Source organism: Mercurialis annua, linkage group LG5 (genome assembly GCF_937616625.2).
Source record: "Mercurialis annua linkage group LG5, ddMerAnnu1.2, whole genome shotgun sequence".
Taxonomy (NCBI): Eukaryota; Viridiplantae; Streptophyta; class Magnoliopsida; order Malpighiales; family Euphorbiaceae; genus Mercurialis; species Mercurialis annua.
In genome coordinates this window covers 12,283,577-12,344,524 of record NC_065574.1, presented here as the reverse complement: position 1 = coordinate 12,344,524, position 60,948 = coordinate 12,283,577, and the positions used below count along the sequence as shown (strand labels likewise).

The 60,948-nt window shown below is 33.4% G+C and overlaps 7 protein-coding genes across 7 annotated transcripts; 4 read left to right on the top strand and 3 right to left on the bottom strand.

The window, feature by feature from the left end:
* The first annotated feature begins 796 nt into the window (after window positions 1–796).
* Window positions 797–5,601, top strand: LOC126680550 (probable hexosyltransferase MUCI70). The gene is made up of 7 exons (XM_050375687.2): window positions 797–930; window positions 1,041–1,196; window positions 2,174–2,242; window positions 2,329–2,522; window positions 2,790–3,205; window positions 4,070–4,254; window positions 4,644–5,601. The coding sequence occupies exons 1-7, from the start codon at window positions 840–842 to the stop codon at window positions 5,015–5,017; spliced, it is 1,485 nt and encodes a 494-aa protein (XP_050231644.1). The 5' UTR covers window positions 797–839; the 3' UTR covers window positions 5,018–5,601.
* Window positions 5,602–5,724: 123 nt separating this feature from the next.
* LOC126680552 (V-type proton ATPase subunit B 2) lies at window positions 5,725–14,019 on the bottom strand. The gene is made up of 15 exons (XM_050375688.2): window positions 13,844–14,019; window positions 13,530–13,594; window positions 13,356–13,411; window positions 13,131–13,229; window positions 12,929–12,988; window positions 9,970–10,081; window positions 9,671–9,879; window positions 9,154–9,282; window positions 8,898–9,035; window positions 8,419–8,569; window positions 8,246–8,328; window positions 6,683–6,730; window positions 6,516–6,569; window positions 6,355–6,438; window positions 5,725–6,254 (listed from the first exon to the last, which is right to left on the bottom strand). Exons 2-15 carry the CDS (start codon window positions 13,585–13,587, stop codon window positions 6,069–6,071), a joined length of 1,467 nt encoding a protein of 488 aa, XP_050231645.1. The 5' UTR covers window positions 13,588–13,594; window positions 13,844–14,019; the 3' UTR covers window positions 5,725–6,068.
* Window positions 14,020–17,125: 3,106 nt separating this feature from the next.
* Window positions 17,126–20,481, top strand: LOC130015532 (zinc finger BED domain-containing protein RICESLEEPER 1-like). The gene is made up of 4 exons (XM_056105858.1): window positions 17,126–17,143; window positions 17,253–19,576; window positions 19,693–19,728; window positions 20,400–20,481. The coding sequence occupies exons 1-4, from the start codon at window positions 17,126–17,128 to the stop codon at window positions 20,479–20,481; spliced, it is 2,460 nt and encodes an 819-aa protein (XP_055961833.1).
* Window positions 20,482–27,023: 6,542 nt separating this feature from the next.
* On the bottom strand, window positions 27,024–30,983 carry LOC126680549 (uncharacterized). Its single transcript, XM_050375686.1, has 13 exons — window positions 30,675–30,983; window positions 30,525–30,591; window positions 30,270–30,376; window positions 30,034–30,102; window positions 29,890–29,944; window positions 29,675–29,722; window positions 29,425–29,582; window positions 28,685–28,923; window positions 28,469–28,559; window positions 28,078–28,206; window positions 27,818–27,971; window positions 27,599–27,693; window positions 27,024–27,371 (listed from the first exon to the last, which is right to left on the bottom strand). Exons 1-13 carry the CDS (start codon window positions 30,870–30,872, stop codon window positions 27,186–27,188), a joined length of 1,596 nt encoding a protein of 531 aa, XP_050231643.1. The 5' UTR covers window positions 30,873–30,983; the 3' UTR covers window positions 27,024–27,185.
* A 4,605-nt stretch (window positions 30,984–35,588) lies between these two features.
* LOC126681484 (uncharacterized) lies at window positions 35,589–41,679 on the top strand. The gene is made up of 3 exons (XM_056105857.1): window positions 35,589–36,363; window positions 36,441–36,732; window positions 41,516–41,679. The coding sequence occupies exons 1-3, from the start codon at window positions 35,776–35,778 to the stop codon at window positions 41,677–41,679; spliced, it is 1,044 nt and encodes a 347-aa protein (XP_055961832.1). The 5' UTR covers window positions 35,589–35,775.
* Window positions 41,680–42,333: 654 nt separating this feature from the next.
* Window positions 42,334–46,721, top strand: LOC126680555 (protein CHAPERONE-LIKE PROTEIN OF POR1, chloroplastic). Its single transcript, XM_050375692.2, has 3 exons — window positions 42,334–42,787; window positions 44,146–44,506; window positions 46,354–46,721. Exons 1-3 carry the CDS (start codon window positions 42,443–42,445, stop codon window positions 46,527–46,529), a joined length of 882 nt encoding a protein of 293 aa, XP_050231649.1. The 5' UTR covers window positions 42,334–42,442; the 3' UTR covers window positions 46,530–46,721.
* Window positions 46,722–47,541: 820 nt separating this feature from the next.
* Window positions 47,542–51,259, bottom strand: LOC126680548 (protein ALTERED PHOSPHATE STARVATION RESPONSE 1-like). Its single transcript, XM_050375685.2, has 4 exons — window positions 49,887–51,259; window positions 49,130–49,359; window positions 48,741–48,961; window positions 47,542–48,655 (listed from the first exon to the last, which is right to left on the bottom strand). Exons 1-4 carry the CDS (start codon window positions 50,830–50,832, stop codon window positions 47,815–47,817), a joined length of 2,238 nt encoding a protein of 745 aa, XP_050231642.1. The 5' UTR covers window positions 50,833–51,259; the 3' UTR covers window positions 47,542–47,814.
* Between the last annotated feature and the right edge of the window lie 9,689 nt (window positions 51,260–60,948).

Sequence of the window (60,948 nt, the reverse complement as noted above, 5' to 3'; positions counted from 1 at the left end):
TATGTAGCACAACTTGTTGATATCTTGTTGATGGTAGTTGGATTTTAAATATTTGTAATTTTATAGTGTTGTATTTATATTAATTTTGTGTTAATCTCAGTCCACATTTGATTGATCTTGTTATCTTATACTGAGATTATAATACTCATATATTAACTATACATGAAGTGAAATAAAAAAAAATTAAAGTTGTATTGAGATGGAATACTAATACAATCATTTTTCGTTGATTTTTGGTTAATTTCTAAATGGCAAAAGATTCAGATTGGCTTTTGTGGTTGGAGCAAAAAAATATTTAAACCTCTGAAGTAGACAACGACTCACTCACTGATGGAATTAGAGGAAGCTTGAGAAGGTCTTAACGCCTCCTAACTTTTAAAAAATGACCCTAACGTTAGTAAAAGGAAATAAATATACCCTCTGTCTAACGGTAGTGTGTTTGAATGTTAATTCGGCTGATGTGGCATACAATTAGCCGTTGCGCTAATGTTTTCGAGTCTCAAAAATGACTCTAATGTTACCAAAGTGGAACAAATATATTCTCCGTCTAATATCGAATGGTAAATTTGTTCTACTTAGGTAATGTTAGAGTCATTTTTGAGACTTGAAAAATATTAGGGGGCAGTTGAGGCACAGAGTAAACATTAAGGTCATTTTTATACCTATTATCTTATCCTTCTTTTTTTATGTAAAAAGTTCAGATAAACCCCCTTAATCAAAAATTAGAACATTTAAGCTTTTATAATCTAAAATTAGATCATTTAAACCCTTATAGTATAAAACTAGAACATTTTATTTTTTTTCTTAATCAGCATTGAGCAATAACAATTTAAGAAAGTATGGAGAGAGAGATCCAAAATTCAGTATCAATGCGGTTAAACAGGAGAGCAGACAGAACCCACAATCAAACTTCTCCTTCACATTCCAAAGGTAAAGAATTGATCTTTGCTTCTGAATTTGTTGTATTTCTTTGTAGTTATGCATTTTTTGGGTGTTCTTGGCGATTTACGTTGATGGGTTATTGTTGTTTGGTTGTTCAGGGAAGTTGGGAAGTGAAATATATCCAATGAAAATTCTGTGGAAGAGAGGGTTTATTAGGTTGGTGTTTGTTGGTGGCATTTTGTGGATGTTTCTCATTCTTCTTGTTCTTCTTTTCCATGTTTGGTCTTGCCAGTCATCCTCTCCTTTCTTTTCAGGTAATTTATGACTACAACTATTTGAGTTTTATGTACAGTGTTGAAGCTTAAGTGTGGTGTTTTGTTTTGCATTATGTGTATTTGATGTGAAAGGCTTTGTCTTGATTGTTCATGCTGTTTTTTTTATTATATTTTCGCGTTAATTGGTCATGTGATTAGGTAATTACGGTTGTTGTTAGTGCGATTTGGGAAATATAAACTTGAATGTAGGATCGGCAACGGTTGTGCCACGTTAATTTTACAATAACTCAACGAATGTTTGCGATATTGGAGTATTTAGTTATTGGTTTTTTTTATCTTTAAATATTCTGACATTGCAAACGTCTCATTGATTTGTTGTATGAATGACGTGATATAACCGTTGCGTTGTGTAATTATTGGTAGGATCGTATAATTGCTAATGAAGCATTAAGACTCGAATTTCTTATTAATTTAAGGCCAATTTACATTTGGATTGATAATGCCGCTATCAGAATGAACATGTTCTTCTTGCTAGATATGTTTAAATCAGTGTTGAATTGCATCAACTAATTTAAATGGTAGCTGATTTGTGATTAGAATGACATTTTTTAAATGTGTCAGCCTCATATAGCTCTTAGTTCTTATTTTCCTTCAGAGTTTCTAAGCATTGGATCTGTATTAGATGAAATTATTTGGATTTTTGTGGACAACTTAGAGACGTAAAATTATCTAGAAATCTACGATAATTTGAAAACATAGTAAATGTGTTCGATTATGTAAAATGTTCCAATCTTTTGCTAATGGGAGCGAAATTATCCAAAGAGGTTGCTATTTTAGCAGGCAGCTTGCAAGAAGTTCGAAAATTGCAAGCAGTGTTTTTATTCTTCTTGAAACAGTTTCTATCAGTAGGATGCTATTTATGCTTCTGTGAAATGTCCTGTAAAATTCAGATCTTCTTTATGAAAGGTAAACTTTCACTTTTATCAATAACATTATGGTGTCTATTTGACATGCAGCTATTTGTAACAAAGAAAGCACGGTGTATAAAGTTTTAAATGTTTGGGGGATTGTTTCACAACAACACCGTAAGACAATGGCAACACCTCTTCTTTCAAGTGTTCATCTCTCTTTAGCTTTAGTAAGTGATGCTATTTATTTTGCTATCTGTTAGGTTGTGCAATCCCTGTTGCCAATAATCCTGACAAAATAGTTATTCCAGAAGGAAGAACCGTCGACACAATTGTTAAGAATCTCTCATATATTTTGGAGGATGAGCCTTTAGAGAATGGGTCTCAGCCATTATTTGGAGGACATCAAAACTGGTTGCAAAGAGAGGAGAGCTATAAATTAAATTCTTCAATGAAGGTAACCCCAAATACCCAAGAATTTCAGTCTTATACTGTCTCAAGTCTTAGGTTTTTTTTTCTTAGCTTGAGATTAGAAAAACTAGTCATAATCCTCATTTCATGGCATGTATACTAGTTAGTATACTATTATGAAGTGAATGCTAAAGGAGAAAGATATGCTTTTTATGATTCCCAAACTTAGTGGAAGTATAAATTTTATGTCTTTTGATTACATCATTAATTTAACTTGAATTTCTTATTGTCCATTGCACATTCTTCTTTTCAGGTTCATTGTGGATTTATACGTAATGGTGGTTCTGAAATGGATCCCATGGACATTAAATATGTTAAGAAGTGTAGGTTTGTGGTTGCATCGGGAATATTTGATGGATATGACATCCCTCATCAACCTTCAAATATAAGTGATCGTTCTAAGGAAATATTTTGCTTTCTTATGGTGGTCGACGAGGTATCGCTTGATTTTATAAAGGAAAATACCACCGTTAGCAAAGACGGTAATGGAGGACAATGGGTGGGTATATGGCGTCTTATTCTGCTAAAGCATCCACCATATGATGAGCCTAGAAGGAATGGTAAAGTTCCGAAGATTTTAACCCACAGATTATTTCCTCAAGCACAATATAGCATATGGATCGATGGTAAAATGGAGCTGATAGTTGATCCATTGTTAATTCTTGAAAGGTACTACTGCATATTTTTTCTAAATATTTATATAATTATTATTTTAGATGCCAAATACTTAGATGAATTTCACTTTTAGCCTAATAGCAATGATATATGATACGTGCGTTAAATGTAATCAAAGTTCATGTCTCTTTTTAACTAACAAACTGTTACTAATAATTAACTCATGTCCATGCAATAATGTCTATTAGCTATTGCTATTGCAACAAAATGTTTGAACTGTTCCTAGTGGTCCAGGTTATCTATTAAAAACCCACACTTCTGTACATTATTGAGGGTGAAAAAGACAGTCTATTAAATTTAAAGTAGAAACAGAGGTTCACTTTCTGTAAGTTGTAGGTATTGCACTTACCTAGGTTACTTTGGTCATGATAATCATACATTGAAGTTTGTCGCTTGGTCTGCAGTAATGCAAAGTCTGACTAAAAGATAAAATTTGTTAGAAATGAAGTGAGATTGCTGGAACAAAGTGAAAATTTAAAAACAATAGCGTATCATTTTTTCTGCTTGAATGAGAATCTTGTAGAGCTTGGTCTTTTCAGATGTCTTTCTTAATTTCGTAAATATGAAAAATGGCATTCGTGTTTCTTTTATGTGTCGAAGCTTTATACTGCTATATTGTCTTCATTCTCTGTTCTCTGCATTTCAATTATTATTTTGGTTCATTACTTAATTTGTACTGCCACCAAATGACTGTCAGGACAATCTGCGACACTTGTATGCTATAAATAGTATTTCCCTGAGTAGGTTGTACCTATTGAAGTTATGTTTTTGATCTATAGTCATGCAACACGAGCCCTAATTGTTCATGATATTGAAGTGAAATTAGCTAAGATTATATGAACTTATTATCACCTGCAGATATTTATGGCGAGGGAAGAATACATTTTCCATAGCTCAACACAAACACCATCGCAGTATATACGAGGAAGCTGATTCAAACAAGCGGAGAAAAAGATATGCCCGACCTCTCATTGATCTCCAAATGAAGATTTATTTTTATGAGGGAATGGAGCCTTGGAGTTCAAAGAAAAGCACCATTAGTGGTAAGAATTTCTCTTTGAGACGTTTAAGCATGGGTGCAACTTAAGGGCTTGTTGGCTTTTTCCTCTTATTTCTTATAAAAAAAAATTCTTGTATCCTAGCATTTAAGGTGTCGATGTCCCCTATAAAATTTGATCTCCTAGTACATTTGTCACTTAACTTCTTCATGGGATGGGATGATGAATTCATGCCATATGAGGAAGACCACTGAATATACCATGTGAACAATTAAAAGTTATAACACTGGGTGCTTTAGATATAGCTAGCCATATAGAATTAATTCTTATGGAATAATCTACTATAATGCTGCTCATGAAAGCTGCATACATGAACATTCTAGCGAAAATTTGTTGTTTTTCATATCCGTTGACTAGAATTCATCAAAATGCAGATGTGCCTGAGGGGGCTATTATCGTAAGGGAGCATACACCGCTGACAAACTTGTTTAGTTGCTTGTGGTTCAATGAGGTCCACCTCTTCACTCCACGCGACCAGTTGAGTTTCGGCTATGTTGTGTTCAGATTAGGTGACGCATTCAAATTTTTTATGTTTCCGAATTGCGAGTACAACTCTTTGTTTGTATTGCATCCACACACTAGAGAGCATTCTTCGAAGGTAGAATGGGTAAAAAATTTAAAGGAGTTTACGGGTAGTGGAAGCAGCATGAAGGAGAGCAGAGGTGGGTTAGGATTGTGGACTCCTTATCCTGGAAACGTAGATTCAGTTGTCCTGCCACAAATTCCACGAAAATCAAAAGCAGGCTAAGAACATGTTTTCATTTTTCAGTGACCTTGTAAACTACGATATGATTTTTATTCTAAAAGATATTATGGAAAGGAAGCATTTGAGAAAAGGATAGGGAAACGTCGGTTATGTGAAGTCATGGGATGATAAAAATTTCAGCACTAAGATTATATTTGGGTGAATCAGAGTCAGGAGATCAAATAGCCAAATCTTTTGATTTTTGAAGAACAAGAGCTCGGGTATCGTTAGAAGCTTGCTCGGTATAAAGGAGAGACCTAATTATGTCTGCGAACTCTGCTTTTGCTGTTAACGGCCTTGAAAATTTTATTCTGCTGCAAGAAGGTTTAAAGGGTTTATCGCTTTGGTACAGCTACTGTATAGTTCTGCTTTTGTTTTTCCTTTTGCAATGTTTAACATTTTCCACTTCAGAGCAGGATATATGACTGGTATTATCGATTTGTTGTCAGAAAAGGACGAGTTGAACAGGATTGCCTTGGTTACGGATCTCAGACAAGACCTGTGCTTAAATTTCATTTTTTGTTGTATTGCATTTTGGTGATGAAGAGAGATTAAGTTAATCAAATTCACCATTATGCGTTCTCTAATTAAGGCTTTACTCAAATCCACATTACAATAATTCAAAAACAGAAGAGTTCATTCTGATGAAAATCTTCTAAGAATTCAAAATCCTGTTTTATGGGTCAAATAATGCGTAAATATACTATGAATGAGTGAATAAATATGTGTATAAATTTAAATAGAATTCAATTCCCTCAAAAATATAAGAATCCTTGGTCTCATTACAAGAAGGTAAGAGGAATCACAAATAAAACAAGAATGACAAGAATACCTTCAAATGTAAAGCAGCCTCCATTTGAATATCACCAACTAATAAATAGATTACAAGATGAAAGAAATCACTCCTCACTGGAAAGAATATAAAGGAACATCTGACGATGAACCCAAATGGAAAACCGCCTTTATTCTTCTGCATAATTTAGGAGAGTTGCGGCAAAATCAACAAATCACAGCTCATCCAAATAATTTAAGCAATCCTTCATAAACTCATTTCTCAATTAGCTGAATCGCGGCTGTAGTACTGGTCCAGAGTCTTTGCTGGGATACGGTGGAGTAACTCTCGAGGAAAGATACGGAGCAAGGTCCAGGCTAAATCAAGCGACTGAAAGATGTTGCGAGTGTCATAAGCTCCTTGAGCAACAAACTTCCTCTCGAATTTGTCCAGGAACTCTAAATATAGCTGTTATTTCAGAATGAACGGCGTCAGTTTTTTTTAATTCAACCACATGTCAGTTAATCAAATGAACTGTTCAAAAGTGCAACAACAATTCTACACTGACCAAGTCTTCAGAAGAAAGAGCTTCTTCTCCAACAACAGCTTTCATTGCCTGAACATCCTTCCCAATTGCATAATTTGCATATAGCTGATATATTTAACAGTTAGACAACCAAAAACAAGACAATAAACTGAATGCAAGAGGACATATATATCCAATCAAACCTGGTTCGACACATCAGCATGGTCCCTGCGAGTCATCCCCTCACCAATGGCACTCTGCCATAAAACCAATAAAGATTATTTAGCTTACATTCCATGACTTTTGTTGCTTCAGTGATACCATCATTGTTTTATTGTTTTTAGAATCCAAATGGGAGATTAATCCTTACCTTCATCAGACGAGACAGAGATGGAAGGACATTGATTGGAGGATATATCTGACCATTTAAAAAAAAAATCAGCTTTCTATTAGATATCAATCCCAAAGTCTATACTTGAATGAAACAGCAAGCCATCAAGAGTCCAATTTTTGTTGTGTAGCATTAAAATTATTGATTGACTATTAATAAGAGGGAAATATTAAATATAGCTCCATGCCCGCGGAGCGGCATACTGAAAGAAAGAAATGATTTACTCTAACAAATAAAACCTTACCGAAATAACATAAGAGCACCTCAAGGTAGTTGTCACACCGGTGAAGGATGATAAAAGAAAAAAGACCACTAAAAAAACTTAAGATTGGCTTAGAGTGTTAAGTCCACATAAAATAGATTTGTTAAAACCATAGTTATTAAATGCGAAAGGCGACCCGAGGCGACAAGGGTCAAAAAGCCTGAGGCGCAAGGCGTGGGGCGAGGCGAAAGCCTTTTGGAGAAAAGGCGATATATATATATATATATATATTAATTATATATATGTAAACCCTATGCATTTTAAAAAAAATCAAATATAATTCAAAAGTTCAAAAGTACTAATCAAATTATTAAAGTCTAAGTTAAAAGATAACTAATTATCAATGCAATAATGGCTTTGAAAAAGAAAGGACCCGTTGAAGAAGAAAAGAGAGTCTTTGCGTGAAGAAGAAGAATTGGAATATGTATGGTTGTGTTTCTAATTTTGTTAATCTAGTATTATACTTATACTAGGTTAAAATATTAGAAAAATAGGTTAAAAAGGTGGCCCAGCAGCTTTTTTAAATGTGTTTAGGGCTTAATTACACTTAAAAAGCCCATAAAAACAGATTAGCATTTAATTTTTTTTAAAAAAAAACACTAAACAGCCCTGAAATCACAGAGGCGAGCGCCTCTGGCCTCTCGCCTCCCAACTGAGGCGGCAAAGGCGGTCGCCTTTGCGACATCGCCCGCCTTTGGCCATGTGAGGCGACTCAGCCCTCGCCTGAGTCGCCTCTCGCCTGAGGCGCGCCTTTAATAACTATGGTTAAAACTAGTCATTTGGGTGGTTGGCCCCCAACTTTAGCAATGTTGGACATTCTTCACACCCCCCCTCATGGGACTTCACATCATGTTGTCACTTGAAAGCAAAACTCCCCTGAAACTGAATTGTGATTAACGCGCAGTGGCAACACCAGACCAGGCCGTTGGGACTGTACATCCAGATGGATTTGGGGCAACCATATGCAAAATAACTACAACTAGTTATTTGGGTGGTTGGCCTCTCACCACTATAAAAATTCATTATATTTTATTTACTTTCGCAATGTGGAACATTATTAACATGCACGCTCTAGTATGATTGTTTCAGAAGGGGAAATTCATTACAGAATTTAACAGAGGCTTGTAACACAATCACAAGAGCTACAATTCCAAATCACAGGTCAACTAACATAATAACGTCTGCAGCATGACAAAGGATCAACTTGATATTCAGGTTCATTTCCAAGTAGTATTTATCATTATCGAACAAAAATGCTAACATTTCTAACTTAACCTTACCTGTCTATTCTGGAGCTGTCTATCAATGTAAATTTGTCCCTCTGTAATATATCCCGTAAGATCTGGGGTGGGATGTGTGATATCTGGTCAAATGCAGATATCAAGTTAAGACAATCTATTCGAACAAAAGAAAAATAGTATCTAAAAGATCAGTGTGATTTATCACGCATTACCATCATTTGGCATAGTTAAAATTGGAATTTGGGTGATGGAACCTTTTCGTCCCTCAATACGTCCAGCACGCTCATATATAGTGGCCAAATCAGTATACATATACCCAGGATATCCACGCCTTCCAGGTACTTCCTCTCGAGCAGCAGACACCTGTAGCAGTAATCAAAATTTTGTTTCATGCAAACAGTCTCAAGCAAATGCTTTACTATCTTATAAAGTACGTATTTAAATTATTTCAAAATCAAATTTCAAAAAAACAAGAGTCAAAATAAGCCATATAAAACATCTCAATAATTTTTTTGAGGATCATCAGCTATCAGAAACTGAAAAGGGGTGATAATTCAACTATTCATCTTTTGAACAAAGATTGATAATTTACATGACAGAAGATTTTGCGTCACCATTACTGGAAAAACTAAAAACTGCCCTCAATGTACGTCGGGACAATGAAAAGATATTGACTCATTTGTCATCTCACCTCACGAAGAGCATCAGCATAAGAACTCATATCCGTGAGTATGACAAGGACATGCTTCCCACATTCATATGCCAAATATTCTGCAGTAGTAAGAGCGATACGAGGTGTAATAATACGTTCAATTGTAGGGTCATTTGCCTGCATGAGAGGGAGGCAGAATCAAATTTCAGGAACAAATATCTTTATAATTTACAGATATTAGCAAACAAAACATACAATTCTTGGGATATCACATTGCAGAGAAGTTAAACATTACCAAGTTCAGAAATAGGGTTACTCTCTCCATTGAACCATTCTCCTCAAAATCACGTTTAAAAAATTGTGCAGTCTCCATGTTTACACCCATAGCTGCAAATACAATGGCAAAATTGTCCTCTTCTCCATCCTGAAAATTCACAAAGCAGGTTCATATCTCAGATAAGACTTGATTTCATATTTTCTAATTTTCTTTTGAAATTTGTAGCTTCTCGAAAAATAAGGTTCGGGAAAAGCTGGATTTCTAGCTTCTCCATAAGCTGGTTTTGAAAAAGCAGATTCTGAAAATCTAAAAACTAAAAGCTGTGCAAACTGGGTCTGAATAGTATACCATAACCTTAGATACTAAACAGATGGTGTCATAGTGATAAATTATGATACCGCGGTACTACTTGATTCACACTGTTATATTATTTATAAAGACAAACTGCCATCACCAACTATTTACCAAAACAAAAAACAAAAAGATCACTTAAATTATGATTTTGTTAAACATCATGTAAGAGTGCTAAATGTACCTCAAGAAGATTGTCCGACTTTTCCAATCTCTTTACAAGACCTGCCTGGCGACATATTTGTGCAGCTATTTCATTATGGGGAAGACCAGCAGCAGAAAACAGAGGGATCTTCTGTCCTCTTGCTATAGAATTCATGACATCAATTGTTGAGATTCCAGTCTGTATCATCTCTTCCGGATATGTTCTCTCACTAGGGTTAATAGAACTCCCTGCAACAAGAATATATTACTTTCACGGACATGGGGTGATATGCGAATAAGTAGCAAAAACTGAATCACTTGCTCCACTACTTAAATTACCAGAGATGTCCAAATATGCTTCTGGCAAAATAGGAGGGCCATTATCAATAGGCTTTCCAGAACCATTAAAAATACGCCCAAGCATATCCAATGATACAGGAGTCTTCAGAACCTATAAAAGAGGACATGTAAAAAAAGTGTGAAAAACGCGGGCTTAAAGCACATAAGTGAAATGAAAAAACTACATCATCAGAAGGAATTCTAAAGATCACAAAGAAAAAGTTCAAGAGAACTACTTTCAACTTTCAAGAGGTTGAATACACAGTAGACACTTACCAATAATGTATTATGTTAATTTCTCATAGAAACAAAAATATCTTGTTCAGCATAACTATTCCAAAAATGATAACCTCAAAGAAATTGACAGAAAAATGCAATGTTACATCAATCTAAAACTGACTTTATTCCCTGCTAAAAGAATATGAGGGACAAAGTAGAAAACAGAGCAATGTCTCTTGTTTGATCCCCATACAAAGTGAAATTCATTACATGATATGTGAAGGGTAATACACATTCCTGGTAAGTGAGACAACTAAACTTCATTTTTCCTACTATGCTCTCATTGTTTTATTTAAAATCAAAATTTTACTATTAAGTATTACTCCCTCCGTCCCAATACAGTTGTCCACTTTGAGAAATTTTTTTGTCCCAAAACTCTTGTCCCCTTTCAAAAAGTAACTAATTTTTACACTCAATTTTTCTATATTACCCCTATTTAAAATGCACTAATGAATAAAGTGAAAGTAAATTGCATGTGGACCCTATATTAAATAGGGGTATTATAAGAAAAGTAAGTAAAATTTTATAAAACCTATACACAATAATTGTTTTTCTTAAACTGTGTGATAAAGGCAAAGTGGACAACTCTATTGGGACGGAGGGAGTATTAATAAGCATCTCATATGCAATCTTGATCCTGTAAACAAAATTGATCCTGTTATCAATATTAACCATAGCTAATGTTTTCTAAGATTCTTTCTAAGAGTACCCGCTCTCCTTTTACAGTAATTTAATACATGGCAATCATAATGGTAAAGAATAAGACTAATGACATATGCACAGATATATGGCTTGCAATACAGATTATACAATATGATACAGAATCATAAACAGATGGGGTACATGGTAGATAATTTGAAGTATCAAGTCTATTTTCCTATTAATAGTTCTCTTTAGAACCTCCTCAATCCAAACAAACAGTACTTCATCTTGTCTGCTCTCATCTTTAGTTTCCCCCCAAACATATCAAAAGTATCAAGCCCATACCCACTCTCATCATCTCCCTTTCCTTCTCCTACATATAGCCGAACTAGGATTCAATCATCTCTTCTTTAAAAGGTAAATTAGTTCCAAGACTTCCAAAAAGGCGCAAAGTGACAGAACTAAATAGAAAGGCACTCGCAAATGTGTCCAACAACCTTGGGATGAGCATTCGGTCAGTTCGACTAAAATTGAATAGAATTCATCCAAACTGAATTATAATATACCTTTAACTGAACCGACCGAGATTCATATATCTAATCGAATCAAAAATTAAAATTTCAAAAAATAGAAAACTAAACCAACCTCGGTTAATTCAGTCAATTCGGTCAAAACAAGTTAATTTTTAAGTGATATAAAAAAAATAAAAAAATAGGTCAATTTTCAATTAATTTGGTTAACCAAATTTTAGAAACTTGATCAAAAGTTCAAAACCAAACTAAATTGTATCATTTACCCAATTGAATTAACTGAAAATCAAAATTTATAAAAATCTCAAACCAAATTAACTGAAATATAGTCCGTTTGATCGGTTAATTCAGTAATTCCAAAGTTTTGCTCACCCATGCCGAAGAATTTGCTAACTAGTGTTAGTTGGCACATGGCAATCCACAAGTATCCAAATCATAGTAACCAGAATTCGCTCTTGGTATCATGAACTAGGACCTGCGTCCAATTCACGGGAGTCTGAAGTACCAGATCACTTTGGAACACGCAGTTGAACTTCACACTAGGAGCTCCCATAAAAAGACAACGCAGCCGATGTTTTGGTTTCTTTTTTGTATCTTAATGCTAATCATTTTCTATGAAGCACCGGCATACAGACACGGCGAACGCGATGTTTATAAAAAATGAGGCATGAACACGGCGGGAACACGGTAAGTAATATATATAGTTATAGAAATAAGAAAGAAATTAAAATAAGAGAAATAAATCAAACTGTTTGTTTTGTGTTTAAATTGAAGAAACAAGAAAGATATTAGAAAAATGGGATTAACAACATCGGCTGCGTTTTCTAATTTCTAATTCTGAAAAAATTAATAAACATATTTTGTTTCCGTTCCCGTAACACAACCCAAACTGCACCACGTACATGGTAACATTGATCCAAATTCAACCATCTCTATCATGTGTTAATTGTTATAATTTCGTCTACAAGTAAATGAAAAAACTAAAAGTGGAAGCAATGACCGCCCATACGTCTCAACAGTCTCATATGTTATGATCATTTCTTTTTGAAGCTTTATGAGTTGTTCTTATGTCTAAAATGATTCTTTTCTTATGATATAGCAAATGAAAAAAGCTATCTCATAGGTATCAACATTCAGATGAGTTATGGTATTCTTTTTCTCCAAAGTTTTCCAGTTGTTCTAAACTTTAGGAATTAAATCAGTAGGTTATATACTACAAAAACTATTATTCACAATAAAACAAGAGAAATTTATATCCATAGGAATCAATTTTTCAGATTGATATATATAGGCTGTTCCTTAAACTATACTTTTTAAACCTGATTCAACAATAAACAGTTAGCATCTAGAACAATCTTGAAAACTGAATGTACAATACCAAACAAATGCATGGTGCATATAAAATAATCACTGCTGGGGCAGCTTCAGCGGAGATTATTGTATGAACTTAATAACTATTCCTTCATTTTGGGCATGAAAAAACTAAACATAAATGTTAAACTTCGTACCTCTCCGGTAAATTGGACTGTAGTGAATTTGTTGTCAATCCCAGATGTTCCTTCAAAAACCTACTCCAGAAGACAACAAAGAGATAATGCATTCTGCAATTAAGCCTATGAACTAATTTAACATAACTCAGAGCAAATGAGAAATGCCAACAATTTCTAAACCTAATAAAACATTGACAACGAGAAAAGCAACACAAATCACCTGAACGACAGCTTTCTCGCCATCAACTTCAAGAACTTGACCACGACGTGTGGTTCCATCCCCTAATCGAATATTAACGATCTCTTGATATTTCGGTCCCTAACACAAGAATTTAGATAATGCCACCACTCATTACTACAATACCGCAACAAGAAATAACGAAAAATAAAAAATACACGATGTTTTTCACTTTAAGAAGAAAAACAGTTATTGCTTCGTTGGTACCTTAACTTTTTCGAGTATAACAAGAGGTCCAGCAACTCCGGACACAGTTCTATACTCTACAATACAAAGAACACGAAACAAATTCACATCATAGAAACAATTCAGTAAATATTGTGAATCAAATTAAGTTTCATGAATCAAATTCTAAAAACAAAGCATGATCATCATACACACCCATTCCAATCTCCAAAGTTTCCTCCTCCAAACTGTGATTATTCTGCTCCATACCCATTTTCAATCTGCATTCACAGTTCCAAAACACAACAAATCAGCAGTTTCAAGTGAATAATAACAATAATTGTGTCAGCATTTTCAATGAGATCGAAGATTCAAACTTGGCACGAAATGAAGTCAAAACTCAAAACCCAGACCAACAATTATCTTGAAAATCGTGAAATCAACACCCAAATAATCAGATTGTAAAAATTGAATATAAAAACTGTAATTGAGTTCGATCAAACACATATATCAACATAGCAAGAACTCACTGTTTCAAATGAAATTGGGGTTTATGAAAAGGGAATTTTGAGTAGAGAGAAGTTAAATTTCAATTGGGTATGATTGATATTTTTTTGGATCTAAATGAGCTTTATTTTAATTTTCCCAGATTTATGATACAATAATGACAATCTAATAACAGAGAGAGCCAATGGACAGAATGGAAGAGAGAGAGAGAAAATATGAGGTTATTATATTACACTAAAATTACCCCCCAAAATATCCTTAGGTTGGTTTCAACTATATTATACTAGTCGTAATCCCGCGCATTTGCGCGGAATCAAATTATTTTAAATTTAGATGATAATCTAAATAAAAATGTCATATAAATAATAATTCTAGTAATGAATTATTTCAAAATATTAAATATTTTGAAAAATGGACCGGGTATCATATTTTACAATACTTACGATACTAATCAAATTTTACTGTGTGATATGGTCTTTTGCAATTAGAATAAGTATTTTTACTTTTTACTCTTATATTTTAGTATCATATTATATGGAAAAACAAAATAAATAGGTGCTCCATGACCCTCGACAGGGAATTATAATTTTTTTTAGGCTTATCTCCTTAAAATCCCCCCACCTTTTACCCCCAATTCGTTTGCACCCTCACGTTGTAAAACCATCAAATATACCTAAATTACGACATTTCATTTTCAATTGCACCCTCAAGTATTAAATTAACCTCTTTTCACTTGAAAACTGTTCAAATCAATACTTTAATTTTTGCATATATTTTAAAATAAGACTTAATATTTTATTTAAAATAAAAATAAACCTATTTTTTTCAAGTGTAAAGAGATCAATTTAATGTTTGAGGGTGCAATTGAAAGTGAAAGGTCGTAATTTGGGTATATTTGGTGGTTTTGCAATGTGAGGGTGCAAACGAATTGGGGATAAAATATGAGAGGTTTTTAAAGGGATAAGCCATTTTTTTATCATATAGGGATGAGTATTAGATCAGTTTGGTTAAACTAAAATCAAATTATTCTTACTGAATTATTTTAGCTCTTTTTCTGAAACGACTGGATTAACTAAATTTAATTTAATAAATCAAATTATTGAGAGCTTCAAGATTAAAAAACGAATCAATCCAATAAAGTCATATTAGTTTCACAGGTATGATTAGCTTTGGATTTTCAATTCTAGCAGAACATAATTGCTATTTCATATAGGTTAGAAGTCTAATATATTACAATTTCATAAGTATATAGATTATAAGTTTTTGTTACAATTTTATCTTTACCGTTCCAATACTTTTCTTATGTAAGAACATTTTATAGTATATTTTAAAATATTGAGGATTTGTACCTTTTAAAAAAAACAATATCGACATATTGTAATAATGATTGGAGCATAATTATTTTATACTCTTTTATACTTTAGTATCGTTATATTAATTTTGAATATTACGTGTGATTTTATAAAGACATTCGACATTTAAATTTTTAGAATAATTTAAATTTTGAACTATATTATAAAAGTTTACATAAATTATGAACTTATTAAGATGATAAAACTAAATTGAATGTTTTTTTTAATGGGAGCTTATAGATAAGACTGAAGATTAAACTTATCCATTTAACAAATAATTACGAAATTTATTAAAAAAATAAAACTTAAATAAATATTTTAAAAATAAAAAAAACAGCTTAGATAATAATATTTTTTTGTGATGCAACTTTTAAATCATATTACACAAATTTAAATTAAATTCATATAACCATAATAGAATTTAAAGGAAAAAAGAATTATAGTTACATATACCTTGTTGTAGACTCTAATTCCTTCCATATTTTTGTTTTTTCAAGGACATGAAGATTAGCGAAGCTCACCAATTGGTTCAAAAAAGACACTTCAAAAAAATCAGTGTACCAAAACTATAAGTAGGGGTGTGCAAAAACCGTATCAACCGAAATAACCGAACCAAACCGAAATGTGAGCTTTGGTTCGGTTATTTCGGTGAAACGGTGCGGATTGGTTAAGGAGGGGTGGGAAATACGGTTTGTGACAGTCGGTTCGGTTGAGGTCCAAAACCGACCGAAATAACCGATAAACCGAAGGGATAAAACGACGTCGTTTCATCCCACCCCTGGCACGCGTGCAGAAGGTTCGAGAACTGAGCCACGCGTGTGATTCCCCTAGCCAAAACGGTGAGTTTTGCCCATAATATATAAACTCTCCTTAAAAAAAACCCTAACCCTAAAATCACTCTCTCATTTCACTTTCATTCTCTCTCGCCTCTCTCATCTCTCTGATCGCTCTCTGTACTCACAAACCCTAACCCTAAAATTACTCTCATCACTTCGATTACTGCTCTAAATCAATGGGTTCTCAATCGATTCTTACCTTCCACCACTTAATTAGCTCTATGTAAGCTATTTTCTGTTCTTTTTTGTGACTCTTCGTTGCTCTGTTATCTCTGAGTCTGAGCTTCTGTGTTCTTGCTGTGGTTCGTTTGAAAAAACTTAGATCAGAATCTTATTAACGATTTGTTAATGATGATTCATGAAGAAGATGGGCTGATGGTTCAGAAATGGTGAGTTTCTCATTATTTCCAGATTTAAAACATATTTTCTATGACCTGCGTGGCAGATCTTCTTTTCTTCTCTATCGTTCACTTATTTATGTTCTTATTTGATTATTTGCATATTTGGAACTTGATCCAATGGATTTGTGGGAGCTAAGCTTTGATTTTTGAGGTATTCGTGACCTTAAGGTAGGCTATGTCCTCTGTTTCTTCGTATTTTTTGATTTTGCTGGTTCATTTCATGGTTCATTTGTATACCGTGTTTGATATTATTCTTGCGTTTCTCTTTATGCATATTTGGAGAACTTTAAGTGGTGGAAGCTATCTGAATCTAATTGGCCATTGATTAAAGGTATGCTCTGTTTTTATTGTTTTGTTCTTCTGGGTTGTGATGTTCTTTACTATTCAGTGTTTGATACTTTTTGTGTTTCTCTGAACATATTTGGAAGCAAAAATGGTGGTGGAAGCTGTAATCTATTCTATTTCTGTCAATCATTGATTTAAAGGTAGCCTCTTCCTCTTTTGTGTTCTTTTTTTGAGTTTTTAACTTTTTATGATATGTTAATCATCAATTGATACTTTTTTTGTGTTTCTGTGTACATATTTACAGAAATCAAGAGGTTTCAAGAAGCTGTGAATCCTGTGATCTATCTGTGATTTTGTTCTGTCATCTGTGAATTAAAAAGAAAAGTTCTGCGTCAAGTGAACTGGTGGAAGCCTAAGTCCCTTACTGGCAGATGGAAACAAATTCACAGGTATGATTCTGTGTTTTAAGTCCCTGAATAGATGCCTGAATCTTGTGGCTTGTCTCTGTGATTTAAAATAGATGTCTGAATCTTGTGGCTTGTACTTTCTTTTTTGCAGATTCCAATGGTTGAGCGAATTGGGACTGAGAGCAATCTTGCTCCCAGTTCTATTGCTCCTGTTGATGGTGCTGGTGCTGTGGGTAATGTTGAGGGCTCAGCACAGGCTCAACCAGAGAATGTAGTTGAGCCAAATGCAAAAAAGAGGAAGCCTATTGTTAGAAGGTCAGCTGTTTGGGACCACTTTGAAAGTATTTATGATGATGATGGTAGAGTAGTTTCAGCTAAATGTTTATATTGTGCCAGAGTCTATCAGTGTCATAGTAAGACTAATGGGACTTCAACCCTTAGGGCACACATGCTTGCTTGCTTAAAAAACCCTCAAAGTAAACAAACTAGGCAAACCTTGTTAACTCTGCAGAATGTTAATTGTAATGCCATTGATGGTGGGGGTGATAAAGTAAACCTAGGGGCTTGGAAGTTTTTCCAAGATGCCATTAGAGAGGCCTTAGCTTACATGATAGTTGTTGATGAGTTGCCCCTTAAGTTTGTAGAAGGGTTGGGTTTTAGAAAGTTAATGAACACTGCTTGTCCTAAGTTTAAAATACCTTCTAGGTGGACTGTCACTAGGGATGTTTTTAAACTTTATGCTGATGAGAAGTTAAAATTGAAAACCTTTTTAAAAGACCATAGTCAAAGGGTTAGCATTACAACTGACACTTGGACTAGCATACAAAGGATAAACTATATGTCTGTTACGTGTCACTGGATTGATGATTCATGGAGATTGAATAAGCGTATTATTGCTTTCATGCCTGTTAGTGGTCATAAGGGTGAATATATTTCTAAGTGTTTAGAGAATTGTGTTGTTGATTGGGGTGTCAAAAATGTTTTTTCAGTTACTATGGACAATGCCAGTAGTAATGATGTTGCAGTCTCTGTTTTTAAGAAAAAGATGATGTCTTGGGGAACTGGGGTGGCTAAGGGGAAATATTTGCATATGAGATGTATTGCTCATATCTTAAATTTGGTTGTTAGTGATGGTTTGAAAGATGTTAATGTTTGTATTAAAAAGGTTAGGGAGTGTGTGAGGTACATCAGAAATAGTCCAGCTAGACTAAAAAAATTTAAAGAGGCTGCTGATTTTGTTGGGGTTGAAACTAAAAAGGGGTTAAGTCTAGATGTACCTACTCGCTGGAATTCAACCTTTTTAATGCTTTCAACAGCTTGTTTATATGAGAAAGTTTTTGAAAAGTATGAAGAGGATGAATCTGCTTTTAAAACTGATTTGAGTGGTAATATTCCTGACTTTCTAGATTGGGAAGTAGTTAGAAAATTTGCCAACTGTCTTTCACATTTTTATTCAGTCACCTTGCGTATATCTGGCTCATTGTATGTTACTTCTGACATACATTTTCAAGAAATCTGTGATTTGAATGTGGTGTTGTGTGATATGATGGAGAGTGAGGATTTAGAGATAAAGAATTTGGGTGGGAAAATGAAATTGAAGTTTGATAAGTATTGGGGTGATCCTGATAAAATGAACAAGTTGATATTTTTTGCTTATGTTTTTGATCCCTCAGCTAAGTTAGAAGGGATGGAATATTCATTGTGTCTTATGTTTGGCAATGTAAATGGTGCTATATTGTACAAGTCTGTAGTTGATGAGCTTAACTTGCTGTATAATGAGTACAAATCCTTGTACGAATCTGGTGGGAGCAATTCTGTCAGTGAGTTAAGCTCCCAGACTCAGATACTTGCCTCTGTCCCTGTCCCTGTCCCTGATGCTGCTGCCAGAAACAAAAAACATCCATCAGTAATGAAAGCACGATTCAAGCAGCATAGGAGGAACATGGGAACCTCAAGTACACGGAGGAGTGAGTTGGAAGTTTATCTAAGTGAGGACTTAGTTGAGGATGATGATGATCTTGAGGTCCTATGTTGGTGGAAGCATAATGCATTGCGTTTTCCAGTTCTCTCTCGACTTGCCCGCGATATACTTACTGTTCCCATTTCCACCGTTGCGTCTGAGTCTGCATTCAGTGCTGGTGGGAGAGTGCTAGATTCTTTCAGGAGTTCCCTAACTCCTAAACTGGTGGAGGCACTAATTTGCACTGAGGATTGGCTGAGACAAGCAAGTAATCCTCTGGATATTGAAGAGTCAATTGATGAGCTTGAGATATTTGAGCAAGGTTATGCACTTCTTTCTGTTTTTATTTCAAGATTATTTTCCTTTCTCATTAGTAGCATTAATCTGCCTTATCTGTTATATTCTGAACTATTATGTCTTTTGTTTTGGCTATCCAGAGTTGCCAAATGTTGGTCCTCCTGCTGCCTGAAAAAGAACATGATCAATGATGCAGTATTTTTGCTTTTGGAACACATGTAAATCATGTGTTCAGTTTGGAGGTGGTGGAAGCCAAACTGGAAAACTGATCCAAGTCCCTGTCCCTTTTGATATGTGAAGCTGTCTGATCCTATGAAGCTCTGAAACTGAAAAGCTATGCAGCTAATGTCCTTTTGATGGATCCTGTCCCGTATGTCCCTTCTGAAAAGCTCTGATGTTATCATTGGATTGCTATGTCCCTTCTGAATCTGAACTATGCTCAATTGGTGGTGAGAAGCAAAAGAAAAAGTATGATTTTCTAACTCTTTCTAAATTCTAACATTTTTGCATTTTTAACTTTAATCTGTTTTGAAATCCTTGGTTTCAAATGCTTCTTTTAACTTTCAAACTTTCTGTGAAGTTTCTTTTTGAAATCCCTTATTTCAAATTCATGTTTTAACTCATTACAATTTATAACTTGTAAGTTGTAACTTATAATTGGAACTATGTCTCATTCCTGTTTTCACCTTTCAAACTTATAAACCTTAAAACCTGTTTTGAAATCCCCTGGTTTCAACTTTCAACTTTCCAGATTTACTTTGAAATTGTTTTAAACTTTCAACTTTCCAGTTTAAATTGTTTTGGGCAATGATGAAGCTTCCACCACTCTCAGATGTTGTAATGCCTTCTTTTTTGATATGATGAAACGGCTTATTTGAGCCACCGTGTCATAGATCGCATTACAAATGAACCGATAAGCAAATTTCTGAGCCCCTGTTTTTATTTAATTTTTTTAACCTTAAGTTATTTAGTAGTTTTATAGTCAAATAGTTTATTCTTTTGTTTCATAGTCTGTTTCTTTCTTTCTTCTTCTGCAAACAGCTGGTTGATGCTTTACAATCAGTTACGGATTGCATTTGCTAGGAATGGGATTCATAAGATGGGATCTGATTCTGAACTTTAAACTCAGAAGTTCATTTTTTTTGCATATATGAACTTGAATTGCTGTAAATTCTAAAATTTGTAATTTTTGTACTGCTGTGAATAGCAATTTTGTATCATTGGAAAGGGATGTAAATGAATATATTATAGATCAGTTTAGTTTTTTGTAGTCTAAATTTGTATTCTGCTGTTTATTTTTTCATGAAATTAAAGGTCTGTATTCGGCCCATTTGAAGGCCCAAACCGAATGATAAAACCGAACCCGAACCGAACCGACCGACAAATTTCGGCACTTGTTTTAGTCGGTTTTAATTATAAATAATAACAATTTGGTTTTCAAATATAGTAAGTCAAAAACCGACGGTTTCTGCATTTTCAAAATCGAACCGAACCGAACCGACCGACGCACACCCCTAACTATAAGACTATTCATATAAATCAAATCTGCAATCTCAAAATTACAAATACTTAAATACATTCGTTTTAACTTGGAACAAATTAGACAATTTTCTAAATTATTGCCAATTAAAAAAACAATAGGAACCAAAGAAATAAAATAGAAGGAAAATAAATAAAAGAAATTAGAAATTCCATGTGTTAATAAAAAAGTTAATCAAAACTCAAGTTCACAAAAATTTACCAGATACAATTATAGGATAAAAATAGTATAAACAAATTCAATATCTAATTTAAACAAAAATTTAAAACCTTGAAATGAATAATTTACCTTTAGAAACAATTTAACGAAAGTGATATCAATAAAGATAGTTTACCCTCCTTGATCTTCTTCTTTGAGAACTAATTAAAAAAATAAAGAATATTCTCTTCTATAAAACTACTTTGACGAAAGAAACAATTTATATGAAGTTAATATGAAGAAATTGTTTATATAAATCAGGAATTTTAGTGCAAATTAAATAAATAGGTATTTATATAGATTAAGGAGTTTAGTGTTAGTTAAATAGTTATTTTATATTTAATAATAAATAGGTGTTTTTAAAAAAATGGGAACTCACCAAAATACTCCGTTTTGTGAGATTGAATGAGAGGGCTCCGTTGGTCCTCTCAATTATATAAGTATATAGATTTTTATAGTTATTTTGATACTTTGAACATTCTTTTTAATTTTACATTTTTTTTGGGCACTAATTTAGTTTTTCATATTTTGAAATATTTTTTAATACACTAAATAAAATTAATATAATTTTTTTATAATAGGAGAGGGGAGCGTTTGTGGAAAAATTGAGTCTACCACATAGTAGATTGATGACAAGCGCTCATAATGTTTGAGTTACAACTTATTAGTTAATATAATATTTATTTCGGTATGAGAGAAGAGGCGGAAGTTTAATCAGAGGCTATTCTAAATATTTATCTATCTATCTATCTATCTATCTATCTATAATTATACTATAAGAGCGAGGGGGGGGGGGGGACAGGCAAAATTACAAAACTAGCCTTTAATAATTAAGAAAATTACGAAGATAATTGCCAGTCTAATTCTAATAAAATTTATACTAAATAATTTATTAATATATATATATATATATATCACTCACCTAAAAATAACTAATTAATTGTATTTTTAATTCATAAATTATCCGAATATGCAAATTATTTATTATCTTTTTACTTAGGGGCAAATAATATTTATTTCCTTACTAAAATTGAATTTTTTACTTAATTTTATTCTTTATTGAAATTGAAATAATAGTTAATTGAGTAATGAATAAATAGTTTTATTACCATTAGAATACTAACTAAAGTAAACTTTTAATAAAACTAAACTTCTAATTAACTAATAAAAAGTTTTATTACTATTGCAATACTAATTAAAATAAAGTTCTAATTAACATAAACTACAAGACCATCAATTGATGATCAATCCTTATAAATATGAGTAATAGTATAATACACAGGAAAAAAGTTATAGTCTAAATTAACTTGATCGTGCCTTTAATAAGGTACTACTTTCATATTCATTATTTATCAACTGTGGTTTAGTTTAATATTTCCATCATTTTTGCATATTAGTTGTAATTGGATCTATTTCCATTTTCTTTATTCTGAAAACTAGACATTTGTTTGGTGAATTTTTCATGCGTTTGATGTTAAATCTATGATGTAATTGCTTATAGTTTTCTCTATTTCGTTTATCGTCATTAGTGCATAGGTAAGTAGGTTGCCAATTGAAATTGATTCTTTATAGCCTTTGAAAAAATAAATCAATTATGCGGTATCATATTTTAATATGTGATAATATCATTCTCAGAATTTTATAATTTCATCACATTGTACATTTCAAATCTAAATAGAAAATAATTTATAATATATTTAATATATATATATATATAACGGGTCATATAAATGTCGCTCACGTGCGTAGCACGTGGCGAAACGCTAAGTGTGAAGGGGGGGGGGGGGGGGGGGGGACAAGCAAAATTACGATAATAGGTTTCATTAAAGGTATAATTAATATTAAAAAATAAAATTAATAAAAATTTAATTTAAATAAAACAATTCTACATTAACATTAGTTAACTTGAAAAATAAGTTTACCTATAGTAGGGTGCTTAGATATAATACGTGGATAACATGAACATGAAAAAGAAGTTTAACTATAGTAGGGTGCTCAAATAATACATGGATAACATGAACATTAACATGAAAAAGAAGTTTAACTAGACTAGGGAATTAAATAATAAAACTAACTCTATATTAAACGCCTACATAATCAAAAATACCAACCATATTAACAATTCTTTGTCCAATAATTTAGTTGCAATTTTATTAATATGATAATTGTTAATAAGTTTAACTAAATTGTGAAATACTTTTATAAGCTGTTGAATCTTTTAATTTTGTACAGACTTTCATATGCACAACATCGGAGGTTAAGTGCAGGAAACATGCTGAAGCTAAGCACCAAAAATCTGACCTTGACGCTTGTGCTTCCCGCATCTTAAAAGCTGAGTGGGATTTGACAATTTGCTCTAAAGAGGCGGTATATCATCTCACGGTTAGTATTATCTATCTGTTTGAATGTGTAAGATAATCGTTGTTTTGATGCTGGTAACTCTGTTATGTTGAAATCTGCTTTTATTAGTGAATGTGAAATTTTTAACATATATGTGAATTATTTCATGTACTCTGTCGAATCCATAATTATGAAAGGCACTTGAAGTTTGATCATGTTTCATGTTAAATTACAATTAAAAATTGTAAAATCATTAAGAATGTAAATTTAGCAATAGTATATTATTATATTATAACTAAACTTTTTCAAATAGTACGATCAAATTTATATTTCAATTTTCTTCTACAATATAAGGAATTCAAACAAAAGTGAAGTCGAAAGCAATAAAGATCAAGACGTGAACTTTTTAAAAAGTGATGGGATTGAAAGTGAAATAAATAGACTAATTTTATTGATATTTATATAACGGGTCAAACAGTTATCACCCATATATTTTCCACATATCGACAAAAAATAATTCATAATATTTTACTAACTATTAAATTATTTTATTTAATAATTTAATCAATATTATATATTTAACGGGTCATATAAATATCGCTCACGTGCGTAGCGCGTGGCGAAAAACTAGTACTATATATAAAAGCACGGATGGGGGGGGACAATCAAATTTACCGAATAGTCCTTTTTAATTTACTAATATTTATAGGTTTTATAGTCATTAACTAACTAATTATAAATTAAATAATTCATCTAATTATTAAAGATAGAGTATAATTGAAATTGAAATTTAATTTGGATAAGGAATCAAAATTTCATTCAAAAAAGGAACCAAAAAATTCGTCATGAATGAAAGTGTAAAACAAACTTAATTAACTAATCTTTTAACATCTTGACAGATTATAATTTGCAATACAAAGATGTTTGTGTTTACACAATTTACATTACTTTCTTATTATTACTTTATTCATCACTGAATATGATTTTTATCTAATAATCTATGAAAATTAAAATTAATTAATTCACAATACCAGCTATACTAAACTACCTCCATGTAATCACCATACACGCACAACATAAAATTATGTGCGAAACTTATTAATAGAAAACCAGTAGCACCAATTAATCATATCAAATAATAGTTAATTTATTTTAGAACTTTATACAAAAATTCATGTAATATTTAAATTTATAATCTCAATTTTTAAGTTTCACGGTTGAATTCTACCATACTATAATGAACGTAAAGTCAGCAACAATGAATAAACCTTAATTATATTATCAAATATAATTTTATTACAACTTTATAGTGATTGTTTTTATTTTGTAAGATCATTTTTATTGCAATTTTTTGCATACATTTAACATATTTTAAAGTTTGTGATTAAAATGGAGAAACATGTATAGCTTATAAATTTATTTAATATTATCTCAAAGTTATATTATTAAAATAATTGATTTAGAATACTAATTAAATTAAACTACTTATAATATAATTAAAAAAATTAATATTTTAATTAATTTAATTTGAAACTACTTTAATTATTAATATAAAGATATTTCATAATCAAATAGAAACTCTAACTAATTTAATATTAATTATATATGCAATATATTGGTTTAATTATAATAAATTTAATTAATACAACAGGTTATAAATAAATATTATTGACATCAATTAATTTTAAAATTAATAAATTAAAGTATTTTGATTAATTCTAACAAAAACTCTAATTGTTTAATACTAAATATTAAAAAAATAAATTTATATAATTATATAGTAAATTTATATAATAAATTGACGAGTCGCGTTACGAGCCACGTACATAGCACGTAATGCAAAACTAGTAGGATAAGAAACACCTTATAAATCATGCATAATCCCATGAAAAATACTTATATGCGGAGCTTCTTCATGGCATGAATATCTAATCAAATAGTAGTTATTTACCGATTGAAGCTAGATGATCTGCAATAAAATTTGCTTTCTGATAAATCTGAAAATGTTAACTCTGAGATCAGATCATGAAAAAAATTATACAATGGGACCAATGCGCCATGTCATTTAACACTTGTTATAAATATGACATGATACAACCATAACTGAGTCAATCTCGCTCGCGAGCTACTCGAAACCCGACTCGATAAAGCTAACTCGAACTCGAATTTTTAAGGCTCGTTTAATAAACGAGTCAATCTCAATTTCAGTGATACTCGACTCGAAAGCTCGCGAGTAAGCTCGTTTATATATTTCTATGCTAATTTGATATGATATTATTTTAATTTTGAACCTTAAATATCTAATTCATATATCTTTCGTTAAGAAATATGCATAAAATAGGTAATATAAATATATTTATATAAAAAGAAATATAGTATTTAAATTTTTATTAAATTTTTATTTTTTTATTGAAATTTATTAAATAATAATAAGACTCGATTAAACTCGTTAAGCTCGCGAGCTTTCGATAAACTCGATAAATTAACTCGAAACTCGACTCGAAATTAAACGAGTCAATCTCAATCTTTTCAGTACTCGACTCAACTCGACTCGGTTACACCCCTAACAAGATACACACTCTGAAAAAAAGAAGAAGATATTATTAAAATAGGATTGAAATTCCCTCAAGTTCATTTGAACCTGACGGGTAATGTTCACGATTAATATCGTTTATTGCAAAATGAGCGGTGTATATTAATTTAATTAAAATTATTTTTTTTTGATATACACCGTTCATTTTATAATGAATAATGTAAATCGTGAACATAACCCTCTCAAGTTCAAAATAAACTTGAGAAAATTTCAATCCATTAGAATATATGGCACCTTCTAAGTTTTTATTTATTTTCCCCATAATTATTTTACCGTTCACTTTCAGTGTTAATTTTTTAATGCCCAGTCGTCAAACTACCTGAAGCCATACCAACGAACTGTAGTTCAAATGGTATAAGCGCCGGACAGCAAATTGTAAGGTTGTGGGTTCAGTTCCGCGCTCGCCCCTCCCCAATTATTAAAAAAGCAGCCCTTGTGGAACACCCTAAAGTTTAGCTTTAAGAACTGAATCCTTACAAATAGTCATTGAAAAACTACCTAGCCATCTTCATGAATCATCTCCAGCAATCCTTTCGGTCTTCGTAATATACGTTATTAGATTGTATGCTCCATCAGTATTGATCTTAATGCGATAGAAGGGTTTGCCAACAAATTGAGATCATTCGCTTTTTACCCACAATCGTGTGAAACTTCACATGTTTCAGTAAAACCTTTTATTGAATGGAACCTAAGTTATTACATACAGGATTAGCCCGAACGGCTATAAATTTTTTTGAATATTTCAAATGGGCTAGTTTTGCCGATTTTGAAAGATTTGGCTATAATTGACAAACCCACAAAAATTTAGTATTAAAAAAAGATTAGCCCCTGTGAACTCTAAAATATGATTATAAATATAATTTATACAGAAATGTAAATTATTAAAATACAGAAAAAAGAGTAAATATATATATTCATTTGCATGTGTTGTTGATAACTTGATATAACACATATGTGGTCCTATGTGGAATATTAACGCCAATAGATGCTGACATTGTGCTGTGTGACATTGCGCTGTATGATTAATAAATTACTGTATAAATCACTACATATATGCCAATTCACTGAATGAAGAAAGAACTGTAAATTTCAGTTCAACGAGTATATTGGCTTAATACTTTATTAACACTATACAGAGCATTGCAGCAAAAAGTCCTCACTTCAAGAAATAATCAAACAATGGGAATTGGTCGCTTATCTCATTGAATCTTCTGTTAAGGCTCCTTAGAGCTTCAACATGAGGCTCATCTTCCTCTACTGCTATTATTCTTGCAAAGTTTCCCTCTCCAAGACAGTCTACCACCCGGTTCGCAGCCTCCAGTCCCGTCACATAAGCCTTTTCCTGTTGTAAAATATGACAGAATGATCATTCTTTGTGCTTCTCTTTTAAAACTTCTCGAATCCTAAATTTCTACACTTCATTTCCGAAAATGCATTTAGAACTCGAAAACTCTATGTTTATAACTTATTCTTATTAAAAAAAAGCTCGTTTTCGGTTTCAGCATTTATGTTTTCGTACTATATTGCTTTCAATGATTTACATAATCAAGGGAGGGAAGCGAATGCTACCTGGGACCATGATCCGTGCCGAGTTATGATCCAATCTCCAGCCATGAACAAGTTTGGGATGGATGTAGACCCGCGCATCATATGTTTATATGAACCTTGCAGAGACAAAGCACATAAGATATACGAAAACACAAATAAAAGTAATGGTTCGGGTAAAGTCGGTGCATATAGACTTTTGGTTTTGTTAGCAGAATAAGTGTCATCACACATTCACACTACCTGGAAAGAAGTGAGTCAAAGACTTTGGAAATCTTGAGATCTCTTTATTGATCACCGTAGCATTCGCAAAGTCGTTAATGCAATTCGATAGATAAGACATAGCTTTTGCAGCTACAAGTTCATCTTTAAGAGGTAGCAATTCATTGGCATGGTACTGCACATATAGAAGTTAATTCAGGGGGGACAAAAGATAGAATATAATAATTATAAAACTTTGTAGTAGAAAAAAGAAATGAAAATGAAAATTAAACGGATCTCACAAAATCAGCCCGTACTGTTGTCGCTTCACTGTCTTCATGCTCGTCATGAAGTGCATTCAAGTCGGAAAAAGTCCACGAAAAAGAATCATCAAATCCAGAGCATGCATTGCTTGCATGAGGAATTTTGACCTGGTATTGTAGTAAGTTTATGATACAAACTTTGTATTAACATAAAACAAATATTCTCATTCAACTTTAATTCTCATCTTCTTCAACAAATATATTAATCTATAAAAAAGCAAGACGGATAGTTATAGGCCTATATTCATCCAAACAAAAGAAATTTACTTCAAGAAAAGAAATGAAAGCTTGAAACATTAAGTAATTTAAAGTGCAACTTAACCTTTTTCTGTTCCTATATGCAAATGTGAAAGTATTTAAATTAACAAACCTTTCGGTCCAGTTGAAGTTTACAGATGAGTACATCAATAGCAGACAGGTTCAGAACTTTCAAAAACTCCTCCCTCGTAGATAATGCTGCGCTACAAAGAAAGTAACCGCCACTTACTACAGGATGGATTATGCAGGGAAAATATGAATGCAATTGAGAAACAAGTTATTGAGACAAAACGAAGAGGTTATGCAAAATTGTTTTGGAACAGCACACCTATTCTTAACAAGTTCTTGTACTTGGGAGATTCCAGCAGCCAAAATAACTGCATCAGCATTGAAAGTCTCGTTGCTACAAACCACCTCCGAAATACAACTTGTTTGTTCATCGACGATGATATCTTTCACTTCTCCACCATCCACAAATTGACATCCTCTGGTCCTCAGCGAGTCCATCCATGGCTCGAAAAGCTTTTCTTTAATTGTCCCGCGACACCAAACCATATCAAAATTTTTCTGCAATAATTGACAAGAACTATTTATAAACTACAGTATTGAGTCATAAACCGAAATACTATAGGAATAATGTCTAACTGTGTTTCAGTCAGCAGAAAGATAGTAGCATAGACTATTTGGCTCGGGAAAAAGAAACCTCAAAAAAATTAGAGAATGAGAGTGTCTTTGGTCCATCTTATGGAAAATATCAAATAACCAATCAACTCAAAAGCTTAAAACTATTAGATGAGGCTCTAACTAGTCTATAATTTTACTATCTCTAACATACCCTGCACGCAAATGCCAATAAGATTGGAAGCACGAACAAACACAGTCCCGGATTACCTTGTGTTGAAATAATTAATTAACCGAAAGGGAATTCGTCAAGGATCACAAGTAAGACCTTTCGATTAGAGACTTTGTTCAGTTTAGCATAGTAAAGAAATGTGCAGCCTTAGAACGATTAAACTACTTTAGACTTTAGTCAATCATAGGGCTTCTAAGTTTAAGTGAAAAGAATACCTGATGAGCAACGGAGATATAGTAGAGCATTCCAAGTGTTGCGGCTGCACTACATTGCTCTGCTGGGGCAAACAGACCGACTTGAAGCAGTGGTCCGAGTACATTCCGATACATCCTTTCTGAGCACCCAAACTGTTTGAAAAGTTCCCTTGCAGTAACTATCAGTAAACTTCCAAATAAGACACTTCAACTACATCTGTCTAGTAGAGGGAACATGCTAGTAATCAACATTTGCAACAGAAATCCTTACCTGGATCATATTTTCTCCAAGCAGTATCAGTATTGTCAAAGTCAATTACTGTAAAAACAAATAGGTAGAGATGAAAAATGAGTGAGCAGAAATAACAAAAAGGACTTGAAAGTAACCTTGACAAATTGGAATTGGAAACATATATATTAGGTTAGTAAATTCAAATAGCGTCTTAGTAAATGTAATGTAATATATATTAGGTTACAACACTATACCAGCAGCCATTAGAGGAAGTGATGTTAATCTATCCAGCAAAGGCAGCCTCGTGAACTGCACAAAATATAGATCATTATTGCTAGTTTTAGTACATACTTTATAAGAAAAAAATAGGAAGCAAGATTAAGCTTTATACAGCATACTTGAGTGTGGTACAATGTCCCCAATGGAGTAGGCAATTGAGGCTGATCCTGGAATACTGGAAATTCAACCTGCAGAAAGTTCAGGACACTTCCAACTGTCATAATTAGTTATCACTCCACAAAAATTGTAGTTAATCTGGCATTTCATACAGCAATTGGAAAGAAAATTGCTTTAGCCAAGCATGTTTCTTTTCCAACTTCTTCACCATAGGTTTCTAATGAATTCATTCAATTACCTCTAATCCTTCCGAGGAATAGAGTGCAGACCGGATTTTGTCCGTGAAGGGTGTAATCCCCAATTCATTCACCAGGCTAAATATATTTTGGTATGGACTCCAAAAGCCTAAAACAGACCAAAAAGAAAGAGATCAAAGATTATATAGAAACCTTAAAACAACACTGATTCGCCGTGTCCGTGACCATGCTACCTAGGAGACAAACCAAACAACTATCTGAATTTGTTTCTTTTAAAGAAAAAACCAATAGTTTACCTTGGATACCAACATCATCTGGACTGCCGAATCCATTAGCATCTTCAAGAACAGTAACATCAAAACCCTGCAAGAATATCCCAATTCTGTCAAAAAATGTGTGCCAAATTGGCTCCAAGAATTAAAAAGAAGAACAAATTACAAGATGACCTGATTAGAAAGGTGGTGAGCAGCACCAAGGCCAGCCCATCCAGACCCAACAATGACCACCTTCTTTTTGTTGTTGCTGTAGTCTCCAATACTATCGACATGGATTTGATGGGTTTCAGCTGATCTGCATGAAAACTTATTTTGATATCCTTTACTTGCAATACAAGGTGTGAAGCCAAACCTCCAGCATGCTAGCATGTCTTTTCCCTCTCTTTTTCAGTTTTGTCTCTGCAACTTCACTCCACAAAAGCTAATGAATTGTTGAGCTAAAGGTTACTGCTACACACCATAATCTTATTACTCGGTGGCTAATATATGGAAATGTGTACACAGTACTTGCCACATATATTGTGTAAATAAGTACATTCTTTACTTCCACACATGTTTATGTGATATTTTCAGCTTCCAATAATTAATATTCTTTCTTTCAATATAATAATAATATATATTACGGTTAGCTATAACTCAAATGTTATAAATATTTGGCAGTATTTTATTTAAATTGTGGAGTTCAATTTTTTTCACGAACGCTTATTCTTTTCAATTGTTCAAAATTAAAAGAACATAAAGGATAACCTTAATTCATTTCATATTAAGATCCCTATTATTTGAATTTTGTTTAACAGATTTTATGAAATATGATTAATTTATAATTTAAAATCTGATCACTTATTTAAATTTTGTATATAAGATAATAGTCGGACTATTTTTTTAGTCTGATATGTCACATTGACTTTCTATTAAATTCGTTTTTATTAGATAATCTCACAATGATTTGATTACAAAAAAAACTGATGAGAAACACAAATCAAATTATGTATTAATTTTTTCAATCTTTGTAAATTAGATATAAAATATAAAATTTATATGGATAGAAAAGTTCATATATGTAAAAAAAGTATTATATGTTTAAATTATAAATTACCTATAAATAGTTCAAATAAATTCTAAATTACTTTTTCTAAAAAATAAATATTATAAATTATTGAAAATATGATAGAATATCCATTATATGACACATTTGGTGTAGAAAAATAAAATAAAACAATTTAAATCATCATCCACAGTAAAATATATTTAGAAAAGTAACATTTTTTTTAAATAAAAATCAAGAATTTCTGCGTAAGATGAAAACTGACTATTTAATATTAAAATTTAAAACACATTTGAATATTGAGAAATGTAGGATAAATATTTTATTTTTAACGATAATTATAATTCTTACCTCACTAAAAATTAGAGAAAAAATACTTTCGATGTTTAAACTTTTTACATTTTACTCTAAAAATTACTTTTGTTATATTAATAACTACTTGTTTAATAACATTATTCTATGAATACTCTCTCTCTCTCATTCTTTTTCTTCGTCATTCCTTTTCCGAATTTCCGCCGCCGCTATTTTGTATTTAATTTTAGCAGTTTTTCTTAATTCATGGCAATTATCTCTTTCTCTCTCTAATCTTTTTTCTAAATCATGACTTTGAAGAAAGATCAAAAATATCAATTTTTCATATTTATTGTTGATGTTTATTTCAGTTTGAAATTAATGACAAACAATTGTTTCAGTTTTAGATCTAAAAGATCTGCTGAAAAAATGATTTTCAGTAAAAAAAACAATGCATTTAATATCATATCGGTATTATAACATTATCATATCAATATCATAACATCATCATATTTGTATCATAATTCTTTATGATGATGTACATAAAATATTTATGCATTATGCGGTTTATGATAACAGTAGATTATAATGATAATATAATACGGTTATGATAATAGTATGATAAGATTATGATAAAAGGTTACAATAAAGTACATTATGATAATGTTATGCTAATATGTATGACATTGTTATGAAAATAGATTATGATAATAGTATACTTTCTAGGAAGTATTCAGGTCCTATACTATTTCCTTTTTATTTAACTGGTCTGTAATTAATCTTTCTTATTATTTAGTCTTGTACAATTAATTATCAAATAAAAATAGATAATAATTCATTTTTAAATTTCTGCACCTTTTCTTTTGGATTCCTGCATTTTAATTTATAAAAATAAATTTTATAATTTTAATGTTATTTAAAGTAGGTCTTTTAGCTGGAAAATAAAATAATATTTTAGCTTTTTTTATGTTTTTATCTTTGTTAATTACATTTTTGTATGTTTTATTAAATCAATTAAATCATACTAATTAAATTAATCGTAATATTTTATATATTTTAATGATTTGTTATTATCTATAATATATTTAAATTTGGACTATAAGCTCTTTTTTATCCATATAAAAAATTATAAATATATAATTATTTTTATTTTTATCAAATTAAAATTGCATATATAATATTAAAAATTAGTAAATTTTATATTTTCAATGATTTCATTAAAGTCACAAATTATTCTTATTGACTTTGTATATCGATATTATTTAATTCAAATAAAAAATAAAAAAATTTAATTTTGAAGTTATTTTTTCATCATATATTTAAATATACATTTGAACTTAAATTTTTTATCTTAAGAAAGGTTAAACATTAACTTAAAGAAATAATATTAAATACTTGAATAATTTTCTTATTAAATTGTTAAAATGACAAAATATTATAATGACATCGTGCTATTATAATCAAAATATACTTAATTCTGGATAAATTTATCAATACAATACTGATAAATCACATTATATTTTTAATTATTTAATCACTTAAATATATGCATAATTGATGCGGTTGCGGAAACAGAATTCGACTTCATGAAAAAAGGGAGTAGAAGGCAGCATAATGGCATTATCGTAATTCTGTCAAAGTTGGAAGTGTGCGGTTTGAGTGATTTCTGAGTGTAAATTTATTGAAAATAAGCCAACAATCGATAGATGTCATCTTTACCCGTGGCTTACGTCTATTTTGGGCCAAAATGTTTGGCCCTCAAAAATGACATATTTAAGCGGCTTATATAAAATATTATTTTTTTCTCCAACATTTACTTTTTTACTTTTTTTTAAATCTTTACATTTCATACCAATTTTCTTTATACTATTTTCTAAAAAGTTTACTTTTTATATTAACTCTGATTTTCTAATATTTTCTTTCATCATTTTTAATTTTTTTCACCATTATATTCATGCACTTAATATTTATAACATATTTAATTTTTGACTTTTTTTACTGTTAACGTTTTTCGTCAATTTCAATATCAACACAAAATCAATACAAAATCAACAATATCGAATAAACTAACTGATGGAGTCTGCCTTCTGAACCGGTGAGTGAACCTGCAAAACAGGGTAGAAGCTAACCGGACGGTGGTTGTCCGATTAACTCTCCGATGCTAAAGTCAGTCTAGAGCTTTGAGCAGCGTTTTGAGTATATGAATGTAATTGTGATTCTAGGCATACCTCGTGCTCCTTTTATAGTAGTCGAATATACCTAGTAGAGTTGTATTAGGCAGGTGAATCCTACTTTGTAGGGATTCGGCCGTATCGTAGAGATTCTCCTGATTTGTCGAGATCTACCTTAATCTGATAAGAGTCCTATTTAGGAACGTCTTCCTAAATAGTCTTATCTTCCTAAAGTAGAGTTTATCCTTCCATATGTAGTATTTGTGTCCAAATAGGACAATATTTCCATATTCAGTCGTTTACCCGAATCCCGGACCTGACGCGCTCTTGGCGGATCATGTGGGATTCGGTCTTTATTAGTGTATTACCGAATCTTAGAGATTCGGCATCTCCTCCGTATCTTTCGGTCTTCAGGGGGAGTCCGGCGTCGCCTGAGAGTGGATCCCCTGCAACTCGGCTCCATTATACTTTCAGTAGGATTCGGTATCCATCATTAGCCCCCCCGCAAGTGAGCTGAAGTAGTTTGGCATTTATGCCTTAGTGGATTTTAGCTCTTTTGGAGCTGAGTTCTTTTATACGGGCGAGTCGTTTCGTATTCCGGGCGAGTCGTTTCATATTTAGTAAGATTCTGCGTTGCCACGTGTTGGCATTTGATGATTAAACGGTTAATGATTCAAAAGCGTTTTGTATTTAATCTCTTCGCATTTCTTCTTTTCCCTCTTACTTTGCTTTTCGAATTTACCCTCATTTCTTGTAGCTATTTCCTTTTCGTTCTTCGTTTGATTATTTGATTCTTCGTGACTTGTTTTCTCCAGATTTTTCAGGTATGTTTTCTTTCGTTGTTTGGATGTTAATATGGCTTTCCTCTTTGTATATTCTCCATGCTTTGTGTTCTGGAAATTTCTTCTGTACTTGTTGTTCTTTGATATGTTCTTCAACGTGTTCTTCAATATATTTTTTGTTTGATCCTTATTTTGTGTTTATGTTTGTGATTCCCTGTTCTAGGATGCCTCTTAGTCGAGTGGAAGATGCTTGCGCTGCTATGGCTTTTACCCGATCGAAGCTTCGTAGGGATGAAGTCTTAGATATCTATTTTAAGTATAGTTTTCCTTTTGATTATAGGGTAATATTACCCGGTGTCGATATGGCTGCGTCTGATTCTCCCGGATCTTCTTGTAGGGCGGTTCTTTTTGAAGAGCAATTTGCTGCTGGTCTTAGGTTTCCTTTGGATCCATTTTTAGTAGAAGTGTGTAGGGATTTAAAGGTTGCTCTAGGGCAACTTTACCCTGGTACGATTAGAGTAGTGCTTGCCTTTTCGGAGGCATGTAGGCTCCGGGGCTGTGCCCCTTCTCTCGGAGTGTTATATCATTTTGTAGATTTTAGGAAGTGTGATGGCTGCTTCGTTTTCGCCCTTGGTAGAGAAGGGCGATCTCGTATTTATCTTCCTTGCCTAACCAGTCGCTGGCGAAGGCGTTTCTTTATTGTCTATCATAAATTTGCTTTTCTTCATTTTTCGGATGGTTTTTCTTCTCATCCAGTTCGGAGCTGTTCTTCTCCTTTAAGTTTATCTGAGTCAAAACTTGCTTTTGACATATCTTCTTGTAGTATTGTGTCTCGTCCCATTTTAGATGTCTTGGTTAATAGTCATCTTCGGAGTCGATGGTTTCCTTTGGAGGATCCTCCTCGAGGCTTGGCGGATCTTTGCTACTCTTTTGTTCAAGGTATATTAATTTGCTTAAGTTCTTTTTAATGTTTCTTTTGTAGGATGTCTTCTTCTTCTGACGATTTCCTTTCCGGATTTCAAGTAGATTTGGACGTTCCGATGGGTGGTCCTGACGTTCCTGTCGCCAACGTTATTCCTGGCGACATTGTCGTGGATGGAGCTCCTGTTGATATCCCCCTAGCTTCCGCCGAGGTAGCGTTGCCTGAGGTTATTGTTATAAATGATGATGATGGTGATGACTCGGCTGTTCCAGTCGGCGACGAGGCGATTCCGTCACTACTTCCCCCTCTAGCATCATCTATCGTTTCGGGGGGAGTTGGGGGTGTGGCCTCAGAGGGGCCTGTTGTTGCTGATTCGGGAGAGATTTCTCTAGGTCGAGACCCGGATTCTCCGTCTAGAAAAAGACGTCGAGTTGTCGATGATTCTCCAACGAGGGAGAGTTTTCCTGGAAGCTCTTCTTCTGCTCCAGACTTGGTTCAATGGGTCGAAGGTCAGGATCCTGCCAGTTTGCTGAATCCGAGAGTGCTAGCGGAATATATCCGGACTTTGGCGATTCCTGATGATGTCACGTGGTTCTGTGGTAGGCCGGGTCAGGAGCTTTCCGATCTGGCTTGTTTTCATGGTTTCTCTGTAAGTGCTTTCTTTCTTGAGTATAATATGTTTTTTGTATTCAGTTGCTTTCTTATTTGTTTATTTCTGGTGTGTAGGCCCTTCAATCTGTTCTGGTATTGAACGACCGCCGACAGTGTGCCGAGGAGGAGGTCGAGCGTCTGTCTGCTCTTTTGGCGACTTCCGAGTCTGAAAGGGCGAAATTGAAGGCCTCTTTGGAAGAGCATGATTCCCTTCTGGCGCAGCTCAAGGCGCAGGATGCGATTAATGATCGCCAAGTGAAAGTGATTGAGAAAAAGACCGATGACTTGACTCAAGAGATTGAGGAGCTCATTCGGATCAATTCCCTTGTTGGTGGGGAGATGGATAGTCTTAGATCGGAGGTTGAAGGTCTTCACATCCGTCTGCTAGATACGAAGGCTTTTTACTCTGCTCTGATAAGCGAGTATCGCCTTGCGATTGGGAAGAAGCTTCTGGAGCAGAATCCCAATATTGATCTTTCTGGGGTTAACGGGTTGGATCCCCAGACCATCGCCCGTGATCTCCTCGTCAAGATTTTTAAAGACCGTGTCTAGTAGTTTTCTTTTGATTGTATTTGCTGATGTATTAATTTTGCTTTTTGTAATTCGCAATTTATGAATATATTTTCTTCGTTTTTCTTCGAAATGTGCTTTTGCCTTATCTTTATGTACTTGTCTTGCCTCGAGGGTTATTCTAAACCCTGTTCTTGGCGTTGCTTTTTGTAGAGTTAATCTAAACTCTTTATTTTTGTTTTTGCTTCGAGTTAATCTAAACTCTTTTTTGGCGATTTGCCTTTTCTGAGTTAATCTAAACTCATTTTTAGCCTTTCGTGGCGATCTGCCTGGTTCGGCTATTTTGCTTTGAGTTAATTTAAACTCATTTTCTTGGCTCTTAGCCTTTCGTGGCGATTTGCCTGGTTCGGCGATTTTGCTTTGAGTTAATTTAAACTCATTTTCTTGGCTTTTAGCTTTTCTTGAGTTTGATCTTTAATTTATTTTTTCTTCTTTCGTCTTTGATTTAATCATTCGTGGCTGTTCTTGATTTTTATTTCTTTATTGGTTCGTCTGGCTAATCAGATGGTAGCGAAATTGAATTTTTATTGATAAAAAGATGGCATACAAAGCATTAAAGATAGATTTGACGCCATCTGGTAAGACGGAGAGTCGTTACCGATGATGGGTCGTTTTTCATTCCTATTCTTCCTTCTTTTCGGTCTTGTTTTCTTTGAGATCCACCACTGACTCATCATAGCACTTCTTGGCTATTCCTTGGTCTCCTCTCAGCGTCACTACTCCCTTTTCAGTCGGTACCTTCATTGCCAGTGCTCTGATGCTGGTTACCGCTGCCGAGTCATGGAGGAAAGGTCTTCCTAGGATGGCATTATATGTCAATTCCATGTCCACTATGTTAAATAGTGACATGATTTTCTTGTTCATTCCTCTTTCTGGGCCGATTATTACTTCCAAGGTGACTGCTCCCAGCGGGGTGATGGAGGGTCCACCGAGTCCTGATAGCGGAATTGGGACTCGGCGTAACCTTGACGCTGTTCCTCCCAACATTTTGTATGCTGCATTTGTCATGAGGTTTACTGCACTTCCTTCGTCGATAAGGATCCGCTCCATGTTCCAATTTTCAATGATAGTAGTCACTACCAAAGCATCGTTGTGAGGTGCTTTGACGTGTTCATAGTCTTCTACATCGAAGATCACTGGCGGCATGTGAGTTTCTCGTATGTTCATTACTTCCTTCCTCTGCTTCCTCCTGATCGTGGAGCTACTATGCCCTCCACCATTAATCATGTGTATGGTTCCCAGAATTTTGGATGGGCGCTCGTCTTCCTTTTCTTTTGGCTTGTCTTCTCTGTTTCTTTTTTCTCCCTTGTCATTGCTCTTCTCTTTTCGGGCCACAAATTTCCTCAGTTCGCCTGTGTCGATCATTCTTTCGATCTCGACCTTTAAGTCTCTGCAGCTATCCGTTTCGTGTCCGTAATCGTCGTGAAATTTGCAGTACTTTCTGGTGTCTCTTGCTTCTGCTTTCATTTTGGGTGGCCATACCACGTTTTTGATGTTTTCTTTGATCCACATGAGGACATTAGTTCGGCTGGTGTTTAATGGAGTGAAGTTATTCTCATCATCTCTGGGATCGTATCTCGATTCATATCTTGTCTGGGGGGCGAATCGTCTGCTTTCTTCGGGTCTTCCTCTCCTGTCATCAGGTTTGGACTTGGTTTTTTCTCTGGATCTCTCTTTTGATTCTTTTCCTTTTGCTTCCTTTCCGCGAATCGCCCTTCGCCCTTCGTCTAACTCGAAGTATTTCTGAGCTATGCCCATTAAGTTCGAGAAAGTTGTGGGTTTATTGACTAGCAGCTTGTCCACCAGCTTTCCGAATCGCGTCCCGTCTCGCAATGCTTCTGTCGCCATGTCGACGTTCAGGTTGTCTATCTTCATAGCTTGCTTGTTGAATCGTTCGATGTAGCTTCGCAGGGTTTCTCCTTCTTCTTGGATACAGGCTCTTAGGATACTGGTAGTGGTTTTAGCTGGGATGTTTGTGAGATATCTGTTGAGGAATTCTGTTGAAAGCGAAGCGAAGCTTTTGATCGAGCCTGGTTTTAATTTGTTATACCATCTCTGGGCTGTGCCCGTGAGCGTGGTAGGGAAAACCCTGCAAAGGATGGCGTCCGATACGCTGAGTAGCCCCATGGTCGCTGTGAACCTAGAGGTATGGTCTCGGGGGTCTCCTTCCCCATTGAAAATTGGCAAGGTCGGCAGCTTCATGCTGTGCAGGATGGTCTCCTTCATGATCTCGGGCGAGAGGGGTGATCCTTTCAACCTGAGGTCCTCTATGTCCAATTCTTCAGATTTTAGTTTTTTGAGCGCTTTGGCGATCTTCTCTTCTAAATCTTCTTCCACCACATATGTGGCTTTGCTTTTTTGGGGTGTCTCTGACGATTCGCCCTCTCCTTCTTGGTGTTTTTTCTTATTTTGTTCTTTCCCTGCATCTCTTTCTTGTCGCTTACTCCTTGGTGGGGCGTCTTCTTTTTCCTTCTCCCTTCGTTCGTCTCTTTTCGTATTCAGACCGCTTCGGGCGTCCTCCTGGTTGTGCTCATTTCTGGGTGCCTCCGGTGATTCCTCGTTAGATTTTTCTCTGTCAGGACTTTCCTCGTCGCTGGTTTCCTTTTCTCGCTGGTTTCTCGCTTCGTTCCTTTCTTCGTTTCCTCTGGTCCGAGGTTCCTTGCTTTTGTTGTTTTCTGCCCTTGTCTCCCGTCGGCCTGGGTTTGCATTTCCTGTTCTTTCTCTTCTTCTGGGAGCTGTAGGGCTGAAGTTTTCCCTTAGCATTTTCATAGTTTCTTCGTGCCTGTCGTTTGTTCTTTTGGCCTCATTAGCCAATCTGTCAAGATTTGCCTGTACGGATTCTAGTATCTTTTTCAGCATTTCGCTGTGTGGATCTTGTGCCGCTGCGTTTGGTGCTTGTTCTTCAGTGCTTAGGTTGAAAGCAATTGGGATGCTTCCTCTTATTAGATTAGTTTGGTACTGGGGTGTTGAGAAAGAGAGCCCTCCGGTGTTGCTTTTTTCCCCGGAGTTGAGAAGCCCGTCTTCCGTCACGTTGATTATCTCCGGAGTGCTTTTTGGGTCCATTGGTTGTTTGTCTTTCAGGTTTACTCTTTCAGAAGTCATCTTCTTCAATGAGATTTGTTTTTGAGTTCAGAAAAACTCCTTCTTTTGAAGTTTAGTTAAGCTTTTCCCACAGACGGCGCCAATTGATGGAGTCTGCCTTCTGAATCGGTGAGTGAACCTGCAAAACAGGGTAGAAGCTAACCGGACGGTGGTTGTCCGATTAACTCTCCGATGCTAAAGTCAGTCTAGAGCTTTGAGCAGCGTTTTGAGTATATGAATGTAATTGTGATTCTAGGCATACCTCGTGCTCCTTTTATAGTAGTCGAATATACCTAGTAGAGTTGTATTAGGCAGGTGAATCCTACTTTGTAGGGATTCGGCCGTATCGTAGAGATTCTCCTGATTTGTCGAGATCTACCTTAATCTGATAAGAGTCCTATTTAGGAACGTCTTCCTAAATAGTCTTATCTTCCTAAAGTAGAGCTTATCCTTCCATATGTAGTATTTGTGTCCAAATAGGACAATATTTCCATATTCAGTCGTTTACCCGAATCCCGGACCTGACGCGCTCTTGGCGGATCATGTGGGATTCGGTCTTTATTAGTGTATTACCGAATCTTAGAGATTCGGCATCTCCTCCGTATCTTTCGGTCTTCAGGGGGAGTCCGGCGTCGCCTGAGAGTGGATCCCCTACAACTCGGCTCCATTATACTTTCAGTAGGATTCGGTATCCATCACTAACTAATTTAAAATTTTCAATCTTTTTTTACATTAATTTTTATTTTTCAATATTGTTTCAATTTAATTTTAATTTTTTTTATTTCATTTCACATATAATGTGGTCTTTTTCGTTAATGTTAAAATCAATTAAATATCAACAAAATATCAACACAAGATCAACATTGTAATTACAATAATTCAACGCCATTATTGTCAAACTCAACAAAATATGAACCGAAAATTAATGCAATATTAACACTGTAATATTACAATAATTCAACATCATTATTTGTCTCCTTCCTCCATGCTAATATATCATTACCTAGTCTTAGTCTTAGTTGATTTTTTATTTTTTATTTTAGTTTATTTCACGGACAATATTATCCTATTTACCAATGTTAAAATGAAGAAAATATCAACTAATTATCAACATAAAATCGACAACACTTTAACATTACAATAATCCATCAATCAACCATCATCAACAAATCGTGCTGCAGAATAAAAAAAACACAGAAATACAACTAAACACAATAAAAATACAGAAATAATTCCATAAAACCATAAAAAAATTATTTACATGAAAAGTAGTACTGTATTTCTTATAAATAATCTTTATATATTTTTAATGGTGAAAAATCACGATTAATAAAAAACAGTTAACAAACAAAATTTATAAATTTGAATACGAAGAAAAATAAGAAAGGTGAATTTTTTTGCCTCGAAATCCGATCATATGCCTTTAACAAACTTTTTAAAATTGTTAAAAATGATAGCTATTCTTCTATCCGACAATAGACTTTGATTCAAATCTGAAGAAAAAATAAGAAGCACGGAGATAGAAGAACAGCAGCGACACTACGACGATGAAAATGGCAGCGGAGAAAAAGAATTAGAGGATGGAAGAAAATCAAGTGCCATAGAAAGAGAAATCTCATTGTTAAGAAAGGAAGAAGAAAAGAGAAGAGTGAAAATTAAATGAGTTAATGAGAGTTTTTGATTTTATTTGTGTATTAATAGTGGTTGTATAAAAGAAATAATTATCTCCGGGTACCGTATTTTAAAAATGAAAAAATTGAGTCAGTATAAAAGATAATCGAACCTGAATGTTAGTTATTTGAATTAAAAAATCATTTTTTATGACTGATGTTTATTACACTTATTTTATTTTATGCCTAGTTTAGAGTTTTTATTTGTTTTAGTATTTAAACAATACTATGGGATAATAAACGGCAATTTTAACGTTTGTGAGACAATTTATGTGTAATTTTTCAAATATCGGTATTCATTAGAATTAACGACGTTTATTGTCTATATTCTAATATATTATTGAATTAATAGAACATCATAGTTAATTACTACTATTATTTGTTCATCAACATTTTTCAAATTATTCTTATGTTTATTCGTGACTTCCGCTACATCAATAATTAACCCTTGAGGAATTTTTTTAGTTAAAGTGTCAGATCTTAATCGCTTTTTTAATGTCCGGAAAATAAGTATCTACGGTCATAATTCAATGCAATAAATATAGGATTTAAAATAAAAATTAAAAAACGTACAAGGGCCAAACGTAAATTTTGCCAATCAACATTTAGATACATCTACAACACCAAAACATTTCCACCATAAGAAAAATCTAAAACCAAACCGTTTCTATTCTTCCTTGCAACACTCTCTAATCTCTATTCATAAACAAAAACAAAAACAAAAACTCCAACTTTCTTCCTTAACAGTCCACAAAAATGGCTGCGGCCACTCTCTCCTCCGTCAGACCCAACTCTCCATCCTCCAATTCTCCATTCCCCCGACCACCATCTTCTTCACCAGCATCAGCCACTAATCTAATGAACACCCACTTAAAACCCTTCAAGAACCGGCTCAGTACTGTGCCGTCTCCGAGGAGAAAAGCGGTGGTGAGAGGTAGAGCTGGTTCTCGAGCTGCTGATGATTCGGCTCCGTTCGAGATGTCCGTGGAGAACGCACTTAAGCTTCTGGGTGTGTCTGAAAATGCTTCTTTTGATGATATTCTGAGAGCTAAAAAGTCAGTTCTTGGTTCTTGTAAGGATGACCAAGATGCCTGTGCTCAGGTTACTTTCTGTGCAAATTCTTGTTCTTGATTTCAAAAGATTTGAACTTTTTTGATGTTTGGTATGCAATGAGTGAATCAATTGGTTAGTAGAAGTAGATTTTGAGGAATTTATTGATTGGAATTTGAAGGTTTGAAGTTTTGTTTTTTGAATTTATACCTTGTTAGGTAGCATAGACACTTCATTCAATCCATGTGTCCCGTTTTGGAAACATTTCGGACAGTTGATGTGTCGATTTTTCACATAGGAAATCTTATTTCGCCGTGTTGGTGTCCAAGTGTACCGTGTCCGTGCTACCTAGTTGTTGGTTAACTAACTGAATTAGGAGGATGCTAGTGTTGGGTTTTGAGAAAGTTGGATGTTTTGTTATGTCTATTTTAGAATGATTTCTGGGGTTTTGAGTATAATTTGAAGAATATTTGTTAGTTGTGTTCAAGTAACTGATTCTTGAGCTAGGTGACTTAATTGGACATTTTGTTGTGTTTTATTGAGGATTGAGTTTATTTCTAATGCTATCGTGTTAAGTTCAATTGGTAAAAATGCTTTGTGTTGTATTTTGGAAGAAAATTGAGTTATAGTCCTGAACGATTGACAGGACAAACTGCTAGTTTTCATGTGACTTTCATTTCCGTGTCGACCAATATCCATATAGATTAACTTTAGAATTCATTAGCTGGTTAATAGTTAGAGACTGGAACCATTATTTGTGGTTTCTAAGTTCTTGTTTGAAGTTACATGAGAGATACTAAAGTCTTGTTGAGTACTTTATTGGTGGGGGATTGAATTTCCAGCTTTAATCTGTTTGTGAAAAAATGCGTTGGATAATTTGCGACTACCTTTTAATTTTTGTCAAGCTTCTTGAGTGGATCTTTTTTTAATTTATCCCGTGTAATTTAATGTCCATGTTAAGCCTCTAATTATGTCCATAGTCCCATTTTTCATTATTCTTTGGTTATTAAAAGGACAAAATATATCAAGTAATGAAATCAAATGTTCAGTGATGGGGAATTTAGTTTGTGATTTTGCAGCTGTGCATGAAACTCAAGGTGAGGAACTGATAACGTCTTAAAAGACCTAATAGATAAGGAAGAAAAAGAAAGCCAAATTTTAAGTTGATACCTATCTTATATTGTAGGCCCATTTCATTATGGTGCTTTATCATTCTAAAGTACCACTAGTTCTCATTGATTTGAATTGTACTTCTTTTTATGGATTTTGCATTTTCTTCGTATCAATATGGGTAATTATCTATTACCTTTAGCACTGGTCAAAAGAAACAATGTTTATGCTGATGATATTGACAAGTAGGTAACTTTTTTAGATGATTCTAATCATTCTTATGATTGACTGTAAATTAGGTTGAGGCTGCATATGATATGCTGCTCATGCAAAGATTAACTCAACGCCGAGCTGGGAAAGTTGTTAATAGCGGCATCAGATATGCTGATGTTAAACCCGTAAATGGTCCAGGAATGGGATCAGTACCTCAGTGGCTGCAAACGACAATGAAAAAGACATCTGTTTCACTGGAAACACCATCAACAGGTGATTTGGGAATACAAGCAGGAGTTTATGGAGCTATGATGGCCTTAACTTATGTTAATGGAGTTTCCTCAACATCTGCTGCACCATATGCCGGGGCCGATGTTCCTGGCTTGGTCTTGGCTACAAGTTTTGGGGCTTCCTTGTACTTCATGACCAAAAAGAATGTGAAGTTAGGTAATGATTTTAAATGAATATCAAATGAACCTTAAACAGTTTTGCATTTGTTTCATACCTTTTGAACTTAAATATCGGAGATAGTTGTCAAGGCTTACAATGATGGAAAATTTGAGACATAGTGGTCAATGCTGCATCTGAGACATACCTAAGATTCAAGGCACATAGGGTCGAACCTCGGTAAGATAATACTATAGTTGGAGCCTCATCCAATAGTTTGAGCTATTGGGTGGATTAGTTATATGATATTTCTATGATTGGAAGGTCAAGAGTGCGATCCTTGCCAACTCCCATTTGGTTAAATAAAATAATTGAGCACAATGTGAGCACAAGGTGAGGTGGGCCTATGTGCTTGTTTGTTCACACTTCAAGCCCAATGCACATTTGCATGTAGGGTGTGTTAGGATAATTATATTATTGGAACACCTGATAGTTTGAGTTACGGGTGGATTGGTTATTTGACAAACCTCACAGACCTTCACCACAGGTCTACCAGCAAGTTGCTGCACCGACCTTCACCACAGGTCTACCAGCAAGTTGCTGCACCGATACTCATGAATGTTTCTAATCTACCATAACCCACTATAGATGCACCAGAATCCGATCAGGACACACCCAAGTCACTTGAAGCTGATCCTTCATTCATGGCATCCTTGGTTTCTGATCCTCCCTTTTGTCTTTCTCTATCCTTTCCCTTTCGCTTCTGATTTTCAAACAAAACAATAATCGTGAAAGGTTGTTTATGAATCTTATTTTCATTCTTGAGTTTCACGTGGCCCTAATCTATCTGATATATTTTGGATTTTTTTATGAGTTATAAATTCTTTTGGAAGTATTTGAATTGTTTATTGAATTTACTAACAGTTGTTATAAATGAAGCTGAATATTTCAAAGTAAAATATAGATAGCCTTGATAGTTGATAGCATGTCAAGCTGCAACGAACACACATGATTTAGATATCTTTTCTTCATTTTCCATGTTGAAAATAAAGCATTTAATGGCATCTTCTCAATTTTATTTTTCAAATGATATTTGTTTGTGTTCTTTCTGTAGGTGCTTAGCTTGTTAACTTTAGATGGATACCCTGAAGATTAATAACTTTTCTCTATATATCATGCATATAACTAATTAAAAGCAAATTTCATTCTATGTTCTTTGTAAATGATGAACTTCTTTTCGTTCAGACTGCGACACCGAGCTCTAGAAACCCTTTTGCGCCTTAAATGAAATTTGCTTTGTGAATTCTGAGTTTCGTTGATTTGCAACATTTAGATATCTGGATGGTTAGAAATAACGTGTAGATGAAACTTATGTCTGTCTTTGGTGAAACTGAGTCTCTTTCTTCCTGCTGTTGTTCAGGCTAACCACTGGTCATGTATAAGAACCACAAAATTTGATCTTGTTTTTATGAATTGATAAAGTCTTCTGTGTCTTTTAGTTTATATGCCGTTCTGAACTGCTAACAGTGCATTTGACATTGACTGTCTAATTGATACTTCACATGTTTATCAAAGTTACAATGCCAACTTACTTTCTCACCCCGTATGTTCTAAATATAGTTTAGGCAAGATTGATGTTCAACGCAGCGGTCTATATTGCATGGAAACTTGTCGAGTGCTACGTTTCATGATTTCATTTCCATTTTCGAAAATGTTAATGGAACTCCACAACTTTGTATTTATAAACTGTACTTGTAAAAAATATCATTTTGGCGTTTTTCGTTTCAGTATTTTCCATTTCAACGTTTCAGTGCAACACAGATAGCTGTCAGTCTGCGACGAAACTAAGTTTATTCAATAATAAAAGCATTAGGTAGCATCTAATGTGCTTTCTTCCATGGCGACAGGAAAGGCGACTGTAATAACATTAGGAGGGCTTGTGGCTGGTGCTGTAGTTGGGTCAGCAGTCGAGAACTGGTTGCAGGTCGACATTGTTCCGTTCCTTGGGATACATTCCCCAGCCGCTGTTGTCAGCGAGTTCATTCTCTTCTCTCAACTCTTGGTTTCGCTTTACCTAAGGTAGGATTACAAGGAGATAGTAGTTGTAACTAAAAGCTGTAATTAATCACTTGCATCATCATAATTCATACCCAACACCCTCTTTTTTTTGTTTATTAGGATGTGTATCATTGCATATTGTACAAAAACTACAAATAGATGTAATGCAATAAACCTAAAGAAGTAATTGCATTTTTAAGGGAAGTTGGTTACTGTATATTTTTGTTCTTCAACCTTGGATACCCTGCTCTTCTTTGCTCATATTCATTAGTAGAACCTGCTGATTTGAAGTTAGGAGATGTCTGGTTCATTTTATTTGTGTTTAATTTACTAAAAATAGTTTATAATGGAATACTCATTCTTCTGACTTGGCACAAAAGATCAATTAAAGGCAAATTCATGACTTTGAATAAAAATAACACCGCGAATAATATTCCGTCACTTCAGCTTCAATCTGTATTTAAGGCTCCAATAGTTTTTTTGTCACTTCATCCAGAAAGGTGTAACGAGTCAAAATACTAATTCATAGTATTTTGTTTAAAAGTGATGACCTTGGTTTGGGGAAAAAAAGACCCTTTATAACCCTGCTTATGTAAAAGGAATGACTTAAAGTTTAGTCACATATGTTTGATAGAAAATAATAATAATAATAATAATAATATAATTTTTGTTTTAATTTAAAACATATTAATTTGCTCTGCCTTGACTGAATGTGTGCATAATGGTCCATTCAAAAAGGCCAAAATGGTGGGTTCTTCAACCATTTCTTTTCATTTTTTTATTCTGCATCAATTCTTGCACCTGTCAGTTGTGCTCAGCCTGCCTGCTGCCATTAGATGCCATTGTAAAATCAATATTCACATTCAAATCTAACCCCAAATAAAATAAAAACAAAAAGATTAACTTACTTTCCAAAATAAACTGAAGAATTAATTTTTTTTTAGAAAAAACTTTTTATAATCAAACTGAACATAACTGAATTTATCAACTCGTTTCGGTTCGGTTCATGCACACCCCTATTTAGAAAAGACATTCAATAGACAAATAAACCAAACTCCCCCATTCAACACCAGATTACAAGTAATTACAAGGGATGAATGAAATGCTCACTTCAAATTCCCATCTATACATTTCTTGTTCATTTCACCAAGAAATGCATTAGATCAGGTAATTTACAACACTTCCCAACAAAATTGTGAGCATTACATCCATACACAATCAATCAAATAAATTTAGAAATCAATTCGTCTCAGCGAGCTGCTTCGACATGAATTAATATACAACATATCTATCAACTCCAATGCTTTTTGTCACCTGCTCCCATTTTCTTCAACTTCACTGCCCTCTATGTATGACTTATTATCGGGTTGTCCAATGATCGCGCTGCAGTTGACAAGGTCATTGTACATTTTCATAGAAGCTTTAGAGAACTCTGCTAACGACTCAAAAACTGTCGTAAATCCTGTCTGGAAACCGCTTAATGTTATCCTATGTGTTTCTTGCATAGCGTTGTGGTGTTTCGACCTTTCTATATCCAACTTTTTCCTGAATATATCTAACTGGTCTTTCTTCTCAGTCCAATGGTCGTCATGATGTTCTGCGTTTTGATCGGGTTTATATTCGATAAATTTGGACTCCAATAACCTTGTCTCCGCCTTCTGAACTGCTAGAGTCCTTCTGTCGAGTTCTTTTGCGAGACTGTCGACTTTCCTCTTCTGTTGCTGCTCCTCTCCTTGTTGAGACCACAAGGCCTTTACATCTTTTGAAAAGCTTTTCAGTGCGAAAGTTACAGTCTTATCCGGTAACTTCTCCATTGAAGATAACCAACTATGGCAGATCACGAGTAATGGTGGACCATTAGCTCGGTATGGTGCTGGAGATCTCCTGCCCCTGGAGTATAATTCAACTTCAGGGACTAAGAACTTGGTTAGCCAACCATGTAGAGCCTCGACATATGCTTTTTGAGCTGCAACATATTCCGTAAAGCATGCACGCCAATTGTGAATCTCGGCCTCAAGCTGAAGTGTGGCGAGGCGATGAGAGTCATTGCAGAATTTTCCACTTGTAGGACAAGCAAAAGATTTTACTTCACAAAGAATCTTGTTTTGGGTTTCATGAGATTCAAACATAACCTTCCAGGTGCGAGTTAGGCTGCACATTGAGAAAATAAACAAAGAAATGAACACAATTGTTATTTTCATTTTTGCTTTAAATTCGGAAAACAACTTTTTAGTACCCTTTCAAGAGTTCCACGATTTGAGGCTGAAGTTCTTCATCTCTAAGCTTCTCAATTCTCTTTGATATCGACTCTGCACTTCGAATTGCAACCAGGATTCTCGCATATAAGTCTTTAACTGCAGCTCTGGTCTTGTCCATAGCAAGTTCATCTCCTCCAACATGTTGATTTCTCAACTGCCCACATTTTCTTTCATAAATTTTCCTTGTGCTATCTCCAGCCTAAAGAACGGTAACAACAAATAAATTAAATTAGATCAAAAAAACAAAACAAAGAAAGATGAGTTCTTATCTCCGAAACCTCTGAAACACATTCCTACAACCTAAAACAGATGCGACAACCTATTGCAATCGAGTAATCTTGAAAACCGAAGAGTGACTTTATCTTACCTTAACTTCTTCATAAAGCTTCTTTTCCCAAGCATACAACCGCCCAAGTGTCAGCGAATGGCTTCCTGAATTCATCATTCCACCATAATCATCAAACAGATCATTCTTATACTCTGTCCAATTCGTTGAACTCTTAGAACTGGATGCTACAAGACTCTTACATGATGAAGGCTTATTAGATGAAATTGACCGATGCCACGTAATAGCTTGAATAAATTTTGTCGAATTCTCTGCTTACCAAAAGAAAATGCAGCAAAGTTTTATCAAAACTAATCAGAAACAAACACACACTTTAAACTTTATCATAAGCTATTAGGATACCAAAAATATGCATGCATGAGAAACATCCACTTTCATCACTTCTTACTGTTGAACGAACCCTTTGTTTTGCTCAACTTGTATCATGTTTAGAGCAGCTTTCGCTCCACTTTCCGGAATCCTTATTTCAATTCTACTCTGGCAATTCGTTTCATTTACAAACGAGCTTTATAATTTATTTATGGAATTCATTTGAACCAAACGCACTCAACGTATAAAAACATCCTTTTCACATATCATTTACTATTGCAGAAGTAGGAGTCACAAATATGCATACACAAAGAAGAAATCTTAAATATGGCTAAAAATCTAAGTAGTTCAAGAAAATTAAACCACTAAATAACTATATAGAGAGTACCAATCTAAACTTTCAAGATTACATACTCATAAAGTACCTAATGAAAACACAAAACAACATTAATGCAAAATAAAAACCAACCTTTGATCTCCTCCAAGCCAGATTGGAAATAAACTCTATTAGCCTCCAACATTGTTGAAACATCCTTACCAGAATCATAAGCCCTTATAAAATGATCCTCAATATCCTTCAATGCATCTAATAATTCTCTACCTTTCTCTGCTCCATCCATCACAGTAAGTCCTTTTTGCTCCCCTTCACTTCCATTACTCTCATTATTATCAAAATTATTCACATTTTCTTGAACCACCAGATCCCCTTTCTCTTCATTAACTGCTCTTTTTTTCTCTTCTTCTTCGGTTCCTCTTCGCTGTTCTTCCATATTTTCCTCTTCTTCCTCCTCTTCCTCCAAGTCTGGAATCCCTTCTTCTTCTCTTACCACCTTCAAATCATCATCACAGCTTCTAAAACCACTCATAATCTCCGGTCTAACCGTATCAAAAGGGTTAAAGAAATCCCACCCGAAATGCTCAGCCTGTGGCAACTGAGTGGTTGTCACAGTCTGCTGCTGCATTTGCATGTAAAAATAACCAAACCCTCGCTCATCTCCCTCCTCTAATCCCTCTTCTTTAGTCCCTTCCTCACTAGAATCCGTTGAAGTTACAGAAGTCCCACAAGACTCACAGTTAGTAATAGCTTCATGGCATTGGCTAGTGGACTGTTCATGACTCTCACTTCCCCCTTGCTGCAGAAACATGGGGTTTTCTATCATATTCTGCTGACCAGACGCCTCCGACGGCGGACACGGCGGAGGAAAAGTGATGAGAAACGGTGAAGATGGTGAAGCATGGCGAGCTATAAACAACTTTATAGCAGCAGCAACCGCATATAGAGACTGACAGTATCTACAGTGGGATTCAGCTAGTGCATATCTTCTCTCAACAGCTAGCTTAAGCTGGCGCTTTCGTTCTCTGCAGATGGTCACCACTTCTTCTTCCTCCTCCAGCTTGGAGGCCACACACCCCATTGTTAAAACAAACTGTGTTTTTTCTTTGGCTTCTACAGGCGTGGATGGTTTTCTTTTTCAGTGAAATGGGGACAGTGTAGTGTAAAGTTTATGAAAAAATGTGTGTTCTTTTAGGATTAGAGAAGAAAAAAAGAAGTGGGGCAAGCTTTTTAGATGTTCTTATTTCTTCTTTTTTTTGGTATGTTTTGGTTAAAAGCTGTGTTCTTCAACAAGTTTCAGAGCAGCCCATTACATTGAACAGAAGAAAAGAAAAGAAAAATTTGGTCTTTTTCAAGAGATGAACATGTTTTTGTGGCAAATTTAGTAAAGTGAGAAGTGAGTAGATAATATGAAGTCATAGATTTTGGTGAGCTAGATACTCTAGCAGAAGGACAATGCAACTCATTAGAGGAAGAAGAGCAGAGAGTGAAAGGAAAATATTTAGTATATGACTCCAATTTAAAATTCATATATTAAAGTTTTAGTTTTAGGTTAGGTCTACTAGTTTTTCTTTTTGAAGAAATAAAATAGTAGTGTCTAATTTTTTTTCTAATAAGTATTTCAGCATTTTGAAAATGTATTTGATTGTTATTAGTTAAGGTTGTAAATAAACCAAGCTATTAATGAACGGTTTGGTTTGGTGTTCGGCTTGATAAAAGTTCGACTCGAGCTCATTCATTAGTCTAAATGAATGAGTTTTACTTCTAATATGTTCTTTTATTTAAATGATCCGACTTTGAGTATAGTAATGATAGTTTGTTTATATTCACAAACAACTCGTGTACTCGCTTGGAGTGTAATACATTTAATGGATAGTTCACAATCTTACGTGGTGAGCTAGGTTCACACAAGAATTTCTCATTAGCTTGCTAGTTTGCTTGTATATAACTTGGGAAAAGCATACTAGTGGATTCAAGAGTTCAACTCTTTAATTTAAAAGTTTGACAATAAATTATAAATGTGATGAACTCTCTACTATATATATTTACTATATATTTAAAAGAGACTGAGTTTTGACTCTTGATAACGTAAAAAGTTAAATTTGACAGTCCATTTTATATTCTATTACTTACATTTAATTAAACTAAACAACTATAATTAGTTGGGATTTATGAAAACAGATAAATTAAAGAGTTATAAATTAGAGAGACCATTTAATTAAATATATATATATATATATATACAATTAAATTTAATTCGACGATCTTTCTAATTTATGACTATTTAATTTATCCGTTTTCATAATTATAATACTCTTCATTTAAGAGAATATAAATTTAATATAAATAATATTATTAAAAATGCTCTTATGAAATATGTGAGCTCGTGAGGTTCATATATAAATACAACATGCGTTTGTGGGATGGCTCGCATATGAGCTCGATTATTAGCGCAAAATATGCTTTTTAATTATGAATAAATTATTTTTAATTTAAAATATATTATTTAATCATAGAGTTAAATTATTTATATTAAATTTTGATTTATAATTTAAATTTAAATGATATAATTTAACTTTTTAAAAATATGTTAAAGGATGAGTTTGATCTCATCTCATGAGCAAGTTCAGTTTTGACTTCGATCCAAATTAGCATATAAATAAGGCTTAATCACCAAAAAATGCCAAACCTATATGTTTTGTGTCAATTATAGCCAAACCTTATATGTTTTTTCTTTTTTAGCTATTTTTGAATCGAACCGGTTTTTCTGACATCGTGTCGTCCACGTCACCGCCAACTAAGCAATTGGCTGGCATGTCAGCTGAAATATTTAAATAAGGTTTGGCTATAACTGACACAAAAAAAATAGGTTTGATATTTTTTGGATGAATAAACCTAATTTTAAATTCAAGCCAATTTTTAAATTTAATAATTAGTAAATTAATTATATCATTTATGAAATTTATATATATTTAAAAATAATTAATATTTCCTATTTAATACTAATTAAAATTAATTTTAATTTTTTTATTAAACCTAATTAAATCTAATAAATTTATATTATAATATATCTTAATGAATGCGTAATTAAAAAAATGAATTAATGTATTATTTAGGAATTAATGTTGAATTAAATTTGGTGAAAGGATTTAATGTTCATGATGATTTTGAACTTGATTTATTATTTTAATGTTGTTGAGATCTTATTATGACTGGGTTTAGGTAATAAATAAAATAGTTATGTGTAAATTAAGGTAAGTTTTTGGCTATGCCGAGTAAAATGACATATGCATTTATGCTTATAAACATCATGATAAATATATATATATATATTGATTACAGTACAATGAGCTTCACTTTTTAAAGAAAAAAAATGAGAAAATAATTACACTCGTCCTTTGAATAAGCAGTCTATTCAGTGATTATTTTTATGTTTATATGTCTATAGTTGAATTATGAACACTGTCGTATGTTTGTTGTCTATATTACTCTCAGATTGTTCGTCGGAAGACGAACAATTGGGTCTCAAACGGTGGCGGTGTCAAAGAACCGACGACTGGAATTTAAAAAAAAATAAATTTTAAGATGAATATGACATTTTTTGTTAATAGAATTTAAATTAATTATATAACCATCAAATATGTAAAAACAATTTATTAGAATTATTTAAATTTAGTAAAAAAATAAAGCGTCAAATAAAAATATTATTTTATAAATATATATGAGTTTTATTATAATATAATTAATCATTTAATTATTTAATTTTAAAATTAGTTTTCTTTACCAAACAATACCAAACCTATGCATTTTGTGTCAGTTATAGCCAAATCTTATTTAAATATTTCAGCTGCCATGACAGCCAATTGCTTAGTTGGCGGTGACGTGGACTACACGGTGTCAAAAAAAACTGATTCGATTCAAAAATGGCTAAAAAAGAAACAGAACATATAAGGTTTGGCTAAATCTAATGATTTTTAAAGGTTTGGCTATAATTGACACAAGACGTATAGGTTTGGCATTTTTTGGTGATTAAGCCTATAAATAAACGTATTTGAATATTATCTCGTATAGCATTTAAATGAACGAGTTTCAATTGACTCGCTTAGCATATAAATAAACAAATTTGAGCTCGGTTCGTTTAACATTTAAATGAACGAATTTGAATTCGGCTCATTAATATATAAACAAACAAAAACAAGTTGAGCTTAAACCGAAATTAAAATTCTAAAATGTAAAATGATCTGAATTCAAATTTAGTATTCAAATTCCAAACTGAATATAAATATAATATTCAGTGACGAGCTGAATATGAACACCTTAAATTTCTGTTCATTTTTTTTATAGTCCTGCATATAGCCATTTTTTTATCATTCAATTATTAATAACACCAAACATAATTTGTAATTTACTGTTATTATTTGACATTTTATTTACATATAGATAAATAAAGTACTACCAGTGGTGAGTTTCAATCTATATCCATCCTTTATTTTATCTTTTTCGTAAAATAGAAAGTTACAAATTGATAAAAGTCATATAACAGGATAATTGATTCTGACCATTAAATTTTTCTATTTTTTCATTTCAGGCATTAGATTTTTTTTTTCGATCATTGAACTTTCATTTTTTTTTTCATTTTAGTATTTCCGGCCAAAAATTCTTAGATGGCAGCCGAAAATGGATATGTGACAACCGGATTTTGCTAATTTTACTTTAAAAATTTATCACAAATACATAATTTCACTTTGAAAATGAGTTATCAAATTATGCATATATGGAAAAAATTTAGATAAAAAAAATTTCGGCTGCCACCTAAGCATTTTTGGCCGAAAATACCAAAATGAAAAAAATTGAAAGTTTTAGTGATTAAAAAGAAAAAAATTATAGTTTAATGACTGAAATGAGAAAACTCGAAAGTTCAATGACCTTCAGAATCAATTACCCCATATAACAAGAATTTAAACATATGATCTTTCAGTTGCAAACCAACTAAGAAACAAACAAAAATTCACATGAAATTATAGAATACAAGCAAAAAGATATCGGAAGAGAGTAAGTTAAGCCAAATTTCCGCTTAAGGTTATCAACGCGGCGCTTTTTTTAAAGAGAAGTGGGGCTAGTTCCATTAGATTCGTCTGATTATGCCTTGAAATCGCTCGCTCCTTAATCTTCATTCACATCTTCGATATGAATCCAGAAAGATAGATGTAGAAAACACTAATAAGCAATAACTCATACTTTTAACTAAAATCAAACTATAAGATTTTTAAACTCTCAATTTTAAAGAGTTGAAGAAAACCATGTGAGTCCTAGAAGACGTACCTTCCACCGGCATCCTCAATAAGGCGAGATAAATCTCCAACCTCCCTTAAATACCCAAATGATCATACCGGTGCACACGCAGTCTCGATGATGCGCATCGAGTAGCCGCTCCAATTCAGATCCACTATGTCAAAAAATAGTTCAAAAGATGCGTGCGTATACAATATATATACAAAATATACAGTTCACTTAATAAAGCGGTAAATAGCAACATAAACTCACTGCTTGCGAATCCCCTATAAAGCTCGCAAGCGCTAAACCTGGTTTGACTGTGACGCACGAACAGTCGGTGAGTCTAAGTAAGCATAAACCAGAATTAAAACATATCCTAAATTTATGGAGTACTAGACATCACATAGGACTAGCACAATGCCAAAATCAATGCTAACGCATAAGCCAAATACAGAGTAAATACACATACTCAAGCCATAGTCAAAACCATACAACAAGTTAAGCCCTATTGAGTTTCACTTGAAAACATAATCCAAAAAAAATTCAAACTATTTGATAAATCAATTCAAAAACCAAAATGGTACCTAACCGAGTCAACCAAGAGTTCTAAACTTATCTCACATGTCGGGCGATTCAAGTCTAACCCGACCCAACGTAGCCAAGTTGTAAACCAAAATTTAGAATTCGGAACCATTTAATAATCCAAAATCCAAGTTTGAAAAGTAAGGAACTCAATATCGCTTAATAACCAAACAATTAGTCAACACACAAACAAGTGTTTGATAAAATCCTTAATAAATCAACATGCTTGAAAAGAAAACACAAGTCATAACATGCCTTAGCAAACCATTTAATAATAGTGTATCATCATGCCCAAATAATGTCAACCATCAAACCAAACATTAATTTAGTGCTTAAAAGTAGAGCATGGCATAACACAACATTTCTTAACTTAGTCTAGGCATAATCCAACATAAAATGAACACCACACTCCAAGTGTAACATTGCTATAAAAACATTATACGAAACAGCCCTAAACATTTAGATTAGGCCAAAACAGTTTATAGGCATTCATCAACATACTAACTCAATTAGCAATTACTAGAGTTAAATTCAAGATAACAATAGATAACCCAACATTTATGAATCGCAAAGACACGCAAAACAGCCCTATAACATGCTTTGGACAATTCTAACAAAACCCAACAACAATTTGCAGCACCAAAGTAATCCATAATATCAAACCACACATGAACTAACAATTGGATAATTCAATTCGGATTCAAAATTAACCAAAGGCGTACTAATCAAACGATACAAGGTAATGCAAAATAACACATCAATAGGCATATAACAAAACCTTCATAACATGGATCTACAACAGTGAAATTCAAACAATAACCTCATGGCAATTAGAATATGGGCAGCCCTAACATTTCAATCCGATTGAAACCATATATTTTAAAAATGATTCGAAATCAAAAGAATATAATTGATTCCAACAAATACACAACAAGTATTGATAATCGAATATGGCATACCAATCATAAATCATAATCAATACAGCCCATATATATACATACCACAACAATCAACATCTAGAAATAAAATTCAAATGACAACCACAGCACCAATGATTCGTAACGATAGTGAAAAGAAAGCATTAATTACCTTAGCAATTCAAAGGGCAAGAAAAACTCAGAAATAAAGTGGATCTATAACTACAACAATGAAATCAAAGGACAAAATGAATACCCAAACGAATCAAGCGCATGAACAAGGATTTAGAATGAATTAGATGGATTAGAACACTTATCAAAGATCGAGGACATAAATGATTGATGAAAAATGAAGGGAATAAAGTGCTTAGTTGAAAATAGGGTTTAGTGGTCGAGTTGGGGGTTGGGAGCTAGGGGAAAGAAGAATAGGGTTTTTACTTCGCACAAGGCACAATTCATCTTTTAAAAGCCGCTTTTCCTCGTCAGACGATCTTCTGGAATCATAGACGATCGTCTGTCTGCCAAACGATCGTCTGGTAGCTCGTCTAGCACGCAAAATTTCAACAACAGACATATGATCGTCTGTCCTCAATAGACGATCTTTTGTACATCCAAATGACGATCCAACCGACCAGGTTTTAGAAAATCCTCTCAGAAACAACATATCCGAAGGGCCCCCGAGCCGACGGTGCAGTTGGGAGATATGGATGTTTTACTAAAACATGAAAGATTTGCAAACATGCGAATATTGCTTCGATAAACACTCGAAAATAAATCAAATCCACATCAATTACTTAAAGGCTCAAGGGATACACACAGTGTCACTCAACATGACTCAACCAAGGTACCACATTTGCTAATCCTGACATATAACAATCCGGAATCAAGTTGAAATCACAATGAGAACATGGTTTTTCAAGTTTTTAATCCTTAACTTAAACTCGAAACGCAAAAGAACAACGAATGAAAGAAAAGGCAAAACTCATCCTAAGAACCCTCTATTTTACCATTTTGACTTGAGAAGCCCCTACCCCGAAGTTCGTCACGGCCGAGTCCTTTTACTTTAAAAAATCGCATTTTTAGGCCCTTACGTGGATGGAAAATGGGAAGTGAAACCCACTCTCTGTTAAGTAACAGAAAAATCTGACGTGGCAAAAATTTAAAAAATGATTTCATACAAATCAAAACTTTATATAGATTATTGTAATATATAATAAATTTGATGGAAAATTTATTATTTAACCATCATCTTTTTCCACAATACAGACAACCAATCAATCATCATCCTTGATTCAAATTGCCATTATCTCCTATCTGGGTATTTTTTCCAAACCTGCAACTTGATCCATCAACCATTGTCTCTCCGGCTAAACTCGTGGTGCGCTCCTGCTGCTTCAAGACCCATTTCACTGCCATCTCCACCGCCGCCACATCAGCAACAACAACCTCCGCGGTCACCGGTTCATGACCTAGATTTTGTTTCAGTGTCAGCAATTGCAACAACAACATAGAAATCCCACTACCAGAAAAATACAGTTACAATTCTTTGTTTTCTCTTCTGTTCTTTGCCCTAGCTCTGTTGTTGCTAAAGCAGGAATTTACCTTTGAAAGGGTGATTGGTTTTGAGATATAGTTACACTGTTTCTAGAAAACTTAAGATATTAAATTGTGAATGGATAAGTGTTCAATTTTATTGAAGACTTCTGATGCTTTCAATGATGCTGTTAAAGATATGTTCTTCACTTAAAAATGGAACCTTTTGAGATTCTTATTGTAATTTTTTTAACAGTCCTATTTTTGTTCTTTATGTGGGGTTGAAGCACTGTATTTTTTTAATTGAGTCTTGAATTTTGAGTTTAGAATTTAGCTGTTCAAACTTCTGAAATTTATCAGACAAAAGACATTGTTGATTTTGTGGGTTGACTAGTTGGTTACCGGGATTTGTTTCTTTTTAACTTGGATTAGTTGTCTTTGAAGTGGCGCACTATACAATTTTGCAATGAACTTCTCAGCAGATGCCCTTCATCAGCACTAGGAAGCAAATTATCGGCACCATTGCAATGAAAAAACCAAACCATCACTTAGCTTTGAAGTTCATTTTTTACCAATTCTGGAGTTGCATACGGTGTAAAAGGAAAACAAGCATATGAAAGGAGAATAAAGACCTAGCGAGCACCATGTTTGTGTGAAGAACAGTTTTTGGGTGAAGAAAAGGAGTTGATTTGTTACCGTAATCTGATGAAGAAGATGAACTGAAAAAAAAGAAAAAATGCACATACGGTCCTTTAATTTTATGTGTATTTATGGGGATTAAATATTAAAAGTTCAGACAATTTTTTTTCTAGTCTCACTTAACGGAGAGTGGGTTTCACTTTCCATTTTTCATCCACGTAAGGGCCTAAAAATGCGAATTTTTTTTTAAAAAAGGACTCGGCCGTGACAAACTTTGGGGTAGGGGGTTCTCGAATCAAAATGGCAAAGTAGGGAGGCCTTAGGATAGGTTTTGCCGAAAGAAAACAATCAATTTGTAACGGAAACCAAACTGACAGATTAAGTATGAAAACACGGGGTATTACATCTCACGTTGCCAATCTAGGTATTTTTATATGATAAGATTGAGCATCAATATATTGCAGTTGGATATTTATGAATTGGTTATCCCGAATTGTTATAGTTCGATGTTGGCAATAATTTTTGATGGTTACTTAAAAAAGTACTAGGATATTAAATTGTAATATACCGAGTAGAGGTATTAATTAAAGAATAAAGGGTTAACGCGCCCCCTAAACTTGTGACACGGGATCATCTAACCCAATTTATACTTTTTTTGAGCAACGACCCCAAAACTCTTCAATTTTGGATCAGATAACCCCATAATTATATTTTTAAAACGTGTAAAATACAAATCGGAGGCGAGAAATGTAAAAAAGTAATTAGATATTTCCCTAATTATTGCGATATAATTGTTTTAAATCTATTTTTTAAAATATATTATTTGATCCAAAAATAAAAAAAATTGGAGTTAGTTGCTCAAAAAAGTATAAATTACGTTAGATGACCCCGTGTTACAAGTTCAAGGGGCGCGTTTACCCTTTCTTCATTAATTAAATATGAAGGTTTGAGTAAAGCGTGTCAAAGTTTCATTATATTTATCAATATTTTATAAACAAAATGATATCTTTAATTAAAAAAATAAGAATTATAAAGAAATATTTAAATAATTAACTTAATATATTTCTTGCTGAATATCTAAAGTTAACTTAAAACTACTGCATTGCATATCATCTAACATGCAATATAATTGTAATAATGTAGATTAATATTAAATACAGATAAATAATTGTTTTATAGAATAATAAATATTTAAAACTTATTACATTATAATATTAAATATTTAACTATTTTTGTTTTACATTTTTATATTATATTAAATGGATAAAATCTTTTTTGGAAACATTAATTGAGGATGATAAAACAAAAATTAAAATTAGTAATTAAAATGAAATATTTAAAAAGAAAATTTATGCTAATTAAATCAGGACAGCTGAAATAATAAAGAAGATGAAAAGATAGAGCGGGAGGAAGTAGATGACAGAAGAAGGGCTATAGGCAGTAAAGAGAGATGGGGAGGTTGCATGGGGCTCGAGGAAGAAAGAGTATTGTTCTTCTGTTTGCTTAATTTTACTCAAAATAACACACTAATATAAATATTAGCAATATTTATTAATGGCAAATTTTTTTAGTTGTTGAAATATTCCAATATTTATTATTTATATTCAACATCTACTAATTTAAACTTGAATTTGAGTAAATATTTAGGAAGCTGCGGTTTTTCTTTTTCTTCCTTAAGTTTGTATATTTTATGATGTCCGTAATTTGGCTAGGAGAGGGATTATTTTACAAAAAAAATGATGGTCGTCTTGAGAAGGAGACGGCGATTCATATTTTTTTCATTGTCGTTTTATTTGGTGAATTTAGATGCTCATTGCTTCATTGAGCAATATGTTGGGTTCCGCCTTTTTGTTTTTTGGATCAGTTTTTCACTCAATGGTCGAGGCTATGCACGAGTAATTATAAGGGTTTATGGAATTTGATTTGGTTTTTCATTATTTGGGCTTTATAGAAAGTGCGAAATAAACGAGTTTTCAAGTATAAGTCTTCCAAAATTGAGAATCTCGTTTTTGAGAGTATAAGCAGGGCGATTTTTTTTTTAAGGCTTTGAATCCTTGTTTTTCCTATTCTAGCTTGGATGCTTTTAGATGTTTAGATTATTTTTGTATCCAAATTTAATTGTATTTAAGGAGTTGAGTTAATACAAATATCTTTTATTAAAAAAATATGTAAGATGGATTTTCCATATTAAAAAAAAATTAAAATGTATATAGCGGTATTAAACTTTTTTAAATGTATTATTTTAATATTCT

Excerpts from the sequence above, each read along its gene's own strand:
- LOC126680550 (XM_050375687.2), top strand. The coding sequence starts at position 840 with ATGGAGAGAGAGATCCAAAATTCAGTATCAATGCGGTTAAACAGGAGA. Across the intron at positions 1,197-2,173 it reads ATCCTCTCCTTTCTTTTCAG|CTATTTGTAACAAAGAAAGC; the intron begins GTAATTTATGAC and ends TTTGACATGCAG. Across the intron at positions 3,206-4,069 it reads CCATTGTTAATTCTTGAAAG|ATATTTATGGCGAGGGAAGA; the intron begins GTACTACTGCAT and ends TATCACCTGCAG.
- LOC126680552 (XM_050375688.2), bottom strand. The coding sequence starts at position 13,587 with ATGGGTATGGAGCAGAATAATCACAGTTTGGAGGAGGAAACTTTGGAG. Across the intron at positions 13,412-13,529 it reads AACTTTGGAGATTGGAATGG|AGTATAGAACTGTGTCCGGA; the intron begins GTGTGTATGATG and ends TTTGTATTGTAG. Across the intron at positions 8,329-8,418 it reads TTTAACTATGCCAAATGATG|ATATCACACATCCCACCCCA; the intron begins GTAATGCGTGAT and ends GCATTTGACCAG.
- LOC130015532 (XM_056105858.1), top strand. Across the intron at positions 19,577-19,692 it reads TTTTTGCTTTTGGAACACAT|CTATGCAGCTAATGTCCTTT; the intron begins GTAAATCATGTG and ends GAAACTGAAAAG. Across the intron at positions 19,729-20,399 it reads CTTTTGATGGATCCTGTCCC|CTGGTTGATGCTTTACAATC; the intron begins GTATGTCCCTTC and ends TTCTGCAAACAG.
- LOC126680549 (XM_050375686.1), bottom strand. The coding sequence starts at position 30,872 with ATGCTAGCATGCTGGAGGTTTGGCTTCACACCTTGTATTGCAAGTAAA. Across the intron at positions 29,945-30,033 it reads GGACATTGTACCACACTCAA|TTCACGAGGCTGCCTTTGCT; the intron begins GTATGCTGTATA and ends TATTTTGTGCAG. Across the intron at positions 29,583-29,674 it reads TTGGAGAAAATATGATCCAG|TTACTGCAAGGGAACTTTTC; the intron begins GTAAGGATTTCT and ends GTTTACTGATAG.
- LOC126681484 (XM_056105857.1), top strand. The coding sequence starts at position 35,776 with ATGTCTTCTTCTTCTGACGATTTCCTTTCCGGATTTCAAGTAGATTTG. Across the intron at positions 36,364-36,440 it reads CTTGTTTTCATGGTTTCTCT|GCCCTTCAATCTGTTCTGGT; the intron begins GTAAGTGCTTTC and ends TCTGGTGTGTAG. Across the intron at positions 36,733-41,515 it reads TCTTAGATCGGAGGTTGAAG|AAAAAATAAGAAGCACGGAG; the intron begins GTCTTCACATCC and ends TCAAATCTGAAG.
- LOC126680555 (XM_050375692.2), top strand. The coding sequence starts at position 42,443 with ATGGCTGCGGCCACTCTCTCCTCCGTCAGACCCAACTCTCCATCCTCC. Across the intron at positions 42,788-44,145 it reads ACCAAGATGCCTGTGCTCAG|GTTGAGGCTGCATATGATAT; the intron begins GTTACTTTCTGT and ends ACTGTAAATTAG. Across the intron at positions 44,507-46,353 it reads CAAAAAGAATGTGAAGTTAG|GAAAGGCGACTGTAATAACA; the intron begins GTAATGATTTTA and ends CCATGGCGACAG.
- LOC126680548 (XM_050375685.2), bottom strand. The coding sequence starts at position 50,832 with ATGGGGTGTGTGGCCTCCAAGCTGGAGGAGGAAGAAGAAGTGGTGACC. Across the intron at positions 48,962-49,129 it reads AGCTTTATGAAGAAGTTAAG|GCTGGAGATAGCACAAGGAA; the intron begins GTAAGATAAAGT and ends ACCGTTCTTTAG. Across the intron at positions 48,656-48,740 it reads ATCGTGGAACTCTTGAAAGG|CCTAACTCGCACCTGGAAGG; the intron begins GTACTAAAAAGT and ends CTCAATGTGCAG.